The following is a 72,089-nucleotide window of genomic DNA, read 5'->3' on the forward strand; positions in this document are numbered from 1 at the left end:
ACACACACACACACCCTACACCCCCCCCCACACACACCCCCACACCAGGGGCTATTTTAACGTGCCTCACTGTCACGTAAGTGTCGAGATAAAATATTCGTACAGTGACAATTAACAATCCATGTAGATATGCTTTAATAGTAGACAATGGTAGAGCCTTTCTTACGGTCATTTTCAGGTAAAAATGTCAATTTTTTTATTTTTGAAACGCACTCTACTTCATCAACACTTTTATCTCATTGCACGAACGTGACAGTGAGGCACGTTAAAATAGCCCTGCCCCCACCCCAACCCAAATTTCAAGCCGGATTGGCACTAGTGCTTACACCTCGAAACTGTATTAATAAGTTCTCAGTGCATCTTCACAAAATATTTTCGTCAGTTGTGTGTTTATTTTATTTCATACAAAAAACATTTGATTATCAGAAAAAGTCATTCGTGACAAAAAAATCAGTTAACATTAAATAGTTTTATGTAACTATCACTGGTAAAAAAAAATACTTACTTTTTTCGCATACCTGTCCCGTGTACCCAAGCTGACAATGACATATGTCAGGTCCGACGCATACCCCATTGTTGAGGCATTGTTGTGGGCATAAAGCTGTATAGTATAATAAAAAATGAAATTAAACAAAGGGTTGCTTTATCTGGCGAAATAGGCTTATATAATCGTTTTCCGACATCGGGAAGTTATATACATCTTCCTGCTGTCCAAGATCATTGCAACACATGGAAGAGAGTTGCAAAATACATATTTTAACCTTTTTTCACCGTAGTTCGACCGAGGTTATGGCCCTAGGTATTTGTTGTAAATTTGAATAAAACAAACTATTTTAAAACCAAAATGATAGAAATGTGGTTCTTTATCGCGGTAAAACTTTGGTAGGAATGATCTTAATCAAATGACATCTAGAAATTAAAAAAAAAATGATTTTCTCAGAACTGTAGAAAATGTAAACAGACAATTATCAACCAATAACAGGTTTACAGTCATTATAAATAAATATTTGGATCATCATCATCATCATCACCATCATCATTTCCATTATCATCATCATCATCATAATCATCATCATCATCATCATCATCATCATCATAATCACCATCACCATCACCATCATCATCATCATACTCAGACACTAATATAACTTACAAAATTGACAGTGATCCCCCTCAAATCCGGGTTGACAAAGACATCTATCGCGTCCAACACACAAACCGTTATTGCGGCATTCTGGATTACATAAAACTGAAAAATCGATTTATGTTTTTATCATAATAAAATCATATAACAATATAGCAGGTAATAGACTTGTATGAATTGTAAATTTTCATTTGAGCATATTCATAGTCTTCTGAACACTTAATATATATTACACATAATAGGACATTGAATCTCGATTGAGTGTTAATTACTTATTTTACAACTTTCTAGACTTAGTTCTATTACCTACACGACCCATTATTCAAATTCGCGCATTGTGATTTGTTGAAACAAGTCACGAGAAAGACTTATTACGATAAATAATAATAATAATAATAATAAGCCGCGCTTATTAAGCGCCTTTAACCCAAACAGGGTCTCAAGGCGCTTTATAAACCATGAAAAATACAATCTTAAAACTACAAATTCGCGCATTGTGATTTGTTGAAACAAGTCACGAGAAAGACTTATTACGATAAATAATAATAATAATAATAATAATAATAATAATAATAATAATAATAATAATAATAATAATAATAATAATAATAAGTTGCGCTTATTAAGCGCCTTTAACCCAAACAGGGTCTCAATGCGCTTTACAAACCATGAAAAATACAGTCTTAAAAACTACACAAAAATATTTTCCAAAGAAACAGAAATACCGGAGGGACTGATTCCGCCAGACCGCAGCGCCAACGCAGAAAAAAAGAGTGCATCACGGAATGGCAGGAACCCTCGCTCCAGCATCCCTATACATATTACATTACATACAAGCAATGAGGATTAATCAAATAACTAGTAAGATGCATGCATATTAAAACATTAAATTTAGACACGTACACAGAACCAGCTGTGAAACACTAAGAAAATAATGTCAAATTGCACGGAAGCGATGACACACAAAAATTGATATAAAAGATTTTCAGATTTGTTTTAAAAACGTCAATTGATGAGGCAAGCCTGACATGCTGAGGTAAATTGTTCCATTCTCTATGAGCGGCGTCCATGAAGGATCGCTGTCCATAGGCGGTGCGCGGACGACGAGTAGGAGGTTTGATAAGGTTCTGTGATGATGAGCGAAGTGAACGGGATGGAGCATACGGCCTGATAAGTTCTGATAAGTACGGCGGAGCAAGTCCATTAAGGGCCTTGAATGTGAGTAAGTTGATCTTAAATGCGATCTTTTGGCGAATGGAAAGCCAGTGAAGTCCGCGCATAATTTCAGAGATGCTGTCATACTTCTGTGTACGCGTTACCAGTCTTGCCGCAGTGAAGGCAATGAACTTTAATGGTGTTCTCGCACAACAGCGCACAGGAAAACGCGATGCAGTATAAGTATCATAACATATTCTACGCAAAGCATTTCGCTTGGTAACGCGTACAATATATCCGCAATACTCCTGGTCACTTGAGCTTTGGCTACGCTACGTTTTTACTGCCAAGTGCACATTATTTGGGTGTAAAGGTCATAATGGCTGAAGGTTAGTGCCGTACTATTACGCTGACTTTCCTATTCGGGGACAATTTCGACCTCCTCGTCTGTTTACAAACAGAGAGGTAGACAAAAGACCGTTCCGCTTGCCCTAACACTCAAATATCAGAAGGATGGACCACAATAACGTGATTCACGTAACATGAATCACGTAAATCGAACCATGTGCTTCTTTTGTCCAATTTGCCATCAAGATTTCGCATGGAAACAGTTCAGACCCAGAACACGATCATGTCAGAAATAAAAATATTGTTCTGGGACTGAACATTCCGGCGCAAACGTACAAACACATCCCAGCACACACCTAGAATACATTCCACAAGCGGACACATCACATACACCACACCAATTTTGACCAACTATAATTAAAGACAGAGATAAAAAGATTTTATCGCGTCTGACGTCATCTGTCAATCAAATTCGAGCACGGTTTGTTTACAAGTGTCGTGATGATAACTTGCTGAACGCGGTGGTACAACCGGGCGCCTTATTGTTAATTTTGCACCTTCAAACATGCAAACCATCTCAAAAGTTAGGTCTTTATAGTAGAAAACTTTCTTTCGCGAAGGCACCATGTCAACAATGCCTAAAAAGCTGCTTTTTGCCTTGTAAAAGTACGTAATTTTTCGTCATTTGCTGCTATTCCTTTTCTCCGATCAGCACCAGGTAGATCGGTCTTCCTTTTACGCGCTATTAACCTGTGTAAACCAATCAAGGATCGTAATTGACAGTGACATAAGACGCGATAAAATCTTTTTATCTCTGTCTTTAATTATACATAGTGATGCAAGCCAGACTATGTATCACACACACGTCATTGACATCACTGAATATCGGTACCTGCTAGTCTTTCACACTGAGTTCCTTCAAATCCTTGGGGGCATCTATTAAAATGGTAATAAGGAAAAGTACTCAGTCTTTAAGCAATAATGTGTGATTTGCATAAAGAATAGATTCTTATTTAAATGTTTGTTTTCACTGACCACATTATCCCCTTTTAATTTCGACCCAAACAAACGAGGTATAACGAAGACAATTGCGATTTCATTCCAACACCTGCAATGCGTGTACTACGCTCGCCGATCGTATTACATGTAACTGCACGGAGCATCGCGCTCAACGTGTGTACATACAAGCTGACATCCACGGTACATGTTAGCAAGCATTCGATCGTTGAACTCTGAATAAAACCGGGTCGACCCGGTTTTAATACAAAAAGTTAAATTTTACTGTTATTAAAGCATTTCAGGCTTAGTCTTTTTCGTGGTATTTTAGTATACCACTGGGCATTATAATTATGCAAAAAGTAGAAATCCGAGTAAAATTGAGGGCGTCGCTGTGAAGCAAATCACACATTATGGCTTTAATTTCTCGTTACAGAGGTACAGCATTTTTCTTTAAATGTAATTGGAAATGTGAACAGTGTTGGGCAAATAACGTAATTAGATAAATGTAGGTGTAAATTTTTCAGGATGCAATAAATGAATCCTTTGTTTAAATGTACATGAGTGCATACTTTCAGGAGTAAATGGCATTTCTGTCTCACATAAATCTGTGTAGCATTGTAGGTAACAAATAATGGAAGATAACTTGAAGTGCATGTTTGGCTTTCCGGGAATCTAAAAATTACTGATTACGTAACACTCACCGACAAAGGTAACTATTGTATTCTGTGATCACACATTCCCCTCCGTTAACACAGTAATTGCTTGGACACCACACTAAAATGTGTATTAATATAATATATAATAAGATGAATAAGTCACGAGAATAAAGGTAATAATTATAACACAAGCAAATCATATTTAAGGGGGTACTAATACCCCCTGCCCGATTTTGTGCCTATTTTTGCATTTTTCTCAAAAGTTATAGTGCATTGGGGACAAGTAAGATATGTATATTATAGGGGCAAGGACTACAACTACTGCACTGGAAATTTTATTTCAACACAGACAACAGTTGTGGAGTTACAGTCAAAAATGAGGGAAACCAATATTTGATCAATAAATCAATAACTACTTGCCTTGAGTTGCTGCATTGAGCGCAGTAGTTGTAGTCCTTGCTCCTATAATATGCATATCTTACTTGTCACCAATGCGCTATAATTTTTGAGAAAAATATAAAAATAGGCACAAAATTGGCCAGGAGTGTAGTACCCCTTAAGAACGTTTTAAGAATATGAAAATTTAACTTGTATCCCCGGCTTGGTCTAATTACATGGCTTGTCGTCGTCATCATCGTCGTGGTCTTAATCAATATACCTACCATCGGTACTCTCTATAATAACGGTAGTCGTAGACGGTTGACACAGGTGGCTAGGGTCCCCTGCATTGAGCGAAATGACGAACTGCTCCTGGTTTTCTTGTTCCCCATCCTGGTGTATGGTCAAGTCCGGAATATACATTGTGTGGATATCACTGGTGAAATCCAAATATCCAGATACGGGATTGTAGTCGATATTCTCTGTAGCTGTTGCTTCATGTGTCTGATATGCTTGGAAAGAGAGGGACGAATAGTATTAATATTAGTGATCATAACATTATTTATGATCCAATGTTAACAAATTAATTATGTGTATTTCGAGCGTGTCTCTTTGTGAGGCAACTCCCAATACGATACCAGAAAAATAAAGTGCTACTTTTTAATTAAAAAAAATACAACCCTATTTTGTCATGTGAATTTCGAGCTAAATGAGAATAAAAGTTCAAATTCCATTATTCCATAAAGTTTTGCCAAATAAAGTTTGAAATTATGCATTTTACTGCGTTTTTCTCTTGTTTTTGTTTGTTTTTGTGTTTTGTTTTTTGTTTTGTTTTTTCAAAAGGAAAAAGTTAAAAATACGCATTTTTAATAGCGTTTTTTGTTTTGATTTATGTATGTTTCTTGTTGTTTTTTCTTGTTTTACTAATAATATATCAGTATTAAAGCAAATAGAAATATGTTTTGTAAGAACTTACTGACATTAGTTGAAACATGGCCTATGTATCCTTTCCTTACAACATCAATTTTAAATTTGCTGCTTGATTCATAAGCTCTGTAATATCGGTTATCAAATGAAAAGCAATCTAAAATGAAAATACACAAGAAGAAAACATTTAGAATTTGTAAACACAATTCCCTTTCTGCTTATGTCACTGCTAATTCGCCGCTATTCATGTGGAAAAACTGAAGCAAGTCTGTTGTGTGTTATGCAATAGCTTCCACGGAAAAGGTATTACTTTACATAATCTGCATTACACTGCATGTCCCTCTAATGTTTTCAGCAATTCTTCTTATAATTTTGCTCTAAAATGAATTAGTTCCATGTCCCTGAAATGACAAGTTCACTAGTTTCTCAACATATTGACTCAAGTTAAAACGGTTATTGCAAATAACCTTGTTCACCTCAGCTTTCAAAATTAGTTGTACATGTAAAGCATTATTGGTTACATAGGACTGTGAGTGTGAAGCGCAATAGATGTATTTCTTCAATAAGAAGAACAGGAGAGTACTAAAACTCCTCTCCATATATCCGTGAAGTGCAGTACACGAGTTGCAAAAACAAAATTGGTTCAAACAACAAGAAGTAATCGAATCGACAATGTCGCCCTCAGCCTTGATATAATACAAAGACATTGATAGCAGTCTCTGTTTTGTCACTATGATAAAAAACATGACATTCTATTTAGAAATGAGCAAATATATTATAATTACAGTCATCATCCGTGATGCCAATGGTGGTGATACTTGGGGCTCCTTCCACATTGCCATCTACGCCACCTGACTCTGACAATGTCAGTTGAAAATATTCAGTTTCTTCGAGTAGTTCATCATCGACGATAGTCACACGTTCAATCGTCATCATTTGATTGCGTTCAAAGGGGACGTATTTGTGGATACTGTTGTAGTCATTTGGTGCCGCAGCGTTTACGTTCGACGTCCGGAGAACTACGATATAAAGGAGAGATACCCCAAACTCGGAATCAAGTACTAGACAGAATTATGTGCATCTATGAAATCGTTGTTTATGTTGGGTGGTTCATTACATCTGATCTTGGCAATCTCATTCAACTTAAATGCATCAAATTAAAACAAGATTTTAGAGAAGTTACTACACTACGCAAAAAAAGTTTCTTTATGGTTAGGAAATTTACCCACTATTAAAATATAGCGACTAATTTTGTACGTTTGCTAAATAATTGCATGCGGGTGATTGTCCTGCACATTTTGAGACCTCAATAACTACTCTACGACACTCCTGAGAAAAGATATGAATGGTTAAGTAACACGAGGTCGAAAAATGAAAATTGCAAAAAGGCCTATTCAAGTTTTCAGCATAAAAGAACACAAAAAACAACAAACATGCAGATAACATTTTTTGTTTAATTGCTGAGCACATTTCAGGCATCATACTACCGCTTCCAACTTCACTTGAGATTAATCTCTTTCTTTACCAGTCTTTCAATACTTTGTGTGTCCACCGTTGGCTTCCCTTACAGCAGCCACGCGGCGTCTCATGCTCCTAACGAGGCGTCGAATGTTACCTTGCTCAACCCTTCTCTTTATCTACTGTCTATGGCTCAACCCAGTTCCACTCGTTGATAACGATGCGACGCAATCCCACCACTGTTGTATCTGCCTTTATCTTCTTGTTGACTCGTCTCTTGTGCTGATCCCAAAGGTTCTCCAAGGGGTTAAGATCAGGGCTTCTGGAGGGCCACTCAAGTGTCTCAATTCCTTCTGCTTCCAGGAATGCAGCTGGTAGTCATGACCTGTTTTGAATCCCTTTTCCAAATCCATCTCTCAAAACGTAAATGTCTGAGTACCCACTCACCTTTGTCTTTGATCATTCATCTGCACAGTAAGCAAAGGATTATCCAACATGCATCAATTAAAATGCTTTAAATTAAAATTGGAAAGGCGGGAATAATGACACCGTCTTGGATCAGTGAATCAGCTTTAAAACCATTGAATAGGCTTCTTTGCAATTTTCATTTTTCGACTTCGTGTTACTTAAACATTCATATCTTTTCTCAGGAGTGTCGTAGGGTAGTGATTGAGGTGTCAAAATGCGCAGGACAATCTCCCGCATGCGATTATGTAGCAAACGTACACAATTGTTCGCTAGATTTTAATAGTGGGTAAATTTCCTAACCATAAAGGAACTTTTTTTGCGTAGTTTATTAAACTAAACATCTCAAAAAAGTAACTGACGCCCCTTAAATAATGGCCACGGTTAAAAAGGGCTATTATATTACAAATCTGTGAAATGCGTTGGAAGCAGAATTTATTTGTGCGCATATTGAGACCTCATTTGATACGATAGCACAGAAAACAATAAAACATCGGTCAATTTTAATAATGTAGTGAGGTCCAGATTTGAAAATTGCGCTTACATACAATACAACAAACACTCAGATCTCATTACACAGATTTTCTTCCATTATACCGAATACAAAATCAATACAATTTACTGCAACTTTCAAATCCTGGGTTACATTGATTTACATGTACGCTCTGGCGGCAATATTTAGTCAATTGCTACAAATTAGGTGTCAAAATATGCAGAAATAAATTCTGCTTCCTACGCTTTTTACAGATTTGTAATACAATCGCCCGTTTTTGAATAATGGTCATTATTTAAGGGGTTAGTTACTTTTTTGAGATGTTTATATAAACTGAAAAGTCATTACGGGCAAATTTAGCGTCACTGACAGGAAAATACTTCAAGAATGTCCTTAATGATACAAGCCAAATGCAATTATATATCCTACATACCTACATGTGCAGGCTGGCTCACGTCACCTTTTCTATAGATGATAACATCGACATATGTAGCAGCCTCAATCACAGGGTAGAAAGAGCGAGCAAAATAAAACTCGCTCTCTAGATTTTTAAGAAGTGAAAAATGATATACTAATTATAAACGTATAAGCACAAAATATGTTTTAGACAGTTAATCTTGTACATGGGCAATAATACTACTGCTTGCCTCTAAACAATAATAAATAAATTGGTAGGTAGTTTTTGTATAAATCAATGTAATAAATAAATAAATAAATAAATAAATAAATAAATAAATAAATAAATAAATAAATAAATACATAAATGAAATAAATAGATAAATAAATAAGATCATTTATAATTAAAGAAAGAAAGACAACTTACTAGGTGGATCGTACAAATACACTGTCGCTTTAGTGATTTCACCAAGGTCCCCATCAGTTGGCCCATATATGGTTATCTCAAACACTTCAGTATCTTCAATTGAGGGATCAGTGATGAGGGTCACAGTTCCTTCTTGTGTTAACGAATCAACCGGGAAAGTCAGCATCTTTCTTGTGACTGCTTGGTGGTCGTCTCGAGTTGTGGTACTTACATCACGGACTGTAAAGGCTTAAATATATAGATGGAAGATATATACAATGGAAGTCAGCGGCCTCAGCCATGCCGGGCTTGCGGCCTTTATGTTTTGGACTTCCATAGTAAAGACTTGTCCACTGTGGAATCCCACATAGCATGAAAAGCAAGGATAACGGGCTGGAATTCTGTTTCATAAAGCCCGTCACCTTTTTTATACTTTCACCTTTTTTCATATTTTTATATTGCCCATTACATTCACTCACCCTTCAGGCCCTGTTTTTTACACCTGCGGGACAACCTTGATGGCTTTTTGTCTCTTTGTAGCCCTGCTGAGCAACCCTGATAGATATTGCTTTTTTGTAGTTTGCCTATCTTACAGCCTCCCCTCCTGAACAGAAAAATTTCAATATTACTCACTAATAGTTCCTTCAGATCCCGCCAAAGACCTTATGATGTTAAAAGTAAATGGTGAATCATCTTCGACTGCTTTGTATTCACAGAATTCTATTGAATATAATGCTAGAAATAAAAGTAAAGATACTGATAATATTGATATCATTATCATCATCATCTTCGTCGTCGTTATCTTCGTCACCGTTATCATCATCATCAACAACATCATCATCATCGTCGTCATAATTATCATCGTCATAGTCATCATCGTCGAATTCGTTAGGTAATAGAAACAAATAAGTTCGATCTCTCGATCGACCATCGATGTTTGATCGATCCTTATTATTTATGAAATCAATGAATTGACTATTGTTAATTGTGATAACAAATGAATCTGCGCCAATATTGATATTGACCAATGTAAATTTAGCATTAATTCTGATTAATTGGTTGTTAGTTCATTAATAACACGCATCGAAGCAGCATCTGTGGTCGATCCAAAGATCGAATAAATTTGTTTCTGGTGGCTTATCGTCATTACCGTTGCTGTCGTCGTCATAGCCATCATAGCCATCATCGTCGTCGTCGTCGTCCTCGTCCTCGTCACTTTTAAAGTGTATCACATAATGGCGGATTGTACAAACGCCACTATGTGATACACCGATTTCTACTTTTTACCATTATTTTACCATACGATAATTTACAGGTTTTTTTTCCTATATACTAAAAATTGCAAACTTTACCAAAATCACGATGCGTCACTATGTGATGAGCCTGACGATTTATAATAATACTTACTCGGCTCTACGTCTATTATATAGACAGTTGCAATAGAGTGCATTCCGATATTGTATACCGCGGCATTTTCCACAATGGATATAAGAAATAATTCTAAATCTTCCTTAATAAAGTCAGTAAGTCCAGATATCGTGATAGTCTGTACCCCACAGTTGTCCACGCTCACCATCTCAACGTCTAATATGAAATCTTCGTCTGAAGCATTCAGCAGCGTAATTTCCACCGCTTTAAAAGAATAAATATAAAGAGTGACCCTATCTACATTGAAACCTATAATTGTATTTTTTGATTTCCCTCTAATATAGCGACACATCTGGTCTGCTGTTTAATATTAGATTCTCAATCTTTTAACGATTAAAGTTAGGGGCAAATCTTTTTCGATTGCATTTTCAGTAGAAAGGATTGATTTTCATTGTTTATCAATCTTTTGCCGTCCCGAATTAGGGACAAATCGTTTCTAGTTGAAAAAAGATTGAAAATATTCACTCTAAAAAGGTTTGAAATCTTATTCCAAACATTATGCAACATATGTCATTGGGCAGTACATTAGTAGTAACACATGATTGGATAGTGAAATCAGTCTACAAAAGAGTTAGAATCAAACCAACCAAAGAAAACCATTTCAATCTATTTTTCAATCCATTTAGATTGATTCCTATCCTATCATCAAACGTTAAAATATTGAAATATATCAATCGGCCAATTTAAGAGAAATCGATAATGAATCGTGTTTCCTACGATTGTAAACTTATCAAGAGAAAGTGAGGAAATTTACCAAAAAATGTGGTTCTTAAGGGCTACTCCCTTAACTATGCTAACTGCAAACATCTGTCATGCCAACATTGAAGAGGGAAAGGGGGCATTGACATGGGACGCAGCACCCAGCATTTGGTTTTCGTGTAAAACAAACCTGCTTTTATTCTTTCCTTTTTTCTGTTTTTGCGTCCGTGAAACTTTGCTTCATCAAAATTATAGTTACTCACCCACGTCAACAGGTGTGATACCTCCATCGTCTGCACGTACAATGTTTACCATCACAGTATCTCCTTCAATTACTACATAAACAGCCTCGTCGAAAGCTACGGTAGGTATGGGCGGTGGGTCTTAAAACACACAACAAAAAAGCAGCTTTTCTATGAAACCGATAGCAACTTGTTGTCGCGCCTTGAGGTATTCAGAGATCGTTTTGTACAAATCCAAAATTTGGGTTGATGTTACGTACCTCAATAACAGTTTTGTGCTAATCGTCTTTGTTCTCTCAACCCAAATTTTCTGAATTATCTTTTTTATTGACAATCCTGATGAGCTTATTGCCGATTGAGGTATAAACGCATCTTACAAGAAAGCTCATCTATATAATTAAGAATTAAGATTTAAAAGTTTTTTGATAACTCTTGCTTGCGAAATATGGATTACCATTTGATTAAGGTCGAAGCAGCAAAAAAAAATGTAGTTCACAGCATATAGCGAATGGTAGTGAGCTTTAGTAAAAATTGCATTGCTCAATTCATAGCGAGCGTGTAGAAGAATTCAAATATCGCTATTCTTTTGTAGGTCCTGTGGTTCTTGAGTTATGTTGTAAAGAGGGCTGAAACAACAACACTTTAGTAAAACGTACATAACTCATTGAACAAATGTAAAGTTTTCAAAGTATATGATTTGTAGAATGGACTTTTGCAAAACATCAAAGTTTTAATTTTCAATATAAATATATTGATTCAGATAATGAAAATCGATTTTTATTTTTGGTTGCTTCGACCAACAATACCTCGTATACCCTGAAAAGGTTTTTAACTTGAATTGATAATGTATTTCCATTTTGTTAAAGGTAACGACGAGGACGTTGACATTGGACTCATCCCTCCTGATCGTGTTAATAATTTATCAGAAGACAAGAATTAAATAACTATAAAGGCTCCTATATAAGCCTCTAGAATTAATCCAAGAAAGAGGTGTTTCTCAGAACAATTCTTTTACAGCAAAAATTTCAAACATTCAAAAACGAAATTGTAAGTTGTATAGGTCTTCGATTTTCTTCAGAGACAAAACATTTGGGGGCTTAAGTTGGTCAATCAATATTACTCATGAATATTGCCAGCATAAGACCCCTCGTAAATATGAGCACTGGGGTAAGTCCAAGAAAATATATAACTTTTCACAGAAACAGAATATTGGGATATATAAAGGGTATACAATGTTTAAAAACATTCATAACATTTTAACATTATATAACCCGACATTTAAATATTATTAGAACGTTTTGAATAAGACTAAACCGCGTTAACACGGGTTATTTTTTCATAACGTTTTAAGAATATTTTTGTTTGGTGGGAAATGGCTCATAATTACCTTTGATGTATATGGTAGCAATAGAAGGTTTGCCAACGATGTATGCAGCATTATCCGGAATAGATAAAAGAAATACTTCAATCCCCTGACCTTCTACTTTCAACTCCGCTACAGCTGATACAACGATAGGTTCCATATCGCAGTTGGCAACGGCTACGGTTTGTACGTCCAGAGTAAAATCATCGGTTTCTCTTGCGGTTAAGAGAGTAATGTCGACATCTCAATATGCAAAAATTAAAGAACAAATTAACAATTATTATGATTTTGATTTAAACTTTTGATCCAAACACAAGGAAATAATTCCTATCTCGGAATTTTCAGATGGCACTCCATCTTTCATCAGCGAGTGAGTGACTGTATCAGGTCGAGATTTTCTTGACCTTTGACCTGATAACAGACTCGTAGACTCCTGAAAGTTTGAACCGGCCCCGTCTTTGTTGAGAGTTGGTTGGTTGGCTTTGATGTGAACTGATTCTTTGACTTCACGTTGGAACCACCTGCTGCCTCTGTCGAGTATGCGGACTTTGTCCATGTCCACAAAATGTCCCGGAGACTCGATGTGAATGTGGTTTGAGACCTCTGATGCTGTACTACTGGGTCTCCTATGTTCATTGAAACGTGTTTTCAGTGAGCGTTCAGTTTCGCCAATATAGGCTTCTTTGCACTGTCCGGTACCGGTAACAGTTTTACCCTGGCATGGGATGTAGTATACCGGACCTGCAATGTCCGAGGTAGGAATTATTTCCTTGTGTTTGGATCAAAAGTTTAAATCAAAATCATTATTTATACCAACACAGATGAACTTTCATGAACGTTTACAATTATTGATCAACATAATTTTTTTAAAGCGATAAATTAAAATAAAGTTAGTTGTTACTTGCCATTGCGACGAATCCAAACCGACATATATGAAAGCAACTATGCCGATTCTTTTGCAGTGGGTCACAGATTGATTTTGTGGAATTATTCTTTTCATATCTTGACAACCAAAAGCGTCTAGCTCTTCTTAAGAGCTTCATCATGTGGTCAACACAGTGAAGAAAATAAGAGGATGTAGAATGTAGAAATTTCTTTTAGGTCTTTGCTCACTTACCCACGCTTACTGTTCCTGCTCCTCCATCATCTGCACGCAAGATATTGACAGTGCTTGTACCGCCTTCGTTAACAACGTATACTGCTTCTTCAAATGTCACGGTTGGTAATATTGGAGGATCTTTACACCGGGAAAATATGAATTTAAATTTGCAGTGTTTAAAAGGGTTGTTAGTTCGATAATAATAAACATAAAAATTGAAGATACTTAAACATTATACCATAATATAAAGAATGTGAGGAAATATTTTTCTAACTTTCATGCAAAGAGTTCTTTGTATAATGAGTATGGTTTAATACTGGGCAAATGAAATTATGCAAACTTATAAAAAAAGAAATGCGTTTTGTTTACCCTTGATATATATGGTAGCAATAGAAGGTTTGCCAACGATGTATGCAGCATTATCCGGTATAAATAGAAGGAACACTTCAATCCCGTGACCTTCTACTTTCAAATCCGCTACTGCTGATACCACGATAGGTTCCATATCGCAGTTTGCAACGGCTACGGTTTGTACATCGAGAGTAAAATCATCGGTTTCTCTTGCGGTTAAGAGAGTAAAGTCGACATCTAAATATAGAGAAATTAAAGAACAATTTAACAACTATTGATCAACGTAATTTAGAAAAGGCGTTTAATTAAAATAGAGCCTGATTAGTAGTTACTTGCTATAGCGACGAATCCAAACCGACATATATGAAGGCAACTTACCCACGCTTACTGTTCCTGCTCCTCCATCATCTGCACGCAAGATGTTGACTGTGACTGTGCCGCCTTCGTTAACAACGTATACTGCTTCTTCAAATGTCACGGTTGGTAATATGGGAGGATCTTTACACCGAGAAAGTATGAATTTAAATTTGCAGTGTTTAAAAGGGTTGTTAGTTCGAGAATAATAAACATAAAAATTGAAGATACTTAAACATTATACCATAATATAAAGAATGTGAGGAAATATTTTTCTAACTTTCATGCAAAGAGTTCTTTGCATAATGAGTATGGTTTAATACTGGGCAAATGAAATTATGCAAACTTATAAAAAAAGAAATGCGTTTTGTTTACCCTTGATATATATGGTAGCAATAGAAGGTTTGCCAACGATGTATGCAGCATTATCCGGAATAGATAGAAGAAATGCTTCCATCCCCTGACCTTCTACTTTCAAGTCCGCTACAGCTGATACCACGATAGGTTCCATATCGCAGTTTGCTACGGCTACGGTTTGTACGTCGAGAGTAAAATCATCGGTTTCTCTTGCGGTTAAGGCCGTAATGTCGACATCTCAATGTGGAAGAATTGGTAGAAAATCTTAACATTATTACAAATCAAACACAATTTATAGAATTTGTTTTAATATACCAATGAATCCTTTTACCGTGTCATTATCCCTGCTCACGCGTAACGCTTCACGTGAGGCTAATACAAATTAATTTGCCAAATATTCTTGTCACATCTTGACATCTGAATGCCTCAGGCTCTTCCTAGTAGCTACATAATGTGGCCAACTTCGTAACAAATAGAACACCTCAATGGTTTCTGATGTTCTGAAATTAATGCAAAATTCTTTAAGGCACCGGTAATGTAATGTAGCGATTCTTTTAATCTGTTTGCTGACTCACCCACGCTCACTGTTCCTGCTCCTCCATCGTCTGCACGCACGATGTTGACTGTGACAGTGCCGCCTTCGTTAACAACGTATACTGCTTCTTCAAAAATCACGGTTGGTAATACGGGAGGATCTGTAGACGGGGAAAGTATAAATTTGTTAATAACATAACATGTTTAAGGTTAATACTAAGATAAACAAATTCTATGCAAAACCAGAAAATTTCTGCCATCATCATGATCATATTTCTGTGTTTTTATAAACAAACATTGTTTCTCCGTTTTAAATCGAGGATTTATAACTCAAATATTTCACTTTTTTTTTAGCAAAATCAATGAGGTAACCATAGACCATTTGTAGTAACAAATCTATTGTAGTCCAACAGAATAATGCCTGAAGCATACATCATTAAGTGAGAGTGTCAATATTTCAAGTTAAACCTACATGATTTCCCAAGGTGACCTTTTGTTGGGTCATGACTTGCCTTTCTTTCGTAACCCAAGTGACAGTTAGAAATCCCCAGGGTTAAGTTATGGAGTGAAAATGTGACACGATCTGCTCTATGGGGCCAAAGGAGGCATTTTTGAAAATTGAGTTTTTCATTATTACCTTTTACAAACATTAGGCCAGCATAATTGAAAATACCAAGAGTCTAGCATACTTGGTACTATTAAGTTCTGCAGTTTTGTGATGTCTTTTCTTAAGTATTTTCTGGTTTTTTACTCCATATTTTTGCCTTTATCTCAATTTCAAATTTGCCGCCTTTGGCCCACCATGGACCAGGTCATGTCACAAATGTAAATGTAATGTAATGGTGATAGTGAAAGAGCCAGCCTTAATTCCATAGATAAAAAAATACGACAAAAATCAGGGTTCAAGGAAAAGAGATGTTATGTGTACCTTTTATATACACGCTAGCAACAGAAGGTTTGCCAACGATGTACGCAGCATTATCCGGAATAGACAGAATAAACAGTTCCACGCCCTCACCCTCTACTTTATTATCTGCTACAGCTGATACCACGATAGGTTCCATATCAAAGTTGGCAACGGCTACAGTGGATACGTCGAGAGCGAAATCATCAGTCTCCCTTGCCGTTAGGATTGTTGTGTCGACATCTAAAATTAAAAAAGAGTAAATCTTTTAGGAGGCTTGGTCCGATTTTGTAATGTTTCGTTTTATATCCTACATTTACACCTAAAATCAAAACAATATGTTTTGAGTTGTATTGCTCCAGCTGTTTTGATATGAAAGCAACCACTTTGTATAACAATATCCAATATAATAATACACACCCCCGGTTGTGGTCACCACAACTGCTTTTCTCGGGCGTCAAGCAAATGTGTGGTGGACTGATCTTTGCATAATAGCGCACAAATTTTGGAATAACTGTTGTAGACTTTGATCTGAACAAGCAATGCACAGATTCACATACCCACGTGAATAGTTCCAGCTCCTCCGTCGTCCCCTCGCATAATATTAACTGTGGCTGTACTTCCTTCATCAACAACATAGACAGCTTCATCAAAGGAAACGGTTGGCAAGATCGCCAGATCTGCAAAAATAAATAATTTACAATGAATACGTGAGTGTAGGGGTGGGTGTATTGTATGTTCCTCCCGGCCAGATGAGGTGACATGTGACGTCATACAATATAGTCTGTAGTTGTCATTGGTCTTCGCAAGGGATAGTCCGCGAATCATGTTTTGTTGAGGACCGGTGCTTAAGGGTACACGATGTATTGTTGGTCGAATTAAGCAGCCAAGATTTTGATAATTATCTAAAATAAATATGTTATTTGATTTTTTGTAAAAGTTCATTCTACAAATTATATACGTTGAAAACTTGCTTGATTTGTTGTTGTTAATGAGTTATGTACGTTTTACAAAAGTGTTGCTGTTTCAGCGCTCTTTACAACATAACTCAAGAACCACAGGGCCTTCAAAGTATATATGTGATATTTGAATTCTTGTACACACTCGCTACGAAATTATCAATGCAAATTTTGCCAAAGGAGTAATAAGGCTATAGTGAAGTACTCAAAATGATTGTGCAACTGTTCCTTTTTTCCTTTCCTGTGTCAAGTGGTCTTTTCGGGTTAAAGCAAATTATTACGATCAAAGATGCGAGTAGGACAATAGCAAAATAAGGAACAATAAGGGCACAGTCAAAGTTTTATAATACTAGACACGAAGTAATTCAGTACCTCTAATATTTTACCTTTAATGTATACAGTTGCAAACGAAGGTTGACCGATGTTATATGCAGCATTGTCTGTTATGCAAACAATAAACGCTTCCACACCTTCAATGACAGTGTCCGTTACACCTGTAACAGTGATTGGTGACATTGCGTCGTTGGCGACATTCACCGATGTCGTATCGAGTGTGAAATCGTCGGTATCTCGCGCTGTTAGAAGTTTGGTATTCACTCCTAAATGGCGAAAGTTTAATACGATATTGAATTCTTGTTGTGATTATACATTTTGGAAATCTTACATTTATCATGTTGCCGTCACGATGCATGGCTCTTTATGATTGTTTGAATTGATTCCTTATTGGTTTTCATGCAATTTTTAATTCTAGACCTGGATAATACCAACAGCGTTCACATTAATATGCACAAGATTATTAAAATTGTTAATTTTTCTGCCTTTTTTGTAGAAATTTGTATTTTAGAAACTGTATATTTCGTCGGTCGCAACACATAGTGGCGTACGTGAAGGACAAAATACGTTTCCGAAAAACATGTGTTTGAAGGACCATCTCTCAGTGGCCCGATTCCATTTGAAATTGAAGTTTAAGGGTCAAAATATTATACTTTTTCTTTAATAGTTAAAAAGGAACAGCTATTATAGGATAAAGCTAGTTCTAAACCGTTACGCTACTATGTGAAAGTGAAAAAGAAACGGAAAATTTGGACAAATCACTCTACACCACTATGTGTTGCGACCGACGATTTGTGTGAAAACTGAGGGAGCTATTTATTTGTATTTTTAATTTAATTTAGCCGAATAATATGAGTTATTCCTTTCATTTCATGATCAGATCAATGATGATAAACACTTTGTAAAGAATATCCCTACCTCTTGTTATTCATTTTGTCTGTTTTAATGACAGTAGGCCTATGCAAGTGTCTACAGGAATTTAATCACAAACTTTGAGCTGATAGATCACTTACCCACAGCTATGGTCCCTGCTCCTCCGTCGTCTGCTCGCACAACATTTACCATAACTGTGCTTCCTTCATCAACAACATAGACCGCTTCTTCAAGTGTAACGATCGGTAAGACCGCGGCCGGTGGATCTAGTAAAATAAGTTCGTAATTATCTTGGGTGGGGTTGTGGGGTAGCATTCAAATACGACAGAATATAACATCTTAAAGGAAGGTTGGTCAATGTTATATAAAGCATTGTCAGCTAAAATATAATTATATTACCAGCTTTTATATAAGTCAAATGTGACGGAAATACCCCGGGGAAATACAATGAAAGATACAGGGATGAATATTTTATGTAAGATTAAAGACGATGGACGATAGATGGCTACAAAATTCTTAGCTCCGGTAATTTATCAGTACACCGAAAAGGAATAGGGTTGATACTTAACAAAGTTGCTCAGAGTTCACTCCTAGGATACAACCCCCATCTCACCAAGAATGATCTCAGCCAGATTTCAGACAAAGACGGGAGCAATCACCATCATTCAAGTGTATGCCCCAAACACTGCCGACAGTGAGACCTGCGTAGATGAATTCTACGACCAACTACAAAGAGAAACTGACAAAACACCAAAAAATGACATCTTAATCATCATGGGCGACCTAAATGCCAAAGTTGGAAGCGATAACTCAGGATAGGAGACCTTCATGGGAAAACACGGACACGAAAGCAATGACAGAGGTGAAAAACTACTCACATTCTAGTTAAGTCCAAAAACTCAATTTGGTGACCACTCTCTGGCTAGTAATACTCGGGGAGCTAGAGGCACCTCCTGTGCATCCCCCCCCAGGACTAAACCAAACCAATTTTTTTAGGTTCCTGAGATGACCCCAAAACATAATCAGGATGTTCCCAAAAATATAAACTGGCCCCAAGTGGGTTTTTCCAAGATGGCGTCCAAAATGGCCCCCAAATGCAGGTATTCACTATAAATGACTATATATGAATACTTTTTCTGAATCAAACTAACTTTTCTAGCCTAATTAAAGAGCCCAACATAAACTCAAGTTGATATAAAGGATAAAATGTCCCAAAAGTCAGTGTATTTTCAAAATGGTGCCCAAAATGGCCGCCAAATGCAGGTAATCACTATAAATGACCATTATAAATACTATTTCTGAATCAAACTAACCTTTTTAGCTTAATTAAAGAGCCCAGCATAAATTCAAGTTGATATAAAGAAAAAGAATTCCCAACAGTCAGTATATTTTCAAAATGGCGCCCAAAATGGCCGCCAAATACTGAAAAAAGACTGTAAGTTATCATGTAACGGGATTTTTCTGAACCAAACAATAACTTTTTGGCTTGATTTAAAGCTATTTAGGGCCTAATATACTTCTAAGATAAGATAAAGGGAAAAAGCATCCCAGCCATCAGTGTCCTTCTGTGATAGCACCTAAAGTGGCCCCCGAAATTGGCACCAATACTAAAAATGACTAAAAATTCTCAAATATTAATGCTTATTCAGTCAAATATAAATGAACATTTTCTATTTCAGGTCAAACTTGAGACATCTTTGACCCTGAATGAAAAAAAAAAATCAAATATATAGCAAATATTGTTTCCTCCCTATTACATCACTAATGATATAAATAAATAAATGGGAGTTTTCTATAGCGGATGTATACTTTTTCTCACTATTGCACAGGTTAGCATCAGCAATGACATAAGTAAATAAATGGACATTTTCGAAAGCGAGTGTCCACCGCTTTCTACTCACAAACATTTAAACCTGTTAAAAATGAATATACAGCAAGTATTCTTTTCTCACTATTGAAAAGGTTAACAAAAATAAATAAATGAACATTTTCTATTTCAGGTGTCCACGCTTTCTACTCACGAACATGTAAAGCCGGTGACGGGTCAGCCATTGCTGAGGCTGAGGGTGGCAAGCATGCAGTTCCCTCGCCTTCCTCCGAGGGCGGCCGCCGGGTGCTCCAGTGTGGCTTTCTGGCCTGGGAGGGTAAGGGGACGGCTGACCGGGCTGGATGTCAGCGGGGCGTCTGGGCCTGATGGGATTCCCTCTCTGGTTCTGAGAGCTGCGGCTGCTGGGCTGGCCACTCCTCTTGCGCGGCTCTTCCAGCTCTGTTTTGACGGAGGACGCATGCCGGCCCGGTGGGGGGTTGCCGGTGTGGTCCCATGTTTCAAGAAGGGGACGGGCACTCTCCAAGCGGCTGCCGGCCCGTCTCTCTCCTCCCTGTTCTCTCCGGGATCATGGAGAAGTTGGTCAACGGGGCTGTGTAGAGACATCTCGGCGATCTGAGGCTGATGTCCAGACGGCAGTTTGGACGTCGGCAAAGCATTCGACCGAGTTTGGCACCCTAGACTCCTGGGGAGGCTCTCTGCTCTTGGCTTCGCTGGAGGGCTGTTGACATGGTTGGCTGACTGCCTCTCAGGCCGCTCCGTGAAGGTAGTGCTGAATGGCAGGTCGTCCATTCTGGTGTGGATCGGTGCTGGTGTCCCGCGGGGGTCCGTCCTTGGTTCTCTCCTGTTTGTGACGTTCATTGGTGGCGTCTTTCGGAGGCTGACAAATGGTTCCATCCTGTATGCCGACGATGTTGCCCTGATGACCTTTATCGAGTCTAGAGAGGACAAACAAGCTGCTGCATCTCTCGGCAGGGACCTACTGGAGATCGAGGCGTGGGCCTCTGCATGGGACGTGCTTTTGGGGGTAGCTGGATGCCAATCCATCATGGAGATTCTGCTGGCAGTCATCCTGGCCTCCAATTCCTTGGTGTAGGGCTCCCGGAGGCGGATGGTGTTGGACTCCTTGGTCTCGCCCTCGGCAGGGATTTGTCTTGGAATCATGTTGTGACTAGGATGGCAGGGGCGGCGGCCCGGCGCACTGGTCTCCTCCGTCGTGCTGCGCCCTGCTTGGTGCCGGCTCGGGGGGGGGCATGGTTTGTAAGAGTGTGGTCAGATCTGGGATAGTCTGTGTTACAGACCGTGTACCTGTATTATCCATAGGGAGAGAAACTACTGGGAACCACACACTCTCGGAAACCATAGTGGGCACTTTATGTCATTATTTATGTTGACCTTGTCAATAGTGAGAAAAGAATATTTGCTATATATTCATTTTTAACAGGTTTAAATGTTTGTGAGTAGAAAGCGGTGGACACTCGCTTTAGAAAATGTCCATTTATTTACTTATGTCATTGCTGATGCTAACCTGTGCAATAGTGAGAAAAGTATACATCCGCTATAGGAAACTCCCATTTATTTATTTATATCATCATTCATCAGTGATGTAATATATGGAGGAAACAATATTTGCTATATATTTGAATTGGTTTTTTTTTCAGTCAGGGTCAAAGATGTCTCAAGTTTGACTTTATATTTGACTGACTAAGCATTAATATTTGAGAATTTTTAGTAATTTTTAGTATTGGTGCCATTTTCGGCGGCCACTTTAGGTGCTATCACAGAAGGGCAGTGATGGCTGGGATGCTTTTTTCCCTTTATCTTATCTTAGAAATATATTAGGACCTAAATCAAGCCAAAAAGTTATAGTTTGGTTCAGAAAAATCCCGTTATATGATAATTTATAGTCTTTTTTCAGTATTTGGCGGCCATTTTGAAAATATACTGACTGTTGGGAATTCTTTTTCTTTATATCAACTTGAGTTTATGTTGGGCTCTTTAATTAAGCTAAAAATGTTAGTTTGATTCAGAAATAGTATTTATATATGGTCATTTATAGTGATTATCTGCATTTGGCGGCCATTTTGGCCGCCATTTTGAAAATACACTGACTTTTGGGACGTTTTATCCTTTATATCAACTTGAGTTTATGTTGTGCTCTTTAATTATGATAAAAAGGTTAGTTTGATTCAGAAAAAGTATTCATATATGGTCATTTATATTGATTACCTGCATTTGGGGGCCATTTTGGACGCCATCTTGGAAAAACCCGCTTGGGGCCAGTTTATATTTTTGGGAACATCCTGATTATGTTTTGGGGTCATCTCAGGAACCTAAAAAAGTTGGTTTGGTTTAGTCCTGGGGGGGATGCACAGGAGGTGCCTCTAGCTCCCCGAGTATAAGGTTTGACGATTGATTCGACTTCTATGGACCATTTAGAAAACAAATAGCCTCCATGTCCCTCGCGAAAATCCCGGCATTTTTCGCTAGAGGCCAAAATCCAAAATGGCTGCCGCCACCATTTTGAAAATCTAAGTTTTGAACCAGAACACCTATAATCATGCACAAAGACACTTTTTCGGATATATCGAGTGCAAGGATTCCGATACTGACATTAGTTTGAAATTACGGCATCATTTTCACCCAAAAATCCAAGATGGTGGCCGGCACCATCTTAAAAAATTTAGTTTTGAACCAGAGGACCTAAAATCGTGTACAAAGACACTTTTTTGGATAAGTCGACCACAAGGATTTCAAATTTGACATTACGACCTTATTTTTACCCAGAAATCCAAGACGGTGGCCGCCGGCGCCATCTTGAAAAAATAAGTTTTGAACCAGAGTACCTAAAATCGTGTACAAAGCCACTTTTTCCGGTAAGTCGACCCCAAGAAATCCGAATCTGACATTAATTTGACGATATAACATAATTTTTGCCCAGAAATCCAAGATGGCCCCCATTTGGTAGAGCGTAAATGCGATTTTTGAATGAGAGCAGAAACATAAGTGTGTCATTTCCGCCTTATCTGGGGTTCATGTCCCTTATATGGGGTTTAAACTGCCTTATCTAGGGATAAGGCGCCTTGTCTGTAGTTTAGACGGCCTTATCCTGGGTTTACGTTCCTTACCTGTGGATAAGATACCTTAAACTTAGCATATTGCAGTCTAAACATGCGCCGTAACCCCAGCTAAGGGACGTAAACCCCTGATAAAGCAGTCCAAACCCCAAATAAGGCGCCTTAACCCTAAATAAGGAACATAAACCCCAGATAAGGCATCTAAACCCCACATAATGTGCCTTAACTCTAGATAAGGGTCGTTAACCCCAGATAAGGGTCGTAAACCTCAGATAAGGCATCTAAACCCAAGATAAGGCGCCTTAACCCCAGATAAGAGACGTAAACGCAGATATGGCAGTCTAAACCCCAGATAAGGCGCCGTAACCCCAGATAAGGGACGTACACCTCAGATAAAGCAGTCCCAACCCCAAATAAGGCGCCTTAACCCGAAATAAAGAACATAAACCTAAGATTAGAGAAGTAAACCCCAGACCTGGCAGTCTAAACCCCAGATAAGGTGCCTTAACCCCAGATAAGGAACGTAAACCCCAGATAAGGCATTTAAACCCCAGATAAGGCGCCTTAACTTCAGATTAGGGACGTAAACCTAGGATAACACAGTCTAAACCCAGATAAGGCATCTAAACCCCAGATAAGGCGCCTTAACCCCAGTGGAATATAATGCACAAACTTTGTAATATGATATGGAAAAATGAAACATTTCCTGATGACGGGGGAGAGCCATCATTACCCTTATCTACAAGAAGAAGGATAAACTGGACTGTAGAAACTATAGGGGCATTAGTTTACTAAGCCATGCAGGTAAAATCATCACCACAATTATCCAAAGAAGAATCCTAAAGAAAGCTGAAGAGGTTATCTCTGAATCCTAAGCAGGATTCCGCCCAGGAAGGTCGACTGTGGATCAACTTTTTACACTCCGACAAATTGCAGAAAAATACCTCGAAGAGGGAAAGGAGTTATTTTGCTGTTATATAGACTTTAAGAAGGCTTTCGACTCAGTATGGCAAGAGAGTGTATGGAAAGCACTCAGCTTCTTCGGATTTCCACTCAAGATAATCAATATGCTTAGGGCCCTCTACAGCAAATCCAACAATGCAGTCAGAGTAAATAGTGACCTTACGGAATGGTTCCACACCACAGTGGGTGTGCGTCAAGGATGCGTAATTTCGCCCCAACTCTTCAATATCCTCCTTGAACTGGTAATGCTTTATGCAACTCACAACATCGCCACAGGAGCACATATCCAAGGCCAGCTTATTTCAAACCTCCGCTTCGCCGACGACATTGTTCTCATAGCAGAGACACCCCGGGACCTCCATACATTTGTGGACAAAGTATTCAAATATAGCTCCAACCTAGGGCTCAGGATCAACATCTCCAAAACTGAAGTTCAAGTCATTAGTAGACAAGAAATCCAGCTCAACATCAATATTAATGGACAAAATTTAAATCAAGTAAATGAGTTCATATACCTCGGGGGCAAAATATCTGGCAGAGGAACATGTAAGGAGGATGTTGGAGAAGCGCTAGGTGCGGTTCAAAGACTACAGCCAATCTGGAATGCAAAGGATATTCGCCGCTCAACCAAAGTTGAACTGTATAAAGTACTTGTTCTGTCCATCCTGCTATATGGGGCAGAAACCTGGACCTTGAAAAAGGAAGATGAGAATCGTCTGCTTGTCTTTGAGATGATGTGTCTGAGAAAAATTCAGGGAGTATCTCGACTAGACAAAATTAGAAACTCAACCATCCGTCAATCACTCGATCTGAACCACACCATCTTAAACAGAGTAATTCAGAAACGACTGCGATTCTTTGGACACATCCAAAGAATGCCAAACACAAGGTATCCAAAAATCCTCCTGGAAGCAAGCATACTTCCACAACGACCAAAAGGAAGACCCGCAAAGAGATGGACGGATTGCATCAAGACAGACTCCTCAACCTTTAACTTGACACCCCTGGTGGAAGCTGGAAGGCTAGCAATACAAAGAACAACCTGGCAAAGCATCATGACACAGATGGCAAGGCAGAGTGATCCACCCGTGCCGACGCCTTAGGTCAAGGTAGGTCAAAGACGATGGTAATGTATTATTACCTCTTAAAAGAAGGGGTGCCGATTTGATGCAAATGAATGTTACATGGGTGTATAATATACACTGTATATACCTTTAATGTATATCGTTGTACAGGGAGGTTGGCCGATGTTATATGCAGCATTGGCTGCAATGCATAGAATAAACGCTTCCACACCTTCGATGACAGTGTCTGTTATACCTGTTACAGTGATTGGTGACATGGCGTCGTTGGCTACATTCACCATTGTCATATCGAGTGTGAAATCGTCTGTATCCCGAGCTGTTAGAAGTTTGGTAGTCACAGCTAAAACGAAATTTTTTGAGAAAAATGCAAAAATAGTCACAAATTTATCAAGGGGTGTAGTACCACTTTAATGGGTTGGTTATTTCACTTTTTGTCAAAACCCAAGTTGCACACACTCATAAATGTCTACCACACATTGTGATTATTTGCATGTCCACTCCAAATTATGTATACTGGCCAGAAAATTCAAATTTAACAATCTGGATGTTAATTGGTCATCAGTTCTTGTGGTGTTTTGTGATCTTAAAGACAGAATTTAAAGTTCTACAAGTCCATTTCTCCAGTACTGCCAAGAGCTGAGCTAGTTTGGTGGGTAGATACAAATTCAATTGTGTGGGGGATGGTCAACTTTCCCCTCCCCACAGGTGCTACTCCACTGATAAAAGTCATATATTCTAATCGGAATTACTTAGTTTGGCTAATTAATACACTTGTGAAGTAGGTAAGATGGTTTTAAGCATAACATCGTTGATAGTGATTTTGACTCACATACAGCTACGGTTCCTGTGGCTCCATCGTCTCCTCGCACAATGTTTACCATTGCTGTGCTCCCCTCATCAACAACATATACCGCTTCTTCAAAATTGACGGTTGGTAATTCGGTGGGATCTTTATACGAAAAAGGAAGACAAGTAGCAAACAAGTTGTAAGACCGAAATCATTTCGCTGAGTTTGTCAATGCCCCAATGCCAACGCATGCAACATTTGGTCTCTACCGGAAAAATTCGCATTGATCGGTCATATACAAAAAGAACATAAACTTTAAGTCACGAGTATATATATACATGACAAGTTTACTTTACAAGTGACTAACTTTGGCCAACTTTGGTTGGCTTGGTTTGTCATGATTTTGACACCACAGAATGTATATACTCGTATAAACATTTCTGTAAATTTGAAATCATGACAAATTATCCGTCTGATGATCGGTATACCCAATGATCGTATGTGAGGTTATTCCGTGAAACTTTAAGTAACGGTTGCCTTGCCAGAGGTCTATACTTTGAATTTGTTTCTATAGCTCACCTATAATGGGTTTGAGCACTCTAAATTCCAAAGTTAGTCACTTGTAAAGTAAACTTGTTATAATACGCCATCACTATTTTAGTGGTTGAGCACTCTCGACTACTTTTGGAGTAGAGACTGTTCTGGTTGGCTTGGTTTGTCATGATTTTGACACCACAGAATGTATATACTCGTATAAACATTTCTGTAAATTTGAAATCATGACAAATTATCCGTCTGATGATCGGTATACCCAATGATCGTAAGTGATGGTATTCCGTGAAACTTTAAGTAACGGTTGCCTTGCCAGAGGTCTATACTTTGAATTTGTATAATATATATATGTATATATTACTTTTCAAATAACTTATGGCGAAGATCAAAGCCCGAGAGAAGAGCCATAAAAAGATACATGCATTGAAAGCCATCGGATTTTTGCGTATGAACGGCGTAACTTTAACGTCATCTTTCTGTACCTGTCCGAATAAATCACATGCATCACATAATGTCAAATGGATGCAATATACTAGTAGACATTTTTCTGTGAAAAATCTGTGATTGGTTGAAAAATCCGTAAAAAATCTGTGTTGGATTACAGATTGTTCACAGATTTTTCAAGCGATCATAGATTTTTGTCTCCTAGTGAATGTTGTGTTTTTTCTAGGCGCTGACATTACAACTTCTAGACTTTGAATCTGGAAGTTGGCATCGTAATTGGCCTTCCTCTTGAATGGTTAGGTGGCAGAGGTTACCAAATTTTGCCAAAAATTAGACTTGTTATCAATAAATTTACTTCTATCGGTAAATACTTTAATGTTTGGTAATATATTTACGAAAAACTCGGAATTTCCGTATTTCATAATATTTAGCTTGTTGTTTCTTTCTTTTATTTTTCCTGGTTGAATCTTGGAAACCATCTTACCATCGTCAACTATTGTAATTGTCAACCTATGCCAGCGTTCACCTGCTCCACCACCTGATGCTGTTGGGTATAGAACACCGTCTAAATATAACGTTTTGTCCCCTTCGATATCGGTATCGTCTATAATAGTAATTGGTATCTGTACATAGTATGCCGATGAAGCAGGAGTTAAAATCGGTGCTACTTCTTCCACGCCAATGTAATCAACGTTAGCTGTAGCAGTGTTGTCCACAGTCTCTGCAACTATTATGAAAGGGCACTGGAGTAAAATATGATTATTTACTTCTTCTGCGGCTACTTCTAGTACAGTAAAGCATATTTTTTAAATCTAAAACATCGATTAAAGCGAAATCAAGTTATAGCTTGACTATTCCTCTATACGGCTTAAAAAAACACCATGGGTGGTCCAATATAAAAACGGCCTAACCCACATTTGGGTGAAAATTAGAGGGCGATGCTGAAAATGTAACTTTATAGGTCACAAAAGGTCATCATTACAAACATAAAACATCATGACTGTAAACATATAACTCTTAAGAAGTGAAGTTGTTATGTATTATATTGGAAATTTCACACACAAAAGTCCAGTTTTTTCAAAATAACCCAAATGGGGGATAGGTCGTTTTTCTATTGAGCCACTCAAAACTTTCACAGTTTTTCTATTATTCGCCATCCTAGTGTTAAGATTTTTACTATCTTATACTAAAATGCATATTATGCATTCTACTGCGCACATCTTAAAATGCATATATTGTGCATTTTAAGACGTGCGCAAAAGATACTCGACCAACACATTCAATTTAAAATCAAGTGAAACCTCATTGGAGAGGATGTTTTAAGTGGCTTACTGGTGATGTCCCTATGGACCCAACTTTTTGGGTTTTCCTTGTGAGAACGTTAACTCGTACATTTCTGTCGGTAATTGACTGACTCTTCATGCGCAGCCGGTTTATCAAAACCAGTGATGTACGCCAATTGAGTTACCAATTGCCGCAAGCGAAGCTAGCCAAAATGTTTTGAACAGGCGAGGATCGAATCAAGACACGCGGCTCCACCACCCCCCCCCCCACATTACATACACGTGCACCGGCTGTGGCATGATTTATGTGTGTCACTCACATTACCGCCTATAGTCTCTCCACATATTTCTTATATCCATATGTGATATTATTTTATGAGTGAATTTCTTTTGTTTTATATTGTTTTTGTGAGGCCGTCATTTTAGAGGAGATAAAAGCAATTCCGCACTCTACAGTTTTCTTTCTTTCTTTCTTTCTTTCTTTCTTTCTTTCTATCTTTCTTTCTTTCTTTCTTTCTTTCTTTCTTTCTTATGTTGAACTTTACATTTGCTCTAGCCTATACCAATCACATGCCTACATTTTGACATTCCTCTAACTCGTGGAATTATATGTGAACTGCCTTTATGCGGTCTAATAAATGGGCTATTCCATTTAAAATCCACACTACCCCTGTGGAAGATTTTGGAAATATCGGCTATATGGGGAGCATGAATCTTAAATGGAATGAGCACATTAGGCAGCTCCATTTGAATTTCATACAACCTCTGAGAAAGATTCCACCTCAATTTTCCCCTGAGGGAGAGCGTGGCGAAATGGTTAGGGTACTTGCCTTTGGTGCATGAGGTCCCGGGTTCGATTCCCGGCGGTGGCGATTTGCTGGGATATTGACTTGGAAAAAAAAAGTCTGAAATTAATTGGCAACATCTGTAGATTAAGTTTAGACTTCAGCTCTCCCCCATGGTTCATTTAGAATTGGGTAAATGAATCATGAAAGTACTCCGTCCTTCGGAGGGGACGTTAAGCCGTCGGTCCCGTGTGCAGAGAGCCATACCTGTACATGTATCTCGCAGTCAGTTTCGAAAAGAGTAGGGTGTTAACCCCTGACTGTTCCCAACCCGTCCCGGTGTTCAAATGGACCCCAATGGAAATAAGCTTCAATAGAGGCTTTCTTGGGTTATCCAGGGTTGTCACAACCCGAACAAATCAACAACAAAAAAAGTTTCAAACGGAGCTGCTAATATGTTTATTCCATTTTAAATTCATACTCCCCCTGTGGAAGATATTTTCAAAATCTTCCACAGGGGTAGTGTGGATTATAAATGGAATTTAATTCCCCACCCTTAATCTTACCGCCAATTGCATACAGGCCGGCTACAGTATGTTGACTCATTTGGGCCCAAATAAACACAGTACCCGCATTTTCATTAAACATGCAATTCGATGTTGGCCCAACGCCAGGTCCTCCGCAGAAAAGATTCACTCCTATAAATTAACAGACAAAATATGTCAATCTATTGATTTTAACAGAAGTTAATGCTTCTTGTGTTGTTCTTAAATTAAACGTTTGAAACAAAATGTTCAAAACAATTCTTTCAATAAGTGGGTTTTAGTACGCATATTGGTCATTTATTTCAATGAATTTATAAGTTATCTTTTAAAATAAGTTTGGTCAACTTAAAATGAGTTTGGTCAACTTTGTTTCAAAACTGATTTTGACATATTTGTAATTTCCCAACTTACACCTAATTTGATTCAGGCAAATTCATTGCATATAGGACAATTGAGCAAAATCCCTTAGAAACCCACAGTTAGCGGCAACGATAGTATGTGACATTCTACCCTTATTGGTCTCCCTTGGTCTTCTTACTTCTAGGGTAATGCGTGGCCAGCTTTCTTGGTCAGGGATGGGGAAAAATAACAAAATAATTATGGGGGAGGGCAAAGACGAAAAAACTTTCCGGTTGCCTCATTTTGACCCGGATATATACTTCTACAAACTCGCTATGAAATGATCAATGCAAATTTGCCAAAGGTCACTACCATTCGCAAGATGCTGTGAACAACCAAATCGCAGTTTAAATACTTTAGTTGCTAAAATTGTTTTAATCTCTTCGCATGTTACAGTTTTTTTCCACGTGAGTGAAATAGAAAAGCAGTAGAAAAATTATTTTCAACCATGGCAAAAGATAATCATTGAGATTGAAACGAATTTTTAGCAGTCGGGAGAATCGAGACCACCCGTGCCACACCCCCGCCCATACCCCCGTCCATTAAAGATGCTTATTGGCGTATAGGAGAGACCGGGGAGTGTCCGCCCTCGGGGCAAGTCCTCCCACCACGTGGTTCTGATCTCGTGACTGCTTGCTGGGAATGTACAATGATGATGTAATTAGCTGACACACGTCATAGCTAAGTACTCAAGTAAACAAGACAGTCTGACACATCTCTCCACAGATATTAAGGTCAAAAAACCTTTCCGAGTCAATGAAGTTTACTTTTATTGAATTAGTAATATTGCAATAATCTCCAGACATTGCATAGAAAGTTTTCGTTCGTATAATAATTCGGAAGGTGAACGATTTGCCCAACACATTATGCAATTAAAAGATCCACATTGTGTTTTTAGTATGCATAACACGAGGTAGAGTAAAGTACCGTTGGGGCAAGTACGCCATGTTTGTGAAGGGATAAGTTCGCCTTGTGTTTTTCCCAGGCGGACTCGTCTCATCGGCGTATTATGCAAAAAATGTACTTAATAAACAAGGTAAAGCTACTGGCAAGCATGTTTTTTAAAGTTAAGTGGTGTCAATTTCTCATACCACCGTTTATGTCTTAGACCATAATCCCCCCGAAGTTGTAAAAAATAATGTTAAGTTGTTCACTTTGGACAATTACATTAGCTTACATTGTACCTCTCTAATAAATTAAGTAACTCCCCAGAATAGAATGACTGCCCAATATACCCTTTACTAAACGTTTGCATTGGATATGTTATTGTTATGCAATATCGTAACCCCTTTTCTTTATTAGGGGGCGAACTTACCCACCATATGGACAAAAAAAATTTCAAAAAAAAAAAATCGGATTTATATAGCGCCTTTTTCCAGCTAGATCTTGAAGGATTCAAAGCGCTGTAATTTCGCTGCCATGGTGAATCATCACAATCAGATCACATATCATCTAGGCCAGTTGCAGCCGAACCTGGCGAAGACCTATCCGCACTTAGATTGTAACTTCCAGCAATTATCTGTGCAGCTCCCCAAGTTTCATTGGGTGAAGGAAGTTTTTGATAACCAAACAACTAATCACCGATTTTTTTGAAAGCAGGAGGAAACCGGAGACCCCCGGTGAAAACCTGCGAGAGCGAGCATGGAATTGGGATAAACCAAATGCACATACAGTCCTTGGGCACGGCCATGGCTTGAACCCGGGACATCAGTGATGCAAGGCGAGGGAACTACCGTTGCGCCAACTCGCTCTCCCCAAACAAATCTGCCCCAGCATGGGCAAATTTGTTTGTTTGATTTGCTCTGTTGCTATTGTAAGGCTTATAGTCCTTATATTGGGGTCGTATGTAGCAAAGACATAGGGCTTTTACATGGGCCAATCAGGTCCATTCTCACCTTAAAATTGACATCGCTAGGCTTGTCAGAAAAATATAGGGAAACACTCCACGGTCTACCCTATATACAAAATTGTGCGTTTGCAATTAGGACAAATTATTTCAGATGAACTGACATTTTTGTATTGACAAGTTTAGAAATAATACCTTATTGGGACTAATATACACGCGCAATTTGATCTGAAGACAATAATAATAGATATAATAATAATAGATAATAACACTGCCAATACTCTTACTACTACTAGTAATAATAATACTTATTATTGTTGTCAACATGCAATGCAATTACTACTACTTCAACTACTAGAATATTGATAGTAATCAAAATAATAATAGTATTATTATTATTAATGATAATAAAATCGATCCAACAAAATAATAATCTATCATGAGACTCACCATGTGTGCCATAAACTACTTCAGAAACCGAAATCAAAACTACGAAAAAGAGAAGCGAACCTGCCATAGTTATTCCATGCATCCGATAACCGTTTTCGACATCCAACTGGCACTTATTATTCTGACGTTTTACTGGATACGTCTACTTTTTGTAACTTTTCAACAAAAAAACGTGCTTAATGAAGCCTCAAATTAATTGGTTTCAAAGCTGCTGGTTCCAGAAAATAAAAACAAATGACATCAGTAATTGATGATCGTAGATAGATATATAACAACATACAAACATGGGTCATACCCGGGTGGTCACTCAAATATGAAAATTGTACCCATGCTCATTGGATAACTCACAAAACCTGAACCTAAATGGCGTAAATGATCGTAGTAAATTTGGCACCCTAAATGGCGATGTCCAACATCGAATATACCCAAAATGAATCAACCACCACATTTTTACCAATGGCGTACATTGTAATGTTGGTAAAAAAAAACTATTTTAAAACTAGGTGTGTCCCAGACTCGGAGCTTGTGGAGGTTTTAGAATAATTTTTACTAATTTATTTAAAGTGTTATTTCACATAATTCTTTGAAAAATGCCTTGCAACTACAACATGTAACCTTTAATTGCGATTTATGAGTTTCAAAAAGTAAACCATAACCAGAAATGTATCCCTAAAGGTCTATGGATCTATGGACAAAAACGGTTTTGCTAGTTTCAAAATAATAATGCGATTAGCGCTGGGTCCTCGTTGAGTGGTATCGCGAGTTCATTCATGTTTATTCAAACGCAGCGCCTGAGATAGAGTCTTTTGTCTTGAAGTGGACCTAAAAACCACTTGACTCAACAAAAGATATACATTTTGATGCAGTCGGTTACAAGCTCTTACACATGCCCTTCTTTTGAAGGCACATTGATACACATGTCCCGAGTATAAGCGACAAGACGATGTTGATGCAGTAACCAATCATACGTTCGCGTTGGAGTAAATTTGAGCAAGAAATCCAATCGATATTTCTGAGGTTGCCGTTCCAGTTGAAGTAAAGTTTCAAACTTCGCAAACTTTAGCAAACTCTCTAATAATGTCATAATGACGTCAGATGGAGAATGTAATTAACCAAAAGAAACAGAAAATTCACGTAAAATGGTTTTTGTATTTTTCATGTTGTTTAATCAGGTTTTTGTCTCAAATTCTTGCAGTAAAGAAAATTTGGTTGCTATAGTGATTAAGATAATGCCAATCAATGCTTGCATTGTATACTTTACTTTTACGTGGGGGGGTGGAAGGAACATTTTTTCTTCTGGTCTCACTGGGACATTTGCGAGCAAAAAAAATTAGAACAAAATGAAGGCGAATTTTGCTATTTGATAACCAATTTAAGGGTAGTCGAAGCAACCTAAAAATCGATTTTCATTATCTAGATCAATATATTATTGAAAATTAACACCTTGATGTTTTGCAAAAGTCCATTCTACAAATCGTATACCGTTAAACCCCGTCTACAAGCATATATAGTGTCTTTGATGAAAGTTAAATTAATACGATACTTACGTAAATATACCAATACAATGGATTGGTCTTACAATAATACTTGCTTGTGTGTGCTTGGATTTATAATTTATTTGCTCTAATTCCATAATGGCACCTGAATTCATTTAGCAATTATCAGAAGCACTCTATATGCTTGTAGACGAGGTTTTACGGTACTTTGCAAACTTGCTTAATTTATTGTTGTTAATGAGTTATGCATACTGCAGTTACTGTCCGTTTTCCTATACACAATACACAGTGCTCTCACCATTGACGCGTGACCTCTACAAATGATGTATGTTGGAAGAATGGACACTTGCCTAGTTAACATCACTGTGTAAAAAATAACCAGCCAATATTTAATTTATTCTCCAAACTTCTAGCAAATATATTTCTCTAACATGGCCTAAAATTACAGCTAGGTTAGATGTTCAGAAATGGTCGCACTTTTGTAAAATATGAGTGAGGGCAAGGCATGGCTGGTTAATTGAATGGAGATTTGACCGAAAATATTGGTATCGGACCGCTCACTTCTGAAGGATGCCACAAAAAAACGGTACAAGCTACATTTAAATTATTCTATGAAATTCTAGAAAATATAGTTTTGTAACATGTCCTAAATTTTTAGCTAATTTAGGTGTTTGGAGAGGGTCGCACTTTTGTGTTTTAGGAAGAATATGTAAACGACAAATAACACCAAAAATATGAAGAAATTATTTCCAAACTGTGTTAAGTCAACAATCATTATGTTGCTCATTTTCAAGAATGCTGGTTAACAAAAAGCAGGCCATTGTCTCATTTCGTGAACAAAGGTCCACATACCATTGTGTCCTTCCGTTTCCTTTATAATCGGTTACCCAACTGAAGCTATAATACCAGCTTTATTGCGATATCGCACATGCAAAAACAGACACATGTGCACAACCAGAGAAGATCCGATTTAATCAGTTGAGCTGTTTCAATGAATGTTATCTTGGTTTAATAGCTTTTAATGGGGTTTAAGTCCTGTAAAGGTCGAGATGAATTCTACTGTAGACAAGACTGCATCATGGTACGTTTTATAAAAGTGTTGCTGTTTCAGCCCTCTTTACGACGTAACTCAAGAACCGCAGTACCTATAAAAGTATATCTGTGATATTTTAAATATCTTCTACACGCTCGCTATGAATTGAACAATGCAGTTTTTGCCAAAGCTCACTACCATTCATAAGATGCTGTGAACTACCAAATCACAATAGTTTAAAATAATTAATAACCTTAACTGCATTTTGACCCATTTTACCATATTTCTCGGTGTTTTTTGGACAAAAAAAGGGCAATTATTGCTTTATCGTTTATTTTTTGTTTGTTTTTAGGACAACTTGGACAAATACAGGGGGCATGTCTTTGTACGATATTTTCTTCATTTGTTCCAGCGGGACAAATTATTTGAATGATATCCCTCTTTCCGCTTCCATTTTGCATTGAATACTCTAACGGGAACAAGTGCTCCCATAGAACTTGCACACAAAATAGTTGTAAATAGTCAATTGCCATAGTCTTGGTAGTCAGGTTTTTTTTTTAAAAATCTTATTTATTTTGTTGAGCATGTTGAGTAAAAAGACACAAAAATCAACCAACCCGAACTACATTACTTTCATTCAAAAGGTGTAATTAACCATGATTGTTTGATAATTAAATTAATTATGCTTCACATACCCATGGTTAATTGATTGTACTTATTACCATTGCTAATTGCTAAAGGGACTTTTAGAGATCCGTGGAGGATCATACACTCTTAAAAAAATATTACTCAACTTGAGTAAAAAGGTCACAACTCAACAAATTGAGTTAAAAGTACTCAAATTGAGTAAATAATACGCAACATTGAGATCATGCTAGCAAACCCTCATTGTTGGGTACTATTCATCAATATGAGCTCAATGTTGGGTATCATTTCCAAAATTTGAGTAATTATTTACTCATTTTGTTGAGTTGTGGCCTTTTTACTCAAGTTTAGTAAAATATTTTTAAGAGTGTAAAAGTCGCTTTACAGTAAGAAAATCGGGAAAATGGGAAGAGACCACCAGTCCCAACGGTCATTAGTACGAAAAGGGATAAAGTTTGAGTATAGGGCATTTAAGGTTACAATTAATGTGAGGGATGAGTAGCATTAAGGTTAGGCTAGGGTTAATGTCAGCGTTAGGATTAGAGTCAGAGTTATGTTCAGTGGTATAGCCAAGGGGGACTAAGGGGGAAGCTGCCCCCTGAGAGAATTTCCCCTCTTTCCCCCTGCAGGATGCTGGCCGCCCTGATAGGCCCCCTATTTAATATTTTTAGGCCATTTTTTGTATTTTTGACCATTTTCGTCAAACCCCCCCCCCTTCCACACCCTCTGAAAAAGTGCTGGCTACGCCACTGCTGATGCTTAGGACTTTGGGTTTAGGGTTAGATGTCTGTAATGATGCAGTCAGTGTACATTCAATATCGGTTAAAGAGACATTTAAAGATCCATTAATCCCAAACTACAATGTACATTATTCCCCACACATTGCACTTGTAGAATATTCAAATAGTGCGCCGTTGACGTTGAAGGTTTTTGAACGCCGTTTCGCAAATTGGTATTTTTCACAACATTAACACACACAAAAATGTTAATTTTTGATTTCATCCCTTAAGGGATCCAAAATGAGCGTTTATTGCGTTTCGACAGTATTTTTTGTGGGACATGAGAGCACCTCAGACCTATCGAATTGCATTCTGAATACGAAGCATGTCTTTCTGATATCAAATAATTTTCATTTTTTTAAATCACAATATAATACAAATTTTATGACAAATTATAAAAATTTGCTGTTTTTCAAATTTTTGATATATAACAGTCCTCGAAGTAAATTATATAAATCTAATGATATATTCTTAAAGTGTATGTAGCAGGGAGGAAAAGCCGACGGTCAATTGAAAATTTTGACCTTTCATATTGAAGATATGGATTTTTCCCAAAAGACCTTTTTTTTTTTTTTGGTGTTTTGGGAAAAAAATCCATATCTTTAAAACGAAAGGTCAAAATTTTCAATTGATCGTCGGCTTTTCATCCCACCTACATACACTTTAAGTATAAATCATCAGATTTATAAAGTTTACTTCAAGTACTGTTAAATATCAAAAATATCAATTTTAATGATTTGCCATAAAATGTGTATTAAATTGCGAATTTCAAAAATCAAAATTATTTGATATCGGAATGACATTCTTCATATTCAGAATGCAATTCGATATGTCTGATGTGCTCTCATGGCCCAAAATAAATACTGTCCAAAGGTTCATACCCCAGCCCTTAATACTACTGAATTTGATATGAATAATATTTATTATATTTAATTTTATGTGTATTCATTTTTATTACATGCCTATGACATTTTTGTGATGGTGTGTGCGGGTGTGAGTGTGAGGTGAGAAAATTAAGTGTATTTTCTTTTTTCCCCCTTCAGGTTTAGTATATTGTATTTTTTTTTCATTTTGTGTATCTGTGTTTATATATAAGGCCCTTCTTTTAAGTGTTTCAGGGGGCACAACATTTTACATGCTTCTCCTTCTAGTTGTGTCTCCTCGTGTCTCCTCGTGTTTTGTTATTTGTATGTTTTAATTTTGATGGAAATAAATTTGATTGATTGATTGATTGATTGATTGATTGATTGATTGATTGATTGATTGATTGATTGAAAGTATATACCAGGCTTGACGTTTGGGACAGGAATTTATTTTAACCTAATTCAATCACTAATTTTCAACAACATGTGGCGTGTTTTTTACCCAAACCAAAAGAGATTTCCAACAATTGGTCTTTTAACTAGATGGTACATAACCTTTGTAGTGCAGAAAGATATATAAACTAAGTGTCCTTAAAGTCAATAAAGTGACATATGTTTGGTCATAATTTACTTTTTTTAGGCGTTCACTTCGACGTCTGGAGGTTTTAATGACAAAGTGGTTTTGAATAGATAATCTTCTAGACGTTGAAGTTGGCGGAAGTTTGTGCTTTTGAACCGCATTTCGCAAACTCTTTGATATTTACGTTTGCACTGCTTCGGACATATTATTTGAGTGTAACGGATGCTGTATTACCCTTTATTTCTTAATTAAATGTGATAAGCCCAGGGTTTTCTTTTACGTACAAATAACGAGTCCGTGCATTTTGCGCATTTAAAGTTCACTGTCCAACGCGTACAAAATCTTGATAAAACGTAAGCATTTAAATAGCCCATGGTTGATATAGAAACACTGTATATTTTCATCTGGGAGTGATTGGGTCTACATTTGCCTTTAATTAAATGTAAGAATGTCGCGAAAACGAATTGCTAGTAGGCGTATTGAGACAGAAGTTACTAACTGAAAAAAAATTGTAAAGGAAAATGTTTGTCTCTAACCATGATATATCTGCCGTTCCCAGCAAACACCAAAAACATTTTCAAAACGTTTTCAACAAGTTATATTTAGGGGTTTGGTTCAGGTAATACGTTTGAATAACATTAAATGTCGGGTTATATAAAGATCATGAAAACATTTTAAAACGTTTTGTATGAAAACACACTGCAACAATATTTTAAAAATGTTTTCAAATTATTATTGTAAACTGTTTTTGGCAAACATTTTTTCCACATTTTTTGCCAACACTTAAACAAAATTTTAAAATATTTGCAGTAGGTTATCATTTTTTTAATGTCATGAAAACGTTTTAAATAACCCGACATTTAAACGTTTTCTGACAACCTTTTATAACCTTTTGCGAATAATGTCGAAAACCTTTTGTGGTTGCTGGGTTGTCTAAATGAGTAAACTAACATAATTATCAAAGGTGGCAGGGCAGGCCAGCCCAAGCAAGCACCAATTTATACTTAATTGGTCTTGAATTGCTCAATCAGAATAATTAAATGTGACAAGTCTAGCCATTGGGGTGCCTATTTAATGGGTGCATGTTAATTATTAGCTATTTTCTAAAATTACTATCATTGACTGGTGAGCCATTATTCCTAAATCAATTAAGGGTCATTCCATGTCAAATCAGGCTCATTAGTATAAGATAAACGACATAGCTTCGAACAATTTTGCAGGCTGCTGCTCTGCTGCTGCATCTGCCAAGCCACGAGTTAAACTTCTTGCTGCTGCTACTTTATTGAGTCGCGTGCGATTATCTTGTGACACTGCTTTCGGGACTGATTTTGGGCTCGATCATTTCATACCCATGTCATAATTTACTGACACGTATCACTGATCTTTCAATGACTGATAATCATTCAGGTGACGGAAATGTGGAAATTCCCAGAATCAGGAGAACACACAGAACGGTGACACTTAAAAAAATCACGGTTGTTTTTAGCAACGAAAATCTATGACGAATTCGTTGGTTTGCTATCTACAAAGAGAGGCAAGCTTTTGATCGTTTATGAATAATTCACACGGAATTCTTACTCAGCCATTGCAATGAGGACACAATGCACATAAAGGTGTCGATATTGATGCGACGAATCTTACCTGGTAAATATAGTAAAAACGCCCTCTAGCAAGGTCACGGGATATCGGAAGCAGGTCAACTACTACAATGATCACTAATTTGATACATGTGAATGACTTTCTGTAATAGTGTTATGTTGAAATTATGACTTGCTCAGTCAATAATACGAAATGGGTGACAGGTATCAGATATATGAAATACATGACTAATTAGTATTTGAAGTCACGAAAATCTTTAACACCAATACCCGATCTTCCATTTGTCTGTGTGTTCGTATTCGTGTCTTTGTGCTCCTGGCAGCGGTTTTTTTTACCGATAAACATTTGCATAGGAACCGTATAGTCGACGGCAAGGTTCATTATTGATCGGAGATTATAGGTATTTATTAGTAATAGACAAGTAATAGTATGTCCGATATGTCGTGTGTATGCGCTTTATTCCGTAATCAATAAGTATGATGAACAAACGCATATCTGGCAGAATGACTCGTAGCGTAGTAGTATAGGCTCTCGACTGTGGATCCCAAAGGTTGTGAGTTCAAACCTTGATGGTAAAATTTTAAGCTATTTTAGTTATAATAATATAAAACTGAACACAGCGCAATCCAGCCTCATATACTAAAGTATATCGTGTAAATGTAATATGCGATGCAAATATTGACCAGTAAAAAAATCGCCTCCTGGCATTATTATTATTGATTATGTAAATAGGTAAAGATGCACACATTATTGACTACGGTGTCGCATTAATGCACTAATGGCTCCAAAAATTGGTAAAAACTGAAAGGTCACATGCCCGGTCACATAGTTGACATATTTTAATATGTGACCCACGTGAATTTCCGAACACTTAAAAGTGTTCGGAAATTCACGTGGGTCAGCATTTTGCGATTCAAGTAACATGAGTAATGCTGGTTTACATAGTTAATTGTAATTTCATACTCGATTATATATTTAATTTACCACATAGATTAAACTTTATTTCTCCGTTTCATACTCGATTATTTTTCTTTGTTAGTTATCATATTTTTAGATGCAGACACAGGGTATTTGCTGCATATTTATCTGTTTTGATTCAATAAATTTTTGAACGGAATTCTCTTATTAGACTGGTTCTATTTTGGAAAATTCGTGTTCCTAGCGGCAAGTTTGCGTAAAAGTTGGCAACCAGTTTATATTTGTTAATTTGGGTATGCTGAACTCGAATCTGCAATATTTTGAGACCGTGATCCTCAAAAAGACCCCCAACGACCCCATAGGATCGTATAAGGGGAAAATTAATTTTATTTCAATAACACTTTCAAACATGTCCAATTGTGCGTCTGGCCCCGCGGATCCCAGAAATGTAATGTTTGTGCGTATACGACCTATCTTTGAGAAGTTATGGGGCACAGAAGGCCACAGGTCGATTTGCTTGTTGTGTATGGGTCAAAGGTCAAAGTTGCTCCAATTTTCGAGCTTAGAGGTTTGAGAAAAAGAATAGTTTGCACTATCTGCGGTGTCTATTTTAGCATGTTTTACAGCAAAGAGTCAAAAGATATGTAGGATTGCATAGGATTCAAAAGAATTTGCATTTATTTATCATCTAGCTTCTGAACTTGGCATCACAGAAAACTATTCTTTTTCAGAATCCCTTGAACATGAGGAACAGTTTGCATCCATTTTTACGAAAATCAATTTTTCATCCGTGTATAACATGCAAATTGACCTTGGACCTGTGGAGCCTAATTATTTAGTAACTATATGTCCTACGCGTATTTTACATTTTTGTAGTCCTTAGACCCAGACAAATAATTTGATGTTTTTTTAGTGAATTTGTGGCATGTTTAATGTTTTCCCCCTATTTGAGCATGTAGGCCCTAAATTGTAGGGGGTTTAGCGACTTTTTTTAAGGGTCACGATTTAAGGGTCGAAATTTTTTAAAACATCATACCCGAATTAACCAAATTGATTGGGCTGCCAGCTTTTACGCGAACTTGCCGCTTGATGCTTAAATAAGCACGTAATATTTCCAAAATAGAACCATATCAAGACGGGGTTTCATCAAAATCAGAGCAAATTTAATTTAATTAGCGGGGAAAAATTGGACCTCTATAACTGTACATCAAAGATAGGTCAAAATATACCTTTTCTGAATCCTTATTACCAGAGGATCACGATGGCGTCAGTTATGAGTTGGTTTGAGTAATTTTGAACTTAACCCTCTGTGCAAAGTTCAATGACCTTTTCTACTAGAATGAGGCTACTGTTAAAATGCCGCTAATAATATAGCATACTTAGATTAAGTAGCACTGCAAGTATTATTCATAAAATTGTTTATTACCCTTTGCATTTCATTTCTCTTTACAATTTATACAGTATTCCCATTACCATTACATGCAATCCTATCTTAATTTTTTCAATATTAAACTTTCTTAAATGCAATTCTTTTTCAGTAAACTCAACAGATTGATGATTTAATGATACATAAAATTAAAAGAAACTAACTATTCTATGTCACTACAGTCTGTTTCGCCCAAAGGCTCCTCAGGTATATATTTACTGATACATAGCTTATCACTGATACATAGCTTATAAAACCAAACTAAGTTTATTAAATGTTGCTGCTTTTCAATGCTGCTGCAAATATTCAACTGCTTTTCTTCTCACTTTATAAAATCCAAACAAGATGGCTGTTACAGAACGATATATTAACATAGTAATGGAACAATAGATGGCGCTATATAGCATCAATAACATTACTGCAAATAGTAGTTACTACTACTAGTCTACTTAATAAAAGTTAAGAATTCAATGAACTACAGGCTGAGTCAAAAAGAAGTAAACTCATGTTTGAGGAGCTGTAACTCAAGATCTGCAATTGTTTACAGCAAACTCAAGTTATACTCATTTGAATACAACCACCCAATTTTGTAGCTGCACACGGTTTCACTTCCCAAGTAGGGACCTACCTATTATATTGATTTATATAAGGCGCGATATTCAAATGCAAATAAAGTGCTGTTGCAGGTGTGGTTTCGATCAATAATTCCTACATATTTTTCGATATGAATTTTACCTCATTGCACTACATTATAATAAAACGGGCCAAATGACAACATGGCACCACAATTTACCGCACGGTAGCGCACGTTTCTGTCGACGAAGTATCATGAAACTAAGAGTCCCACTGAAGTTCAGCGTCTTTTTCGTCTCCAATTTCCTACAGCTAACCGGGTTTCATGTAAGGGAGCAGTATATAAGAGTGTGAACAAGCTCAATTACATGGGACACTAAGGAACAGACAGCCGGAAGCTTCGGGCAGACCACGACCTGCTAGATCACAAGTGAACATTGCTAGAGTTAGACATGCGTTACAGCAAGACCAAAGATCAGCTCAATCCTTTACCCAACAATCCCCAATCAAGCTGCTGCCGGATCGTTCGTAAAGACTTGAATTGGTATCCCTACAAACTATAGTACCGTCGTGGACTTTGTTGAATATTAATTAAAAGCAAAAGTTGTATTTTTCAACAATAAATCCTGTTAGCACTTTCCTGATTCCGGGGTTGATTCTTCGAAATTGAAATGGATGAAAATCAATCAGGTGTGTGCAGCTACAACAATGGGTGGTTGTATTCAAATGAGTATAACTTTACAATTCTTTTTCTTATTTAGACGTGGAGAATTTTCTCTTTCACGTGGTATTTTTATTTTTACCAGATTCTTTGCAAATCTCGAGTTACAGCTCCTCAAACATGAGTTTACTTCTTTTTGACTCAGCCTGTATGTATAATGTGAAGGATAGTCAATACAAGGTGAGTGAAAGATAAGAATATAATATGGATATTACAAACGAAAGTAACAGCGGGATAATGATAGAGAAACATATTTATGCAGCAATGGTAGTGTGGATACTACTTAATGGAACAATAGATGGCGCTATATAGCATCAACAACATTACTGCAAATAGCAGTACTACTACTAGTCTACTTAATAAAAGTTAAAAATTCAATGAACTATGTATAATGTGAAGGATATAGTCAATACAAGGTGAGTTAAAGATAAGAATATAATATGGATATTACAAAGGAAAATAACAGTGGGATAATGATAGAGAAACATATTTACATCTAATACATTATAAGATGTCATGGCCATACCTTCGCAGTAGTTTCGGGCAATAACAATCAATTAACGCATTCAGAAAAATACAGTTTAAAAGTATAGATTGTAGTGAGTGATCAGTCCTTTTGATTAAATACATTTATAATGTGCTTGTCACTATCTACTATAGTAAGCTATACATTGCGAATTAATATAAAATCATAGCCAATTAACTAAAAACCTGCAGTTAAAACATATTGATAATAAGCATGGGTAAAAGGCAGAAAAGACAAAAAGATAGAACAATATGAATTAAAGAGTTGACATGAGTTATAGGAGTCAATGCTTTTTGCTGTTTCAGTGTGCATATTCTCATCATTGATGGTTTGGTGGACTGTCATGAAACATGATGGATGTAAGCGTGATCCTAAAAAATGCCTTTACCCAAACTAACTACAAGATCTCTTCTACATTGAGGTCGGCTTTCCATTTAAGCGAGTCCAGAAAATTAGGAATTTATATCAATCCAACATTTTTTTTTACAAATCGTTTATTACCCTTTGTATTTCATTTCTATTTCTATTACCATTACATGCAATCCTGCCTTCTTTTTTACACTATTAAACTTTCATAAATGCTATTCATTTTAAGTAAAACCAACAGATTGGAATGCATTCCATATTTATATTTACTGATACATAGCTTATCACTGATACATAGCTTATACAGCCTGTCTCAAAAAAAATTGTGCAAGTGAAAAGCGCCCTCTGTGGCAATTACAAAATACCGTTGTGACATAATGCTTACATTAACGTCAAGGGCATAGTCTTAGCTCTCAAATGCCGTTTAGTCTGTTCAATTTGCTTGTTTTAATCTCGAGATATGCTTACTTAACAACGAAAGGGTAAAATCACAATTGTGCCACTTTTACAAAGGAAGAGGGCTGTACATGTAAATCAATGATAGCATCAAGTTTATCAAGAGTTCCTTCGTGAAGTCAAAAGAATGCATCAATTACACAACAATACAATTTTTTTAATGTTTTATCATGATAAAGGAATAATGATTCTTCTTTTCCACTTACGACAAATTAAACGATAAATAAATATTTCACATTCTGCTGTAAAATTAAATACATGTGTATGTCAATGATTTTACCATGGTAAATACTGTTCTTTTTGTCATTAAAGACATGTTAAAAGACAAACAAATATTACACACTTATGTAGGTTAATGAACTTTGACAAGTTTCAAGTTCATGAAACTAAAGAAATTAGACAAAATAATGCACACGCGCTGGTGTTGATGCGTCTAATCAGAGAAGATGAGACCATTCTCATCTTCTCTGGTCTAATGCACGAGCCCCGAAGGGGGGAGTGCATTAGACGCATCAACATCAGCTATCATTGATTTACATGTACAGCCATATTTCCTAGTAAAAGTGGCACAATTGTGATTTTACCCTTTCGTTCTTTACTAAACATATCTCGAGATTAAAAAGAGCAAATTGAACAGAACAAACGGCATTTGAGAGCTAAGACTATGCCCTTGACGTTGATGTAAGCATCATGTCACCACGGTATTTTCTAATCGCCAAAGAGGGCGCTTTTCACTTGCACAATTGTTTTTGAGACAGGCTGTATAACCAAACCAAGTTTATAAGTTTATTAAATGCTGCTGCTTTTCAATGCTGCTGCAAATATTCAACTGCTTTTCTTCTCACTTTATAAAACCCAAACAAGATGTCTGTTACAGAAAGATTTGTGTTTTTCCTGTTTCCAAAGAAGATTACTGTTTTTATTTTCTACCCATACTTTTTTAATAGTTTGCAGTTACAAAAGAAGTGATCCAAATAGTCCTTACTACTAGTTGCTTCTCCCATTTTTTCTAAAAGAATGTTTGTTGGATAAACATTGCTGAATATCTTCAAAGTTTAGAGTTTGATATGAAGCGGCACTTTTTTCCAAATATTATCCCCAATAAAATGATAATTTGTGAACTTTCTTTCCCAGAAAGCTTGGCAGATTTGTTTCACAGATATATTAGAGGTAATAATATTAAGAAAGAGTTTAAATGACCATTTTCTTAGTGGATAAAATTAAAATTAAAAAAGGCTGTTTAAACAATCTTAATTTGAATCTAAATTTTACAAAGCTGTATAAGTTTTTAGAATGGAATAATGTAAGGAAGCCGAAAACCATTCCATCTGGTTTGATAATGTTTTAATATTGAAATCAGTCATTGACGTTGGTGACCCATCTTCATTATACAAAGAAGATATTGTTATGAAATCATTTTTTATCGAATACAAAATCTTGCCTCCAGTATTTGATACTTTCATTATTCCAAATGACTTCTTGGCAGGGATTCTTTATTTCTTTATTGTTTTACATTTCAACCATAACCATGTTTCGTTGTTTCCACATATCATTTATTGATTTTAATTACAGTTACATTTAAATATGTCACTACCTAGGGAGATCTTTTTTTTAAATTAATACAATGCAATGTTTTTCCAAGTAGCCTCTTTTTCATGTGTTAATCTTTCAATCCAAGTATATTTAAGAGAGTCCAGAAAATGGAAAAATCCGTTTACTACCCCCCCAACAAATAGGAAAAGGGCAGATTTAATATACTGGATGTGTATGTTAGTTACGATGAGAGTAGACTCTTTGTCACAATTTTGTTGCCGACCATTGTCAGGTCTCTCTTTTACCATAATAATCTTTTTAATAAGATTTAGAATCTTCATTATCTTTCCCTCCCAGTTCTCAGGTATCTTGACTTGGTATTACTAAAATCATACCGAGTAATTTAACAGTATTATTGGGATACAATTGCCATATTAAATCACATATCTTTATTTGACTTATTTTACAAGATGCAATCAACATGGCTTTTGTCTTTGTTGAATTTAGCTTCAGACCTGATACAATAGAAAAATTAAAGTAAACTATTTCTAAAACTTGGCCTATATGCTTTTGATCTGATATAAATCCTGTAATATCGTTTACATACACACTTCACGAAATGGTTTTGTCTTTAACTTTGTATATGTATTTTACCCCCAAATAATAATTGCCCATTGGATGTTGTGTCTAATGTTTTGAATCCATCCTTTGGTTCCCTGCTGGTCAGTTGGAATATAATTTTCTAGTTTTAACAAAAAAATCTATGTCACAAATACTGACTGCTCGGAAAATGGTGAAGCTTTCGTTTAAGTATTGCTTGTTATATTCGATGGTACTCAACCCCCTGGCTTCAGTAGATCTCTTAAGGTTCAGATCACATGGTACTTGCCATAATTCTCTTTTTTTTCTTCAGATTAGTCAATCTCTTTTGTAGTTACTAAGGTATAATTTATTTGCCATGATTCAACATGGCATAACAAAATGTGGCTGCATTCAGTTTTTAATAGTGTACATCAGATTGGTGCAGATACTGTCGCTGTAATAGGAAATAACAGAGAAATATTACAATTATTTTCGTAGAGTGTGCATAGTGACGAATGTGAATTTTTCCAAGAAACTTTTTTAATACTTTGAGAGGCATAAATAGATAGGCCTATCATTTATTTGTAAAAAATACTTGTGTCTAATCATGGACTACCGTGCTGGTTCTATAATGCCAGTACGTAGTATAACATGACTTGTATAATGCAATGTACTTGTCCCTAAAATAACAACAAATAACTTCATCAACATTAGCATCCCGTTGGCGGCGTCCATACGTATGCCAAATGTCTGGTTACCGGTGGATTCTTTTGACAAATGAGTGAATGTTCATAGACAGAGTTTTGGAATTAAATCTACTGGAACTTACTTTTTGCAACTATTGCGACGTTGCGTCTGGAACCACCAGACTTCATCAGGCAACTGACCCGCTGGGCTGGTGCAAAAAGTAAGTTCCAGTATTAGATTTAATTCCAAAACTCTTTCACGTTTTGTATGGTGCATAATAACCAGATGCGTTCTGTGAGAGGCGGCTTGGGAGCACACCACTCTTCGCCATACATAAATTCGCCCAGTCCCATTTCCCAAATATGAGATTTAAAAAAAAAAGTGAACCCACGCTGCAGCTGCATACAGAATCTCCAAGTCCAGCGCGCTAATCCATTGGACAATATGAGTTGTTGGTAGCCATATTGAATTTTAAACATAGGTTATAGGCAACTCCAACATTTCTCGGGTATAGCATAGAAATAAAACAATACGTGTATTGTGCTACACACAATACATAATATCGATTTTGACTGCATCGTGCATGGTATATCGGTCCGTGCAATGCATAGGGAATCTGCCATTTTCTTGTAGGCATATAGTAGGGATGACCAATGAACCATCAACTTGATTGGAACACTCCCATAGACATGCAGGGAGCTCAACTGTGCACTGCTTGCACAGACATTTCTAAATTGATCTCATTCTTTTATTTTTCAATATTTTTCTGTACAAATTGGGGAAGTTAATGCCAATTATATTTTGTAACTATCTTGCAAATTACAGCAACATAACTTATTTAATTTTCCTGTAAGTGCGAATCAAAATTGGTCCATCACCACAGTGCGCTTAATTGCCAGTGGCTGAGTTCAGCACTGCTCCAGAATGGCACAAAATATTCATGTCAATAATTTCAGGTGAAAAACGTGGCCTACTGAGCTGAAATTTGGCAGAGTTGCCAGTAATACCTCTATCATACCCTCTGTACAAAGGCTAAAATATTGAACAAGTAGATCTCGAGTTAAAAATTAAATCACCAGCTTCCCTTTGGAATTTTCATATTCCTTTCGAATCATGCTAAGAAGACACCTTTCTGAACATAAATGTGAGGTTTCGTGCTCATTTGATGTATTTTTCACCTGATTTCAACCCTAAACATTTTCTTATATTTATACCATCTGCACTGATTTGCTGCTAAACACGCACAGGAGCTGTACTTTTAAAATACGCGCCTAATCAATAATGAGTCTTTCACTCCATTGTTAAAGTATTGTGCTCCCTGTAGCATATAAAGTGACCAGGCCCTGGAGTGTGATGGTTTTGTAGCACATGACAGTATTCATTCAAGCCTATCAAGGTCAGTTATTAGCCACTTGCTGAATGGCTGGGCATTATCAGCTATCAAAGAGATACCTTATGCTGCTGCCAATCACAATAGAGGTTAAACATTTTGTTAAAACCCCAGAAGTGATATCAGGACAAAGCTGTGCATGTTGGTACTTGATTGTTTGGATTCCTATGTTGAAAATCCCTTGTAGTACATTAGTATTTTTCTTATGTGTAGTGTATATTGTTGTGGAAAAAAAGTTCACCTGGACTTTTGATTTTGTGCCACTTTGGCCATTATGGATGATTTTTGGCAAATGTTTTCTAAAAGCATGATTTGAGTGCCTCGTTTAGAAGAAATACTTAATGCTATTGACTAGTAAAGTGCCATTTCATAAGAAACCCCTTTGATACTTTCAAAATATGCTTGTTTCATGTTTGCATATATATTAAAATAAAGAAATATAAAAAGGTAAATATATGCTTATACCAATTTTGCTCACATTGCTATATTTAGACTTTGTCAATTTATTTCGTTCCAATGACCGGTCAGAATGGGAAACTTTGAAAATTCATAATTCGAAAAGTTTTTGACCGATTTTGACCATTTAACCACCAAAATACTTCTGTTGATGAGTTCTTTCCAGAAAACAATCTTTTTTAGCAATAGGGGCAACATGAAATTATGATGGTCATCCCTACATATAGTCCCCGTAGTATAGATGTTCGGTTTCGCCCCAGTTTATTCAAGATTTTCACATAGAACCCCCTAAAATGTTTTTAGAAAATGGAAGATTAGATTACCATAAAAACGATACAGTAATCTTTATCGGGGTTCTATGTAAAAATTACATAGATTTTACATCATTTTTTAGCGTTAATTTTCAGTAAATTCAAAAAATATTTTGACGTATATAAAATTGAAATAAAATTCTTCCCCTCCTAAACAACACCAACTGTACTTCAGTTGGGTATCACGAATCGTTCTACATGTTGTGCAGTTAATATTCATATATTCCTTTATACATAGAATACTTCAGTTTTTACACACAAAAATATTTCAGCGAAATCCCGCCCACTCGGCTATTTTATAAAGATAATCAGACTTGGCCCGATGGCGAAGGCCGCTGTGGCTTGGGAGTAGCGAGTAGCGCGAATTGTAATTCTTGAAAATTAATGCAACCTTTTATTATGTAAATTGCAATTATCATGCTCAAATCAATATTAGTGTTGGTTTCATCAAGAAAGTAATCTCTTATTTAATTAAAACGCTTTTAGTCCGCGCTATATTAAAGTGTGTAACACCATGACACTATATAAAATATAAAAATATAACATAACTGGACAACTTACCGACATTCCATCCATAAGTATGGCATTGCCATCTAAAGTGTTCATAAACTGTGGCATATTCTCTACATTTGGATCATAATTAATAGGTGGAAATCCAGGATTGACTGGAGAAATAGGTGACTTTGGTGCAAATATGCCTTTATGTACCATCATTAGACAGCTAACCACAGCAGCGATGGAGAGTAGCCCTACAAGAGATCCCACAGCAATACCGCCAATTGCACCTCCTGATAAACCTTGATAAAGAAGATAAAAAAACACCTTCATGGTATGGGTATATAAAGTACACAGGTGTAAGTAAAAACTTTATACCATTCGCTAATACTTACCTGCATTTCAAGAGGCGCTCTATATTTGGCTATTGACGAATCCAACGAGCCAAGTCATGGTCAGGATTTGGTCGGCCATTGATTGGGTCCCCGTAGCACCAAACTGGTGTTGTGACTGCCCAATTGGGTGGATTAAAGCCGCTTAAAATTCGATGTTAGATTCTTTTGTGTTGTAAACTGTCATCATTCTTTTGTCTATGTGTAACACGGGTGATAGAATGCAGTTTAAAATACCCTCCAAGGCCGCATCATTTCACATTTTTACACCACGAATGAGCCGTAAATGTCCTCAATTGTATTCTGAGTTAGAGTGTAAAATGGGCATGAAGGTCGTATTCATAGGTACCTCAATTTGGTGCTACGTGTACCTCATTTAATGAGCTACACGTAGCACCAAATTGAAATACCTATGAATATGACCTTCATGCCCATTTTACACTCTAACTCAGAATACAATTGAGGACATTTACGGCTCATTCGTGGTGTACGGTCACATTTTAGGTGAGATGGAGCCGATGGGGACCCAAATATGGCTGCCATTGAGGTGTAGGAATGCGCGAAATTGGATTCGTCTATACACCAATCCGTTTACTGTATTTGGCCCTCAACTGACGGAACCACAGATATAGAAGAGCGGGAGATTTAATTTGTTTTTGTCCATTCATGATCGTGTATTGAAAATCACTGTTGTGCACACTAACAAGTAATTCAGCATCGTAGTGGTTGACATAGTAACATTACGTAACTTCGATACCGAATTGATGGAACCCTCGACCTTGGGGGCAGTTTTACGTTGGAGACACCGCAGTGCGTAGTCGGATTGGTGTATATTGTGTTGATCAGTTAGACTAATAATACCAATATTAAATGAAGAAAGTTCAAACTAGCGCTGGTTCAAAGCTGATGTGACAGAAACTCCATGGCACTATCCAATCCAAGTTGCACTCAAGCTACCACTCACCAGAGCAGGCTCGATTGTAACAAATCCTAAGAATTGAGCCAGTTGAGGTTTTGAAAATATAAGGGTATTACATTAGAGATAAGGTAAGTAAATAAGATATAATGCTGAACCAACCTGCTGTTCGTTCACATTGATCACCCTCGTAACCATCAGCACATCTATAATCGAAATACACAGTAAATAATACAATTTTGAGGTTAGTATCACAGCTGTTAATTGAAAATAAGATTCCATAAAAATAAGTGCAATAGGGCAAAGAAGCCATCTTTATATTATAACCAGGTTGGAGTCTTTAAGTTTAAAAACGTCATATAAATGATATTTTCATTAGTGCCTTTGTGTGAAAAAAATAAAGGAATCAGCATTTGCCGTTTTGTTTTTACGACACATTCTAGAGCGATACCCAATTGTAATGTTTGTCAATGAGGCATCTAAATTTTGAATGTCAGCACAATTTTCTTAACCTTATTGACACTGAAGTAGAACGGACATGGCAAAGACAAATACGGCGCCATAATGCAAGATCACGTGAGGTGTGACATGTTTTGTGACTTCAAATATTCACTTCTATTTCATATTATACATGTCATGCATTTCTTTCGTATTGTTGACAGTAAGTCCTAATTTCGACATTACTTTAGCAAAAAGACATTCGCTTATCAAATTAGAAGAATTTCATGGAAAAACAATTCAATGCTGCCTGATGCTGATGGGATCATAGCAGTTGACCCACTTCAGCCCGGTCTGACCGGGCTAGAAGAGGGCGTTTCAACAGGTTCGGTTCACTAAACTTACGATAATTTATGTGGTGACATCGGTCGAGTAAGAGTTGATGTGAATTATTCATAACCGATCGATACCTTGCCTCACTTTGTTTACAGCAAGCCAACAAAATTCGTCATAGGTTTGCGTTGCTAATACGAAAATCCTGAATTTAGTGTCACCCCACCTGTTTTGGGGCATGTCTACTTTTGATTGGAATTGCCCACATGTACATGTATTGACTTAATTGTAAGAATGCTTGTATTGGTATTAAAGTATGTTAATGTTGCATATCGTCAGCCTACTACGATAATAGCCCGGGTCATTTTTGTGTCATTTTGAGAAGAAAGTACGAATTATGGTTCAAGTATGCATTTAAAGGGCATATATATTGCTCGGACAACATCATATCATTGGCAAGCTAATATTATGAGCACAATGAAAATGACTCCTTTTTTGAGAAAATAAGACGTTTAAAATTGATATTCCGCAAAAACCAACTGTAAGCGGTGAGTTCCTTCGAACGAGGCAGATTTGACCTAGTAAAAAGTTTGACGTCATGAAATGATATGTGCCTGCTTTGAAAGAATGGACTGTAAACACTCTCGATGCACAGAACGTATACTGTAGTTGTTCTTGGAAAAAAACCTCTGAATCAAGTATTACAAATTTAATGGTTTTTGAACATAAAATCAGCCGCTTCTTTACAATTCATAATTATGTAAATCAACATCATGAGAAATATTTGGACTAAAAAATTAAAAAATATTTTGAGCGTGATCGATATTGTATTTATTATGCAAATAAGCAATTTCAATGAGCCTTTTGTTGACTATTGAAGGTCGCGCGTTTATTCATTCATTCATTCATTCATTCATTCATATTTTATTTTCATCAATCATCAACATCAATATACAAGTGATACTAACAGCTCAACAAAGTAATAAAATTAAATGTAAACAAAACAAGAGTCATTGGTATAAATAAATATCAATACATTTAGGCAATAACAATTAAATCAATATAATTAAATTAGAATAGCATTATTATGTATGATTGACCAAAATACACATAATGATATTACAAGCGTGCTTGTAGTAGTTTATCACGGAAATACCACAATGCAATGGCAATTGATTTTGAAGTACTTATACGTTGATAAGCGCATAACAACGGATAAGCTGGCTCACTACAAACACGCTCAGTGAATAATACATACTATCAAAATATAACATAGTAATACATGATAATAATTATAAAAATTTTATGTTTTTAATATAATATTATATTATTATGTTTTTATAATAATATTATAACATAAATTATACATGAATGAATATGAAAATATCTCAAGGCTCATGTGTTATCGTGAACATAGGGGAACGGCGGGTAATCCCACTCTTGATATTGGTATGGTTTATTCTATCTTACGTTGTTTTAATGTGTAGTAATAGGCTTAAATGAAAAGGTGTTCGGGATTATAGTGTCCGCTTCATTTACTTACGTCATTCAGCCCGCTGCCTTGAAAATTAATTTCGCTTTAAACGGGGGAAGGACCCGTACGGTAAATAATTAGGTTGATTACGTTACTGATGCATACTTGAATTTGTTCTCAAAATTTCTTAGCTAAGAAAAAATGACTTAGGCAATTATCGTAGTAGCAAGTACTCTTTTGAAGCGTTTGTTAAAAAATAGGTCATACTTACTGACAGTAAAAAGCGGCATCTTTTGTTATGCATTCACCTCCATTCTGACAATAATCATGTGGACAAACCACTGTAATACACATTAAAATGTAACAAAATAACGAAACAGATGATAACATAACATCGTTTTGGCCGCGATATACTACCGAAAGTTCACGGTAGGGGCCTATTACTCTTTTGCGTGACGGACATGGATATTTGTTGTCCATTCCGGTATTACTTGTAAGGCAAGTTGGTCAATTTTTATCATAGCTATGGGCATGAGAGAAGTACAAGATTGTGTCACATGTAACCACTTTTGTAGGCCTACTATGATAGTCCCTATGCATGTATCCTATAGCCCATTTGGCTTCCTTTTGACAATGACGTCAGTACTGTTGTCGCAGTCACTTCGCGCATTTACAGATGTAAACATGCAAATTCTTTAGGTCAGCGCATGCGATTTGATAGTGCACCCACTGACGCACGCAATAACGTCACTGTCTCGAAGTAGCCAAATGGAATATAGCTGAGTTTGCACGTGTGAAAGTGAGGATAATTTGATTCCTCTAAAGTTATTCTCTGCTGTCGTCAGGACCTGACATGCCTGAGGTGGGATTATCTTTAGAATTATGTTTAACTGTATTGCTACACATTTGGCTATCTAGTAACTAAATGTAAAATGTATTTTCATGTTACTTACTCTTTTCGCAAAAATCACCGGAATATGGCGGCTGACAAAGACACCTGTTGTATCCAACACAAATTCCATTGTTTTGACATTCTTGGGGACAAAAAGCTAGAAAATAACAATGCATATTGGTGTTAACGTCATGCTCATGCCATGTAACGAGTTAACAACGATGTCTATGCTTTTTAGTATTAGCTTAGGAACTAACTCGTACAGTTAAATTTCTTCATTGGTTAAAGCCTTTATTGATAAAAATATAAATATATAGAAGTATCTTGCCCTTTTTTTATTTTAGTGACCAAAAAGATGCTTACTATATAAATAAAATAAAACAACGATCTTACCAACAACCTTATCACATCGACTCCCATCAAATCCTTCAGGGCATCTATTGAAATAAAAACAGCTTACTACACCCCTTGATAAATTTGCGACTATTTTTGCATTTTCTCAAAAAATATTAAACACACTGGTAACAAAAGTTTTGTATATTATGGGGTCAAGGAATCCAGTTACTACACTGGAAATTCAGTGACTCAAGACAAATGGTACATTTTTATGATAAGAAAAGAGGTACCGCTAGAATGTACCTCATTTCTTAATGAACTTCTTGACTTGAATTACTGAAATTTCAGTGAAGTAATTGGATTCCTTACCCCTATAATATACATAACTTTTGTTACCAGTGTGTAGTTATTTTTTAAGAAAAATTCAAAATTAGTCACAGAATTTATCAGGGGGTGTAGTATGGCCTTAGTTAACAGATTACTATGACGTGTCATTATTCCGGTTTTGGTTGGTGTACACACGTGTCAAATAATATTGAGTACTACAATGGGCTATTCCAGAAATTAACGGCACCTACCCTAAAGAAGACATGGGATTCCCAATAAGTTTGCGTTTTCCCATGTCTTCTTTAGGGGTAAAAAGCCGTCCTCAGCAATTGCGAGCACCAACATGCGAGGGGGGTATACACCCCCCAAACCCACCCCCACACATTTGAACATGAAAGTCCGTGATCATTATTTTTAGAATCCAATTAAATATTCATAGCTGATTGATCATTGATTATCGGTTATCGACTATCGATTAACACCATCTCAAACGCTGCTTACCAGCGTGCTAAGGTAAGACTGTGATGAAATCCGTAGGCATGATACTCTATGCACTACTGCTGGCTATGATCTGACCTCATTGTTTACGAGGTCAGATCTTAAAAAAGATTAAGATCTTCCCATGTCTTCTTTAGGGGGTGAGCCAAAAATATCTGGATGCGCCCATATAAGGCAGGGTCACGTGACACAAAAGTTCGGACGCTCTGAGAGGCTGTATATCAATCTTCTGTCACAGTTCCATAACAGGGATTAAAGAGTGAAGTGAAAGCAGCAGGCGGAGTTGGGTGTATGAGGCTATTATTGTCTAAGTGTCCAATATTCCAATATAGTTTGTTTATTTCTTTATCATGTAGGCCTACTTGTACACGAAATTAGGGTCAGGGTTAGGATTAGGGTTATGAGTAGCATTAGGGTTAGGGTTTGGGTTCGGGGAAATCATTTACATGAAGTATCAGCTTAGAATTTGTTTTAAGCATATATAAAGATCTTATAAAACGATTTTGAAGAAAATTTATTTTCGAGTCCCAATTTTTTTTCTTGAGAAAAAGGCAGTTTTGTGATTTTTCTTCCATAGATGACAATGTTAAAACTATTTTTGCTGTTATCCGTTTGTCAAAATGGAAACTCGGATAGCTTTCAAAATACAGTACCACGTGCCCACGGATATGATGATTGATAAAAAAAAGTTTGAAATTTACCATCAAAATCCGTAATAGTTTTCATTTTATACCAAGAGAGATTTTCCAATTCAGAACAAAATATTTGAGCCTCATTTTACGAAAAATGTCATTTTTAAGTTGTTGAAATTCAAAACGGAAACAAATTTCGTTCCTTCAGGTTGCAAGAGATACGATGTGCATAGAAATGATCAAAGAGTGTGCTTTTATAGCACTTTGGAGAAAATCATATTTTCAAATTAATGCAGATATCCTGTTTTGTCGTTTGGCCTACAGCCTATACATTTTCAAACATTGAATATGGATACACTAATGATTGATTATCAATAATCGATAATTGATTATCGATAATCGATAATCAATAATCAATAATCAATTATCGATTATCAACTCCCCTCACCCACCCCCCCCAGGAGATCATCCTTAGCAATTCCTAGTTTTGTTGGCTGCGGAGGCCTATACATTTTTCAACAATGAATATGGATAAATTAATGATTGATAATCGATAAATGATCATTGGTTATCGATAATCGATAGTCAATAATCAATTATCGATTATCAATTCCCTTCAACCACCCCCCCCCCCCCCGGAGATCATCCTTAGCAATTCCTAGTTTTGTCGGTTGCGGAGGCCTATACATTTTTCAACAATGAATATGGATAAATTAATGATTGATTATCGATAAATGATAATTGATTATCGATAATCGATAATCAATAATCAATTATCGATTATCAATTCCCTCACCCAATCCCCCCCAGGAGATCATCCTTAGCAATTCCTAGTTTTGTCGGTTGCGGAGGCCTATACATTTTTCAACAATGAATATGGATAAATTAATGATTGATAATCGATAAATGATCATTGGTTATCGATAATCGATAGTCAATAATCAATTATCGATTATCAACTACCCCCCCAGGAGATCATCCTTAGCAATTCCTAGTTTTGTCGGTTGCGGAGGCCTATACATTTTTCAACAATGAATATGGATAAATTAATGATTGATTATCGATAAATGATAATTGATTATCGATAATCGATAATCAATAATCAATTATCGATTATCAATTCCACCTCACCCCCCCATGTCCAGAAGAAGATCATCCTTAGCGATTCCTAGTTTTGTCGGTTGCGGAGGCCTATACATTTTTCAACAATGAATATGGATAAACTAATGATTGATTATGGATAATTAATCATCGATAATCGATAATCGATAGTCAATGATCAATTATCGACTATCGATTCCGCCTCACCCCCCCCCACTACCCAGAAGCAAATCATCCTTAGCGATTCCTTGATCATCATTTGCGTGTTTGGGTTTAACTCAACGTTTATAACTGATTGATCATTGATTATCGGTTATCGACTATCTGTAATTATATATTCTCCCCCACCGCACCAACTCTAGCACTACTTTACAATGGCATCTACTAGCGTGGGGGGAAAAGCTTCTGATTATGAAGTTGGGGGGGGGGGGGCAGACCGTGGGCTATTCCAGAAATTAACGGCACCTACCCTAAAGAAGACATGGGATTCCCAATAAGTTTGTGTTTTCCCATGTCTTCTTTATGTGTAATAGGCCGTCCTCAGCAGTTGCGAGCACCAACATGCGAGGGGGTATACACCCCCCCCCCAAACTCACACACACATATTTGAACATGAGAGTCCGTGATCATTATTTTTAGAATCCAATTAAATATTCATAGCTGATTGATCATTGATTATCGGTTATCGACTATCGATTAACACCATCTCAAACGCTGCTTACCAGCGTGCTCTTTCTTCCATGGTAAGACTGTAATGAAATCCGTAGGCATGATACTCTATGCACTACTGCTGGCTATGATCTGACCTCATTGTTTACGAGGTCAGATCTTAAAAAAGATTAAGATTTTCCCATGTCTTCTTTAGGGGGTGAGCCAAAAATATCTGGATGCGCCCAATGTAAGATCGTCTTGTACAGTGTGGTCCTTGCGGGGGGGCGGGTGTAGGGGATGCCCCCCCCCCCCCAAATTTTAACATCCACGTAAACCAAACCTCCCAAAAGAATATGTCAACCCCCTGTAACCCCTAGTGTATAGTGTGTAGTTGAAAACTGGCAGGGTAAACACAATATTTCACATTTATTTCGGGCAAAAATAGTGTAAAATTCTAACATAATGTAAAAATTATGCCCATCAGGAATTGTGTTGTCTTCGCGACCTTAGACAACTGACCTTGATACGTCACTGAATATATAAAATACTTGGACACCTCCTCCTCCTCCTCCTCCTCCATAGAATTTTTTTACAGTGACCATGGTGACCACACTGGTCTTGTAATATCTGTTAGATACGCGTGGTCTCATGGTCTTGATCCATACACTCGACAATGTAATTTTCTGCGAAGTAATGCGGATGGTAATATTTGGCACTTTGCTCTATATATTATCGGAGACAGTAGACCCCCCCATCCGCATTAATACGCTAAAGACTCACCGACAATAGAAGCCAGTATCTGTAGTCACACATTTACCGTCATTTTCACAGTAGTTTTCTGGACACATCACTAATACTGTTTTTAATGAAAGAACATTAGGCATTTTTTAAAGTATACAGTGTCTAACTAAGGCTGTTTACCCACTTTCCAAGCTTACACCCATGGGTGTCAATCCCGGAGGGACATGGGGACATGTCCCTTCACCTTTTCGGTACATTTATTGTTCTTTTCAGACACTTTTTAACAATTCAGGCCGATTAACCCCCCCCTCACACACACACACACCCACCCCCAACCCAACCCACATTTCAAGCCGGATTGGAGCTAGTGCTTACACCTCGAAACTGTATTAATAAGTTCTCAGTGCATCTTCACAAAATATTTTCGTCAGTTGTGTGTTTATTTTATTTCATACAAAAAACATTTGATTATCAGAAAAAGTCATTCGTGACAAAAAAATCAGTTAACATTAAATAGTTTTATGTAACTATCACTGGTAAAAATACTTACTTTTTTCGCATACCTGTCCCGTGTACCCAAGCTGACAATGACATATGTCAGGTCCGACGCATACCCCATTGTTGAGGCATTGTTGTGGGCATAAAGCTGTATAGTATAATAAAAATGAAATTAAACAAAGGGTTGCTTTATCTGGCAAAATAGGCTTATTCGCTTTGCACGGTTCCGCCATTATGCACTATGTGCGGGAGAGCCTCGAACTGGCAGCATACATGAATGGGAATTGAACTAGTCATAACGTTCTGTGTAAGGTTACATAATTCTTCCTTTCATGTATGCTGCCAGTTCGAGGCTCTCCCGCACATAGTGCATAATGGCGGAACCGTGCAAGTAGCGAATATAATCGTTTTCCGACATCGGGAAGTTATATACATCTTCCTGCTGTCCAAGATCATTGCAACACATGGAAGAGAGTTGCAAAATACATATTTTAACCTTTTTCCACCGTAGTTCGACCGAGATTATGGCCCTAGGTATTTGTTGTAAATTTGAATAAAACAAACTATTTTAAAACCAAGATGATAGAAATGTGGTTCTTTATCGCGGTAAAACTTTGGTAGGAATGATCTTAATCAAATGACATCTAGAAATTTAAAAAAAAATGATTTTCTCAGAACTGTAGAAAATGTATCCCTTTTGGAAACAGACAATTATCAACCAATGACAGGTTTACAGTCATTATAAATAAATATTTGGATCATCATCATCATCATCATCATCATCATTACCATTATCATCATCATCATCATCATCATCATCATCATCATCATCATCATCATCATAACCACCATCACCATCACCATCATCATCATCATACTCAGACACTAATATAACTTACAAAATTGACAGTGATCCCCCTCAAATCCGGGTTGACAAAGGCATCTATCGCGTCCAACACACAAACCGTTATTGCGGCATTCTGGATTACATAAAACTGAAAAATCGATTTATGTTTTTATCATAATAAAATAATATAACAATATAGCAGGTACACTTAGACTTGTATGAATTGTAAGTTTTCATTTGAGCATATTCATAGTCTTCTGAACACTTAATATATATTACACATAATAGGACATTGAATCTCGATTGAGTGTTAATTACTTATTTTACAACTTTCTAGACTTAGTTCTATTACCTACACGACCCATTATTCAAATTCGCGCATTGTGATTTGTTGAAACAAGTCACGAGAAAGACTTATTACGATAAATAATAATAATAATAATAATAAGCCGCACTTATTAAGCGCCTTTACCCCAAACAGGGTCTCAAGGCGCTTTACAAACCATGAAAAATACAATCTTAAAACTACACATTACTACCGGTACTTAAATTACAGTCTTAAAAACTACACAAAAATATTTTCCAAAGAAACAGAAATACCGGAGGGACTGATTCCGCCAGACCGCAGCGCCAACGCAGAAAAAAGAGTGCATCACGGAATGGCAGGAACCCTCACTCCAGCACCCCTATACATATTACATATTACATACAAGCAATGAGGATTAATCTAATAACTAGTAAGATGCATGCATATTAAAACATATTAAATTTAGACGTACACAGAACCAGCTGTGAAACACTAAGTAAATAATGTCAAATTGCACGGAAGTGATGACACACAAAAATTGATATAAAAGATGCCATACATATATACAAAAGGCAATCATTGATTAAAAAGAAAGGTTTTCAGTTTTGTTTTAAAAACGTCAATTGATGAGGCAAGCCTGACATGCTGAGGTAAATTGTTTCATTCTCTATGAGCGGTTTCCATGAAGGATCGCTGTCCATAGGCGGTGCGCGGACGACGAGTAGGAGGTTTGATAAGGTTCTGTGATGATGAGCGAAGTGAACGGGATGCACACCGACATCGCCTGGCTAATAATTATTTGGTGCAGCAGAGACATTAAAATGAATACACGGGATTGATACACGTGAATTGCTATGCACGATTTTGATATCAGACGAAAATCTTCGGATAGTGGGTTAGAAAATGATGAATATCTCCCGTAAATGAATTTTTCTCAAGAAACCAGATGTGGTCTCATACACTTGAAAATACGTGTTGAACAGATATTATAGTCGTTAGTGTGCGCTTTGAAAATTGGCCGTGCGCTTTGAACTCAAAATTTGTCCAAAACTCTCAATTTTATATTGCGTTGGCCCTGTAGGCCAATGGACTACAGCGCGCAGCAGGCTATAGCGGCACTCACTCAAGTGGAGACAGTATATTAACCATTGACCGCAATGTCGTATACAAGCTTGCTCACACAGCGAGAAATCAATTACCCCGTCTATTGTCATAGCCTTAGTCAGGTCACTTCGCTAAAAATATGCATCTCATAAGGTCCGAATAAAATAGCCATGTGTGGCTGTGGATTCAACCTACCATGGCGATTTCTACTATGAAGATATCGGGGCGATGTCACTGTGGGATGGAGCATACGGCCTGATAAGTACGGCGGAGCAAGTCCATTAAGGGCCTTGAATGTGAGTAAGTTGATCTTAAATGCGATCCTTTGGCGAATGGAAAGCCAGTGAAGTCCGCGCATAATTTCAGAGATGCTGTCATACTTCTTTGTACGCGTTACCAGTCTTGCCGCAGTGGACAAGGCAATGAACTTTAATGGTCTTCTCGCACAACAGCGCACAGGAAAACGCGATGCAGTATAAGTATCATAACATATTCTACGCAAAGCATTTCGCTTGGTAACGCGTACAATATATCCGCAATACTCCTGGTCACTTGAGCTTTGGCTACGCTACGTTTTTACTGCCAAGTACACATTATTTGGGTGTAAAGGTCATAATGGCTAAAGGTTAGTGCCGTACTATTACGCTGACTTTCCTATTCGGGGAGGATGACAATTTCGACCTCCTCGTCTGTTTACAAACAGAGAGGTAGACAAAAGACCATTCCGCTTGCCCTAACACTCAAATATCAGAAGGATGGACCACAATAACGTGATTCACGTAACATCAATACGGATTAAAAGCTGTCAAGTCGAACCATGTGCTTCTTTTGTCCAATTTGCCATCAAGATTTCGCATGGAAACAGTTCAGACCCAGAACACGATCATGTCAGAAATAAAAATATTGTTCTGGGACTGAACATTCCCGCAAACGTACAAACACATCCCAGCACACACCTAGAATACATTCCACAAGCGGACACATCACAGACACCACACCAATTTTAACCAACTATAATTTAAGACAGAGATTAAAAGATTTTATCGCGTCTGACGTCATCTGTCAATCAAATTCAAGCACGGTTTGTTTACAAGTGTCGTGATGATAACTTGCTGAATGCGGTGGTACAACCGGGCGCCTTATTGTTAATTTTGCATCTTCAAACATGCAAACCATCTCAAAAGTTAAGTCTTTATAGTAGAAAACTTTCTTTCGCGAAGGCACCATGTCAACAATGCCTAAAAATCTGCTTTTTGCCTTGTAAAAGTACGTAATTTTTCGTCATTTGCTGCTATTCCTTTTCTCCGATCAGCACCAGGTAGATCGGTCTTCCTTTTACGCGCTATTAACCTGTGTAAACCAATCAAGGATCGTAATTGACGGTGACATAAGACGCGATAAAATCTTTTTATCTCTGTCTTTAATTATACATAGTGATGCAAGCCAGACTATGTATCACACACACGTCATTGACATCACTGAATATCGGTACCTGCTAGTCTTTCACACTGAGTTCCTTCAAATCCTTGGGGGCATCTATTAAAATGGTAATAAGGAAAAGTACTCAGTCTTTCAGCAATAATGTGTGATTTGCATAAAGAATAGATTCTTATTTAAATGTTTGTTTTCACTGACCACATTATCCCCTTTTAATTTCGAACCAAACAAACGTGGTATAACGAAGACAATTGCGATTTCATTCCAACACCTGCAATGCGTGTACTACGCTCGCCGATCGTATTACATGTAATTACATGGAGCATCGCGCTCGACGTGTGTACATACAAGCTGAGATCCACGGTACATGTTAGCAAGCATTCGATCGTTGAACTCTGAATAAAACCGGGTCGACCCGGTTTTAATACAAAAAGTTAAATGTTACTGTTATTAAAGCATTTCAGGCTTAGTCTTTTTCGTGGTATTTTAGTATACCACTGGGCATTATAATTATGCAAAAAGTAGAAATCCGAGTAAAATTGAGGGCGTCGCTGTGAAGCAAATCACACATTATGGCTTTAATTTCTCGTTACAGAAGTACAGCATTTTTATTAAAATGTAATTGGAAATGTGAACAGTGTTGGGCAAATAACGTAATTAGATAAATGTAGGTGTACATTTTTCAGGATACAATAAATGAATCCTTTGTTTAAATGTATATTAGTGCATACTTTCAGGAGTAAATGGCATTTCTGTCTCACATAAATCTGTGTAACATTGTAGGTAACAAATAATGGAAGATAACTTGAAGTGCATGTTTGGCTTTCCGGGAATCTAAAAATTACTGATTACGTAACACTCACCGACAAAGGTAACTATTGTATTCTGTGATCACACATTCCCTCCGTTAACACAGTAATTGCTTGGACACCACACTAAAATGTGTATTAATATAATATAAAATAAGATGAATAAGTCATGAGAATAAAGGTAATAATTATAATAAAAGCAAATCTTATTTAAGGGGTACTAATACCCCCTGCCCAATTTTGTGCCTATTTTTGCATTTTTCTCAAAAGTTATAGTGCATTGGGGACAAGTAAGATATGTATATTATAGGGGCAAGGACTACAACTACTGCACTGGAAATTTTATTTCAACACAGACAACAGTTCGGCCCTGATTTGGTAAAATGATCTAACTTGAAATTAAAATCACTGATTCGAGAAAAAGAGCTTTTAAGTTTGAACACTTGACGTTTTTCTTTTTGAATGAAATAAATTATTAAACAGATCTAATGTCTTAGAAAATATAAAAATCTCATTATTTGGTGGCATGGTGTTGATTTGAGGATGTCACCAATGGAAAGAGCGCCCTCACATTACCCAAAATATGGATTTATCTCAAAATTTCCAAATTTCAAGTTAGATCGTTTTACCAAATCAGGGCCGAGTTGTGGTGTGGAGTTACAGTCAAAAATGAGGGAAACCAATATTTGATCAATAAATCAATAACTACTTGCCTTGAGTTGCTGCATTTTCAGTGCAGTAGTTGTAGTCCTTGCTCCTATAATATGCATATCATACTTGTCACCAATGCGCTATAATTTTTGAGAAAAATTGGCCAGGAGTGTAGTACCCCCTTAAGAACGTTTTAAGAATATGAACATTTAACTTGTATCCCCGGCTTGGTCTAATTCCATGGCTTGTCGTCGTCATCATCGTCGTGGTCTTAATCAATATACCTACCATCGGTACTCTCTATTATAACCGTAGCCGTAGACGGTTGACACAGGTGGCTAGGGTCCCCTGCATTGAGCGAAATGACGAACTGCTCCTGGTTTTCTTGTTCCCCATCCTGGTGTATGGTCAAGTCCGGAATATACATTGTGTGGATATCACTGGTGAAATCCAAATATCCAGATACGGGATTGTAGTCGATATTCTCTGTAGCTGTTGCTTCATGTGTCTGATATGCTTGGAAAGAGAGGGACGAATAGTGTTAATATTATTGATCATAACATTATTTATAAAAAAAATTATGAATATTTGTCAGATAGAAAGCGTCAGGAAATGATCCAATGTTAACAAATTAATTATGTGTATTTCGAGGATGTCTCTTTGTGAGGCAACTCCCAATACGATACCAGAAAAATAAAGTGCTACTTTTTAATTTAAAAAAATACAACCCTATTTTGTCATGTGAATTTCGATCTAAATGAGAATAAAAGTTCAAATTCCATTATTCCATAAAGTTTTGCCAAATAAAGTTTGAAATTATGGATTTTACTGCGTTTTATCTTGTTTCAGTCACGGCTGTGTCTTTTTTCTTACAGGTTCTTTCTTCTTTCTTTCTTCTGCCGACCACTACATTTGCTCTAGCACTTACAAGCTTACACCGATTTTGACCTAGCTTAGTCACAACCATCATTGACCATGCCCCTACATGTCATATGAAACTCGTGGGGTCAAAGGTCACGCAGGGGTCATAGGGGTCAAAAACGTGATTTCAACTCAAAATGCTTCTTCTCTCACAGATTACGTAGGACAGTGACACCACTTGCACACATGCATTGTTATTATCCAGTGTCTATCGGGTCCTCACAGATTTGGGGTCAAAGGTCATTAAGGGGTCACTTCCGGTATAAAACGAAAAACCATCAAATTTTTTATTTGCTAAGAAAAACATAGGACAGTAACGGTATGTTCACACATAAATTGTAGTTACCCTGTGTATATGTGGTATTTTTTTATTTAGGGTCAAAGGTCATTAAGGGGCCACTTACGGTATAAAACGAAATACCTTTAAAATGCTTCTTCTCCCACAAATTACGTAGGACAGTGACACCACTTGCACACATGCATTGTTATTACCCAGTGTCTATGGGATCCTCACAGATTTGGGGTCAAAGGTCATTAAGGGGTCACTTCCGGTATAAAACGAAAAACCTTCAAAATTTCTTATTTGCTAAGAAAAACATAGGACAGTAACGGTATGTTCACACATAAATTGTAATTACCCTGTGTATATGTGGTATTTTTTTATTTAGGGTCAAAGGTCATTAAGGGCCACTTCCGGTATAAAACGAAATACCTTTAAAATGCTTCTTCTCCCACAAATTACGTAGGACAGTGACACCACTTGCACACATGCATTGTTATTACCCAGTGTCTATGGGGTCCTCACAGATTTGGGGTCAAAGGTCATTAAGGGGTCACTTCCGGTATAAAACGAAAAACCTTCAAAATGTCTTATTTGCTAAGAAAAACATAGGACAGTAACGGTATGTTCACACATGAATTGTGGTTACCCAATTCATATGTGGTATTTTTTAATTTCGGGTCAAAGGTCATTAAGGGGTCACTTCCGGCCTGAGACGAAAAACCTTCAAAATGCCCCTTCTGCCACAAATAACATAGCAAAGTGATGCCACATGCACCCATGCATTGACATTAGCCAATGTCTATGGGGTTTTCATATATTTTGGGGTCAAAGGTCATTGGGGTTACAACACGGCTGTGTTCGTGGTCTTAGACCACAGCTAAGTCTAGTTTTTGTTTGTTTTTGTGTTTTGTTTTTTGTTTTGTTTTTTCAAAAGGAAAAAAGTTTAAAATACGCATTTTTAATAGCGTTTTTTGTTTTGATTTATGTTTGTTTCTTGTTGTTTTTCTTGTTTTACTAAAAATATATCAGTATTAAAGCAAATAGAAATGTTTTGTAAGCACTTACTGACATTGGTTGAAACATGGCCTATGTATCCTTTCTTTACAACATCAATTTTAAAGTTGTTGCTTGATTCATAAGCTCTGTAATATCGGTTATCAAATGAAAAGCAATCTAAAATGAAAATACACAAGAAGAAAACATTTAGAATTTGTAAACACAATTCCCTTTCTGCTTATGTCACTGCTAATTCGCCGCTATTCATGCGGAAAAACTGAAGCAAGTCTGTTGTGTGGTATGCAATAGCTTCCACGGAAAAGGTATTACTTTACATAATCTGCATTACACTGCATGTCCCTCTAATGTTTTCAGCAATTCTTCTTATAATTTTGCTCTAAAATGAATTAGTTCCATGTCCCTGAAATGACAAGTTCACTAGTTTCTCAACATATTGACTCAAGTTAAAACGGTTATTGCAAATAACCTTGTTCACCTCAGCTTTCAAAATTAGTTGTACATGTAAAGCATTGGTTAAATAGGACTGCGAGTGTGAAGCGCAATAGATGTATTTCTTCAATAAGAAGAACAGGAGAGTACTAAAACTCCTCTCCATTTATCCGTGAAGTCCAGTACACGAGTTGCAAAAACAAAAAAGAAGTAATCAAATCGACAATGTCGCCCTCAGCCTTGATATAATACAAAGACATTTATAGCAGTCTCTGTTTTGTCACTATGATAAAAAAACATGACATTCTATTTAGAAATGAGCAAATATATTATAATTATGGTTATATGCTTCTGAGGAGTGAGGCCCTGTGGCCTTACGAAACAGATTTGTAAAGCATTATGTAGCTGTATCAAATCCAATTAATTAATTATTATAATTACAGTCATCATCCATGATGCCAATGGTGGTGATACTTGGGGCTCCTTCCACAATGCCATCTACGCCACCTGACTCTGACAATGTCAGCTGAAAATATTCAGTTTCTTCGAGTAGTTCATCATCGACGATAGTCACACGTTCAGTCGTCATAAGTTGGTTACGTTCAAAGGGGACGTATTTGTGGATACTGTTGTAGTCATTTGGTGCCGCAGCGTTTACGTTCGACGTCCGGAGAACTACGATATAAAGGAGAGATACACCAAAATCGGAATCAAGAACTAGACAGAATTATGTGCATCTATGAAATCGTTGTTTATGTTGGGTGGTTCATTACATCTGATCTTGGCAATCTCATTCAACTTAAATGCATCAAATTAAAACAAGATTTTAGAGAAGTTACTATTAAACTAAACATCTCAAAAAAGTAACTAACGCCCCTTAAATAATGGCCACGGTTAAAAAAGGGCTATTATATTACAAATCTGTAAAATGCGTTGGAAGCAGAATTTATTTGTGCGCATATTGAGACCTCATTTGATACGATAGCACAGAAAACAATAAAACATCGGTCAATTTTAATAATGTAGTGAGGTCCAGATTTGAAAATTGCGCTTACATACAATACAAAAACACTCAGATCTCATTACACAGATTTTCTTCCATTATACTGAATACAAAATCAATACCATTTACTGCAACTTTCAAATCCTGGGTTACATTGATTTACATGTACGCTCTGACGGCAATATTTAGTCAATTGCTACAAATTAGGTGTCAAAATATGCAGAAATAAATTCTGCTTCCTACGCTTTTTACAGATTTGTAAACGTTTTTGAATAATGGTCATTATTTAAGGGGTTAGTTACTTTTTTGAGATGTTTATATAAACTGAAAAGTGATTACGGGCAAATTTAGCGTCACTGACAAGAAAATACTTCAAGACTGTCCTTAATGATACAAGCCAAATGCAATTATATATCCTACATACCAACGTGTGCAGGCTGTCTCACGTCACCTGTTCTATAGATGATAACATCGACATATGTAGTAGCCTCAATCACAGGGTAGAAAGAGCGAGCAAAATAAAACTCGCTCTCTAGATTTTTAAGAAGTGAAAAATTATATACTAATTATAAACGTATAAGCACAAAATATGTTTTAGACAGTTAATCTTGTACATGGGCAATAATACTACTGCTTGCCTCTAAACAATAATAAATAAATTGGTAGGTAGTTAAACAAAAAATAAATAAACTGCATATAGTGGTTATTTTCCTATTTTAATTATATGTCAAATACATCTGATATAAGCCGTTTTGTATAAATAAATGTAATAAATAAATAAATAAATAAATAAATAAATAAATAAATAAGTAAATAAATAAATAAATAAATAAATAAATAAATAAATACATAAATGAAATAAATAGATAAATAAATAAGATCATTTATAATTAAAGAAAGAAAGACAACTTACTAGGTGGATCGTACAAATACACTGTCGCTTTAGTGATTTCACCAAGGTCCCCATCAGTTGGCCCATATATGGTTATCTCAAACACTTCAGTATCTTCAATTGAGGGATCAGTGATGAGGGTCACAGTTCCTTCTTGTGTTAACGAATCAACCGGGAAAGTCAGCATCTTTCTTGTGACTGCTTGGTGGTCGTCTCGAGTTGTGGTACTTACATCACGGACTGTAAAGGCTTAAATATATAGATGGAAGATAATACAATGGAAGTCAGCAGCCTCAGCCATGCCGGGCTTGCGGCCTTTATGTTTTGGACTTCCATAGTAAAGACTTGTCCACTGTGGAATCCCACATAGCATGAAAGCAAGGATAACGGGCTGGAATTCTGTTTCATAAAGCCCGTCACCTTTTTTATACTTTCACCTTTTTTCATATTTTTATATTGCCCATTACATTCACTCACCCTCCAGGTCCTGCTTTTTACCCCTGCTGAGCAACCCTGATAGATATTGCTTTTTTGTAGTTTGCCTATTTTACAGCCTCCCCCTCCTGAACAGAAAAATTTCAATATTACTCACTAATAGTTCCTTCAGATCCCGCCAAAGATCTTATGATGTTAAAAGTAAATGGTGACTCATCTTCGACTGCTTTGTATTCACAGAATTCTATTGAATATAATGCTAGAAATAAAAGTAAAGATACTGATAATATTGATATCATTATCATCATCATCTTCGTCGTCGTTATCTTCGTCACCGTTATCATCATCAACAACAACAACATCATCATCATCGTCGTCATAATTATCATCGTCATAGTCATCATCGTCGGGTTCGTTAGGTAATAGAAACAAATTAGTTCGATCTCTCGATCGACCATCGATGTTTGATCGATCCTTATTATTTATGAAATCAATGAATTGACTATTGTTAATTGTGATAACAAATGAATCTGCGCCAATATTGATATTGACCAATGTAAATTTAGCATTAATTCTGATTAATTGGTTGTTAGTTCATTAATAACACGCATAGAAGCAGCATCTGTGGTCGATCCAAAGATCGAATAAATTTGTTTCTGGTGGCTTATCATCATTACCGTTGCTGTCGTCGTCGTAGCCATCATAATCATCATCATCGTCGTCGTCGTCCTCGTCCTCGTCACTTTTAAAGTGTATCACATAGTGGCGGATTGTACAAACGCCACTATGTGATACACCGATTTCTACTTTTTACCATTATTTTACCATACGCTAATTTACAGGGTTTTTTTCCTATACGGTCATTTTCACGGTAAAGGGTGTAACTTTGGATTTTTAACATTTTGATCCGTAGTATTCTAATAAAGCCACAGAATTTCATGATTTTTGGCGACATAAGTCATCTAATTAGCAGCTACCTTGGGTAGCATAATCAGCTTTGGGAGTTACTGCGGTCAGTTTTAGCAGGCTTAAATGTACTTAATATTGCCATTTTGAAAAACTATAAAAAACAGTAACATTTTTGTAAAACTCTGTGTTTTCTTCAGTTAGTTCATGGATAATTTTTCTTATCCTGAAAGTACAGTCATATGTTCAGTAAACACTGCCACATTAGATATAATTGTGAACAGCCCTGTATTTTTGAGAACCAGACTTCGATATTTGTCGTTTCGGAGGCTTCATTTTCCGTTAACAATTGTTAACAAACTTTGTGGGTGTAGCTTTGGTTCATAATTCTTGGTTATTTCTTCACTTCTTCTTGATTCATAACAGTTGTTATCTTAACTTGAAATGGGTAACAAAATTAGTCGATTTGCAAGCTTTTAAAATTTTTATAAAATCTTGACTTCAAAGAGCCGTTTTTCCGTTAACTTTTTGAAGCCTCCGAAACAAACTGTTCAGCAAGCTTGTGCAAATATAAATAAAAGAGCTCATCCAATCTATTTATCAAAATGTAGCAAAGTAGATCCTCAAGTCACATGTTTTTAAATCGTGGAGATATATATCACCATTTGAAAATGGGACCCAATACAAACTTTCCGTTAACAATTGAAGCCTCCGAAACAAGTGAAGCCTCCGAAACAACAAGAAGATTAATTATCATCTATGCATATCTAAATTGGTGTGTTTCATACTGATATCTGCATTGTAATTATTACTTGATATGTGCAGAATGTCATAAATTAAAAAAAATTTCGACATTATGGTTAATGGTTGAAAAATATACTGATACCCAAAAAGGCCTGTTTCGGAGGCTTCACATGCAAAAAACACCATACTTAACAAATGGGTGAAAAAATTAACATGTGATAAATCTACAATATCTGCCGCATAGAATCATTGATTCAATACACACAAGAAAATAACAGCTTAGATGATCCCAACACTGTTGTTTTCAAAAAACTACTTCTGCAATGTTTAACAATTGTTAACATGAAGCCTCCGAAACAAAAAAAAATGACTTGCTGTGATAATTTAATTTTGTCACAACTGAAATTCAATACTTAGAAGCAAAGCATGAAAATTGGTAATTGTGATATTTTTTACCTATTTTTTATGTCAACTTGTAGTAGTTAGCCAAATATTTTACTTAATGATCACCTGTGTTGTTAACTGAAGCCTCCGAAACACAAATCGCTTGAATTGCCAATTCTAAAAAATAACTCCTTAATTTCTGTGAAACTTGGCTGGGAGGTTCCTTTCATCAAGTAGTATTTGTACATGAAGTTAGACATTCAAATTATTTTAGGAACCCAATAAAAACTTAAAAAATATGTTTAAGGTTTGGAAATTTCCATTGTAAATGACACTTGATGTTAAAAATTTTCAAAACTGCAATTACAAACATAGCAAAACATGGTATAAAATTTAACTTATATCTGTTGACTTACTTTGGAATGGGATTAACAGCTTTCATGTCATAATTTTCTGAGGTTATGTAAAATACATTTTTCTTGGATTTTAACCAAAATGTTATGGAAATGTCAATTTTTTATTAGAAATCAAAAGGTTTAAGCCTTGAAACATTATTTTACTGGAATTTAAGTTGCTTCTATGCATGATTTCAGTAAACAGAAACATATTTAAGTGGTTTGAAATTTTGACCCTAAAAATCAAAAGTTACACCCTTTACTGTGAAAATGACCATATACTAAAAATTGCCAACTTTACCAAAATCACGATGCGTCACTATGTGATGAGCCTGACGATTTATAATAATACTTACTCGGCTCTACGTCTATTATATAGACAGTTGCAATAGAGTGCATTCCGATATTGTATACCGCGGCATTTTCCACAATGGATATAAGAAATAATTCTAAATCTTCCTTAATAAAGTCAGTAAGTCCAGATATCGTGATAGTCTGT

This window comes from Amphiura filiformis, chromosome 7, assembly GCF_039555335.1.
Source record: "Amphiura filiformis chromosome 7, Afil_fr2py, whole genome shotgun sequence".
NCBI lineage: Eukaryota > Metazoa > Echinodermata > Ophiuroidea > Amphilepidida > Amphiuridae > Amphiura > Amphiura filiformis.